Source organism: Diabrotica virgifera, chromosome 2 (genome assembly GCF_917563875.1).
Source record: "Diabrotica virgifera virgifera chromosome 2, PGI_DIABVI_V3a".
Lineage (NCBI taxonomy): Eukaryota > Metazoa > Arthropoda > Insecta > Coleoptera > Chrysomelidae > Diabrotica > Diabrotica virgifera.
In genome coordinates, this window is record NC_065444.1 from 92,534,095 (window position 1) to 92,606,183 (window position 72,089).

Consider the following 72,089-nt stretch of genomic DNA (forward strand, 5'->3'; position numbering starts at 1 on the left):
CAAAAGAAATTTATAACGATTTCCATAATTATTTTAATTTAAAAAAAATTTATCCCCTAGGAGGGCTGCTTTCACCCCCAGGGCAAAAGCCCGGTTCGGCATACGATAGATTTTGAAGAAGATGGTCAACCGTGCTTAAACCCAAATCTTCATTAAAATCGGTGTTGATTCTCAAAATTCCAAGGTTTTACAGTTTTTTTACCGCTGATGAGTGGTCTGATGAGTCCTTAAGAGCAAACAGTAGCGATCAACAAGTAGCAACAAACTCGTTCCAAGATTGCGGCTCTAATTTTGAATATTTTGTCGAGATATTTGGCACACATATTCGTAATATAATAAAGAATGGCGGTACATAGCCCAATTTCAGAAATATGTTAGTACGTGGAAATTACTCTATAACTAAGTAAAATATTGAAAAAAGGAGCCTGTATATCTATTAAGAAAGACAAAAAATGATATGAAATCCTAAAACTGATAATACAGGGAAAGATAATAGGTGGAAGGAGTATAGGAAGAAGGAGAGTGTCATGGTTAAAGAATTTAAGGGACTGGTTTAGATGCAGTTCTATAGAACTCTTTAGAGCAGCGGTGGATAGAGTAAAGATAGTGATGATGATATCCAACCTCCGATTTGGAGACGGCACTCGAAGAAGAAGAAATATATTTTATTTTATTCATTTTAAACTGTCTATAATTATCTTAAATATATTTACTTTATTTTTTAACTTGTGTTTTATTGAGTCTGTCGTCATGAAAGAGCTACCCGTTTACAAGTCGATATTTGAACTATTCGTGTAACTTTGCGTCGATTTATATTCGATTTCCCTAGTTTTGAGTCATTTTTGCCAAACTTCTGGCCCTAAATTTTTAACCGGAAATAACATCAAACACGGAACCAAATACTCGAGCTCGAATTTTTAATACGCGATGATTTATATATAACATGTACTATTTCTGCCGCTATAATGTGGCACTTCCGATTACACCTTGTCAACCGGAAGTGATATAAGAATTGGAAGTATATAGTTATTCTCGTCTTGCTAAGGCGTCTCTTGTAATATATCGCCTGCACTATTTCGGCGCCTTTAAAACAGTACTTACAGTTGCAACTATGGAACCGAAAGTTTAAATTTCTTACCTCTAGCACCATCTTTGAGTTACTCGACGCATAATTTGTCATTCTGTCAGTTATAATAACGTATAAATTATATTCACGGGCAGACAGACGGACGCACAGACACAGATAGGTATGAAACCGGCAGTATATATTTGTTTTCGTCTTGCTAAGGCGAGTCGAATAACATATCGCTTGTACTATTTTGGCGACTTTAAAACAGTACTTCCAGTTGCAACTCTAAAACCGGAAGTCTGAAGTTCACTGTCAAACCGCCAAATTTCTCAAATTTAGTACCATCCTTGGGTTATAAGTTTCCTTTTAATACCTAATTTTTGTCATTCTGTCTGATCTAATGACGGAAAACTTGTATTTACAGTCTCTGGGACAGACAGACACAGACAGTTCATGGTTTTCACATTTTTTTTTTCAAAATGGGTGAAATAGTATACTGTACAAGTGAGAAAAAAGACATATTTCTCACGAGTGCAGAAGTTTGTGGGCACGAGTCGAGGCACGATGTGAGTGCAGCAAATCAAGCGAGGGAGTAATATGTCATTTTCTCATGTGTTGTACACTGTAGGTACTTTTTCTATGGGTGCGGTTTTGTCAAGAGTTCAAACTTCAAAATTAAATAATTTAATTAAATAATTAAATAATATTATTAAAATTTATATACGTTATTTATTTAAAATTCTAATTAGCAGTTATTTTTGAGCAGTTTTGAAAGGTCATTCCTGGTAACTTTTGCTTCAACATATTTTATTTGACAACATTAATTGTGTTTGTATTATGCATATTACCATGGAAACGGCTATCATATATGTATGAAATCCCGCGGAAAACTAATGAGAAAAATTATATCTCATTGCAATGGCCGACTTTTCCCACTGCGTGAAAAATTTTTCGTTTTGACTGTATACAGAGTGTAACAAAATTACAGGTCATAAATTATACCACATATTCTGGGACAAAAAGTAGATCGATTTAACCTAACTTACCTTAATAAAAATGTGCACGTAAAAAAAGTTACAGCTCTTTGAAGTTACGAAATGAAAATCGATTTTTCCAATATATCAAAAACTATTCGAGATTTTTTATTGAAAATGAACATTTGCTATTCTTATGGCAGGAGTATCTTAAAAAAAATTATAGTGAAAGTTGTGCACCCCATACAAATTTTATGGAGGTTTTGTTCCCTCAAACCCCACATACTTTTGCGTACGTTCCAATTAAATTATTATTGTGGTACCATTAGTTAAACACAATGTTTTTAAAACTTTTTTGCTTCTTAGTACTTTTTCATAAAGCCAGTGTTTATCGAAAATATTTTGACTATTTGTCAAATCCACCACATTTTTGTATAGGGTTACGTATGACTATAGAGACCTGGTAATATCATGAAAATTTACATTTTTAGGTAGGTTTTGAACAAATTAAAAAAAAAGAAGCCATATCTCGATAAAAGATGCCTTGTCGAAAAAATAGTAAGACACAAAAAAGTTTTAAAAACACTGCGTTTAACCAATGGTACCACAATAATAGTTTACAAAACCCCCATAAAATTTTTGGGTTAACATATTACAAAAAAAACCGCATCTCGATAAAAACTAGACTATCGAAAAAATACTAAAAGTCAAAAAAGTTTTAAAAATATTGTGTTTAACTAATGATACCACAATAATAATTTAATTGGAACGTAAGCAAAAGTTTGGGGGGTTTAATGGAACAAAATCCCCATAAAATTTTTATGGGGTGCACAAATTTCACTATAATTTTTTTTAAGATTTTCTTGCCATAAGAATATCACTTGTCCATTTTCAATAAAAAATCTCTAAGAGTTTTCGATATATGGAAAAAAATTGATTTTCATTTTGTAACTTTAAAGGGCTGTAACTTTTTTTACGTGCACATTTTTTACTAAGGTAAGTTAGGTTAAACCGATCTATTTTTGGTCCCAGAATATGTGATTTAATTTACGACCTGCATTTTTGTTACACCCTGTATAAGTAGTGACAGAAGTTGCACATTGTATTGTATAGCATCTGTAGAAAAACTAAATTTTTCATATTTTGTATCAATATTCATGCCAATCCTGAAAGTCTATTATACAAACCAAATCTCGTTTATTCCACTACAGTGACAAACAAATCCAGCGAACAGAATATTTTTTATGTTCACATACTTATACAGGGTGTTTCATTAATAATTGTCCATATAATAACTGGAGAAACTTTAGCACAAAATACGAAGATTTAACCTAAAACACTTAAATAAAATGTGGTTCCTTACTGAGTTACAGGGTGTTTTATCTAAAAATTTAAAAATTATTTTTGTTCAGCATTTTAAAACTATTCGACGTATACTTTTCATACTTGGCAGGTAGTATAGATACTGTACAAACTACTAAATTATGTTAAACAAACGTTTCTGGCTATTACCAGAGGCGTACGACGGGGGAAAGTGAATGGTTGACCCTTTCCAAATTCTACGCCACTAAAATTGCTATTTTAGTTCAATTTTTGTATTCTCCAATACTTTCTATGCAAATAATATACTCTTCATTCCTAACGATTAAGTCATTAGTTTTCGAGATATTTGAAGTTAAAAATGAAACGACACGGTTATTTTGATTAATGTATTTTGTCGCTTCATTTTTAATTTCAAATATCTCGAAAACTAATCATTTTATCGTTACGAATGAAGAGTACATTATTTTCATAAAAAGTATTGCAAAATAAAAAAATTACACTAAAATAGCAATTTCATCAGTGGCGTAGAATTTGGGAAGGGTCAACCAGCCACTATCCCTTGTCGTACGCCTCTAGTAGTAGCTAGAAACGGTAATTTATCTTAATTTAGTACGATTCACAGTACCTGTACTTTCTGCCAAGTATGATAAGGATACGCCAAATAGTTTTAAAGTACTGGGTACAAATAATTTTTATATTTTAATCGTATGAATCATATCATAAAATAATCAAAATAACTGTGTTGTTTCATATTTAACTTCAAATATCTCGAAAACTAATGACTTTATCGTTACCACTGAAGAGTATATTATTTACGTAGAAAGTATTGGAGAATGTAAAAATGGCATTAAAATAGTAATTCCTCCAGTGGCGTACAATTTGAGAAGGGTCAACCATTCACCATCCCCTGTCGTACGCCTCTGGTAGTAGCTAGAAAAATGTGTTTATCATAATTTAGTAGGGTGTCTAGTAGTCGCACTTTATGCCAAGTATGGTAGTGATACGTCGAATAGTTTCAAAATGCTGAGCAAAAATAAATTTTTAATTTTTTAGATAAAACACCCTGTAACTCGGTAAGGAACCACATTTTATTTAAGTTATTTAGGTTAAATCTTCGTATTTTGTGCTAAGGTTTCTCCAGTTACTATATGGACAATTATTAATGAAACACCCTGTATAAATACTTATCAAATATAAAAGATGTACGTGCACAATCCATCGTAGCCATTACAATCCGATTCAAATTACTTCTGTAAATCTCAAAATTATTTCCGGTGGAACGTTTTTCCTTATACGAATTTTAATATTAAATCCTTTTTATCCTTTGTAAATTAGAACACGATTTTGGGAGATATGATAAAAAATGACACGATTCCACAAAGTTGGGTTGGGGCGTGTGAGCGCAATCCACGGCCGCACTTGGAATGTGACAAAATGAAAAACGCCAAATTGGGTTTTACCGGATGTGTGTTTGACTCGGGCAAATCGAGAACTTTTGCTATGATTGAAAAGTGAAATTCTGAGCTTTGCAAAAAGTTATACAAAACTAGTTACATAAAATTGAAGAAGATAGCGAAAGTAACCAAAAGCTATACTGCAGTACTGCCGTGCTAAGCCCAAAGGCGGGAACTGATTTTTTATCGAAAATGAGATTTTTGTATTTTTAGGTAGAATAGGGTATTTAGTATATATCTATAAAGTCTTTGGAGTTGTAGAAGCATTATATTTTAAATAAAATTGCAATTTTGTTAGCGGTATTTACACTTTTCAGTTAAAATACTAAGCCATTTGGCGGCAAATGTTAAATACTATGGCGTTTTGACGGTATCTGCTACAGTTGCCGTCGATATACCTTAGCATATGGCACTTACTGCTAATCTACTTTCAATAGTGCTACGCCTACATTTAGAAACCGCCAAATCGCCTTAGTATTACAAAATAAATTCGGCCTAACTTTACAAGGTTAAATTATTGTGTTAGTTAAAGGAGTTGTGTTAGTAAAAGAAATAATTAGCGTGGATGGTAACAACTTTTCGAGATTATTATATATATTGAAATGTATTTTCATTTTTGTTTATAGTATTTCAAGAATTAACCAATTATGTTGTCCTAAACAATATGAATCTGCGCCAAGTGGATAATTTATATCTTGAATTAGGCAGTAAGATATTTTCATATTTAAAAAATATGTCTTTTTTTTAATTAGGTTTTAAAAACTTAATAATATATTATCCACACGCTGTCCACAAACATTTTTAGAAAAAGAGACTTCAAATATTTTGTTTTTTTAGAAAATCAAGTAGAGTCGAGTAAGAGTTGTGAAACACGAGGTGAAACCACTGAAGACAATATTGTAGAAAGAGAAAAATTTATTGTAAAGCAATTACAAGAGGTGGAAAAAATTATGTTCAGCCTGTACAGGCGCAAGGTTTGTTTCATACTTAAAGTTTTCTGTATGTTTAATACCCTTTGTTGGACGTACATGGGATTAGCAGTCCCATTGATTGCATTTTTTTTGTTTAAATACAAGCTATTATCATTGTTTAACTAGACAATGTCTAGTAGTCTAGTTATGCAATGCTATTATAGATACGACATTGTAGATTTGGGATATCTTTACTTAATTTTTTTGAGAATCTTTTACCTAAGTTTTATACAAAAATGCTGGTTTTATTCCTTTATAAATTTTCTAAGAATGCGTCAGGTACCTGAATAATGATCCAAAAATTTGTTTGCATATTTTAAAAATCTTTTATATCCCATAAGTAGGTATTTTTCGGTCTAAAAGACAATGCCATCATATTTTAATCATAACATATAACTAGTTTGTACAATACAACTAATAAAATGTTAAAATTTGCCCTAATTACTGTAAGTAATGGTATTTACCCGAAAATTCCACACCTGTAATTTTGAACCAATCAAAATACGTTATTTTGACAGATCACCATGGCAACGGAGGTATTTTATCGGAAATTTTTTGCTCGTGGGGTACCCAACAGCGAATTATAGTGGAAATTTTTTGACGTTTACAATAACAGAACATTTTTGACAGACTGGTTTTTATTTGTTTACATAATTTAGTTTTGATTCATTTTATATCACTTGTAGTTACTCAAAACTTATGTAAAATTGAAGAATATACTATTTTCTATCTTGAAATGGTATTCCCATGCAACTACAATGAGTAGAAATTACGAATTTGAAAGCCTAAATAATTGCTGACAAAGCTATGGCGCGCTATTAATCTGTTCATGCAGCTTTGGATTTTCAAATGCAAATTTGGTGTGGAATTTTCTTACCGAATACCACGCGAAGTCAAATTAATATCCGGAAATTTTTTTTGATCATGAATATTTTTAGAAAATTTCCTTCGTCTGCGACTCGGGAAATTTTCAAAATATTCATGATCTCAAAAAAATTTCCGGAAATAATTTGACCTCTAGTGGTATTACTAGTGAATATAATATTGTGAAATACCCAATAATATAACAATGCATAATAATATTAGGGTAGGTCTCGGCGATCATAAAAATCTTAAATGCTCTATAACAACCTGTCGTAAAATAGCAAACCTTTGTCGCTAAGAAACAAAATAAAAATAGCTGAGAAAGTCAAAAGTATGGTTTACAATCACATTCACAGTTTTGAAGAATTCTTTAAAACGCTTAACATCAGCAGGTGTTTAAACATCTATAACAATCTCGAACGGATTCTGTTTTTTCCTAGTATAAGTACAGTTCTGCCCAAATTATTAGACGCACTATAAAAGATTTTATAAAAAATTTTAATTATGAGGTAATACCATTGTAATACTAAATAGGTGTTGTGTATGTACCGGACACAAGGTATGTTGTTCGGTTGTCTATTAAATTGTCTAAATTGAATCACAAATAGAACATTAATATTAATGAACCAGTATAATATATTATAACATATTATTTATTTATTGACTCTTGAAAGAAAACAGATATAACGACAACTAAATATTGTCAATTTGTTGTTGTCATATTGTGGCTCAACAAAATAATAACATTTAATAGTACTTTAATTCTTTCAATTTAATAAACTGTAATACACAGAAAAGCTTTTTATTTCATATCAATCACAACTGTAAACCACATACCGCTAATAGGCTTAGTTTTATAGTAAGTTTTGATAAAACGTTTTAGCGGTATCTACCTCTTTTTATATAAAACTTTGTTTTAAAATAATATAATTAATGGTTCCCTTAATAAACTGGGGCATATATGCATGCATTAAAACTATTAGCTAGTCCATAAATCCCTAACGGGCCAAAATTTTAGCATTCAATTTTGAAATCGATTTTGCCACCATGTTATCAAAAGTTACCGCCTTTGGGCCTAGCACGGCAGAGTAGTGGTATTACAATTTCTTTAAAGCTGAGACTTCTGAGATGCTACGTATTCTCCGTATTATTTTATTGGTTGGATGCTTGGACACCTTGGAGACTTGGGTTTTAAATACAATTGAAGTTAGAAAACGGCAATATCTGGGACATGTCATGGGCGAGCGTTATAACTTGTTGCAATTATTAATACAAGGAAGAATACAGGGTAGAAGGAGTCGTGGAAGAAGACGCATCTCCTGGTTAAACAATTTGAGATCTTGGTTTAACTGCACTTCTGATGATCTCTTTAGAGCAGCGCTATCGAAAGTACGAATTGCCATGATGGTTGCTGACCTTCTTAGAGGAGATATTATATGAACAAGAAGAAGAAGATTCTACAGAACCCGATAAAAATACAACAAAAACAAGAAATTTGCAGCATTAAAAAAAATGGAGAATTAATATCAGAATCAAAACAAATAGTTAAAAGATGGAAACAACACTTTAAAGAAATTGTTAGAAAACACAGATATTGTTAGAAAATCTTCTAACATATCGATAATTATAATTTCACACACATCACACACTAAATCCGAGAAAATACCGCATTTCCGTTGGCGGTTTTTGAGTCTTTGATAAAAGGAGTCCTGTACAAACGGTCGATGTTAAGATATATCTTATTTTTCACAGTTTCAGCCGAAATAAAAACAGTTTTATATTCTAATTTCACCATGTGTGGACCGTTATAATTGGAACTAGAAACTCAAGTTGTTTCGCTGTTGAATTTATGTTTCCCAAAATTAATAAAGCTCCTTTGTGATACCGGACCGCATTATATTATAAGATATTGTTTACTTTAAAACTTAAATTTAACATTAAACATTGGCGTTTGATAAATTGATTTCCGCTCTTACTGAGAAACCCGAAAGAAAGAAGAATTCTTATGCTGTCATTTAGTTTAGTTCTTCAGTGAGTTATTAGCCACCCTCCGAGCTAATCGGTTACGTTCTAGCTCAGATGGTACTTTCCCTTATTATTATTCATACGCTTTACCACTACACGGTTATTCACGCGAATTATTTATCTCGAATTTTTTATTATTCACATGCTGGACTCTCAAATCGAGGATCACTTTACTCTCAATTCTGCATAGCAAATGTATGTAATGTTTTATATTAAACCCAGTAATATTTATATTGTACAGTGATTATCAATAGTGATTGTGTTGAATAATAAAATAATTATCTCATACGTTTATTCATCATTTCAACACCGATTTACACCTTGCTTCGACTCGACAAAGATTATCAGAGTGTACATGATCAACCACTACAGAAACTGGTCCCCGTCTTCTGTGAAGGACAAGAAATATTCACCAGGTCCATTTAACAATTCGTAAAGATTTCTACACAGATATAAAACAAGAAGATATTAATAAAGAGCAAAATAATATATTTAAAGGAAACACTGAAAACGGAATAAAAGAAGAACTGAAAGAAGCAATAAATAAACTTACGTGCATAGAAATCAGCCCACTTAAAAATTTGGTCATTTTTTGACCATTGTCTTTTTGAGACATTGTCTCATATTTCCTAAACCTGTTGGCCGATTTAAGTGATTATTTAAACATGTTATAGCCTGATTCCTTAACAATACCACTGTAGTAATATTGTTGCTAAACAGGTAAATTTTCATTATATAACGGGTGTACCAATCAAACTGTTTTTTTTTCTCAAAGTTCGCATCACCCTGTGGAATATTCTAGCATTTATAAAATACTGAAATTAACACCCAGCAATAGCCTCAGGTTTTCTTAACATTTTGTTTTTTATTCATTCGTTCATGTTGGATAATAAAAAAGTTAGGTACTTTAACAACTACACATGCTCTTCATCAATACACGTTTAGAATCCTGAGTAAGCTTCTTATCTTTGAGGAAGTTAATGTACTTCCAGTAAGTTCTGTTCCCTGCCAGGACTATTTCATTGGTTACTATGCTTCTATCATTAGTACCATTAACTGAGTCCCTTAGATATTTAAAGTTTTCTACCTTTTCAAACACATATTCGCCAATATCTAACCTTGTTAAATTAACTGTATTTTTTCTTGAGCATATTAGATATTTTGTTTTGTTTTTATTTATTGCCAAACCTCAAACCCCTTTCAGATGCTTTCTTACACAACTTCGCTAACTCTTCCTTTAAACTGTTTTTGTTTCTTCTTCAAGTTTCTTAATCTTCATATCTAATCTTTATATTTTCGTAATCTTTATATCTTTCATTGGGATAATATCTAGGTTTTTCATATCTTCAATTACCTCGGGCCTTATTAGGCTATCAAATGCTTGCTTGAAATCTATGAAAAACATGAATTGATATCATATTCGTTTATTCGTAACACTTCTCAATTGAATTTGTGATTATGTGTATTGTAGCTATTGTTGACTTTTCCTCTCTAAATCCTTGCTGGTAGTCTCGTATTTTAGTTTCAGTGCATTTTGAATATTACATTTGTGATAAACTGAAAAACGCCAAATTGGGTTTTACCGAAGGTATGTTTGACTCGGAAAAATCGAGAACTTTTGTTAGGGTTGAAACGTGATATTGTGAGGTTTATGCCGGAAAGTTATACAAAACTAGTTACATAAAATGGAAGAAGATAGCAAAAGTAGGTAACCTAAAGCTATGCTACAGAACCCTTAAGACGACAAAAACACAAATAACAAGACATATACAGCATTAAAGATAAGAATGAAGTATTGAGATCCAAAACACCAAAAAATAAATCATCATCAAAAGATAATCACTTTGAAGAACTATTAAGAGGTATATACCAAGACGACATTGATGAAGAACAAAAAAATATATTGCAAAAAAAACACAGAAAACTCATTAAAAGACGAAGAACTAGAAGAAGCAATAACGGCATTGAAATATGGAAAAGCTCCTTGAGTGGATAGAATAACAACAGAAATTATAAAAAACATAGGGAACATTGGAAAACAATATTATAACCGATATATGCAAATATGATAATACGCAATATGATAATACGCAAATATAACCGAGTATAATGAATAAAATATGCAAACATATGCAAAAAAAAAGAGATAAGTGAGAATGTAATAACTACTGATGATTGACGTTGTTATGCACATTTACGAGACACTCCAAAAAATAATAAACAAACGATTAAGAGTAATGACAGGACACAATTACAGTCAAAACAAAATAGACGAAGCACACAGTGGATTTAGAAGTGATAGAAATCTACAGAATCATGTCTCTACTTTAAAACGGCTAACACAAAATACAATGCAAGAGAGAACGAGAATATACGTAGCATTTATTAACCTATAGAATGCCTTCTTTAAAGTACCAAGACAAAAAGTCAAAAAATATAGGACAATAATGCCGTAGTTAGTAATAATACATCAGGTAGGTACGTTTAAAATGAATGGAGGTTTAAGACAGGGAAGAGCACTTAGCCCAACACCGTTTCTAATACATACAACCAAACTTATATGGAATCACCAAGTATTTCAAAGTAATATTTATTTCTTTTGAAAAAGCTTGTTATTGTTGCGAAGAATAAAGGTTTTTATTAAGAATAAACAAATCGATAAGACAACCAGATATAGTACAACTCGGTACGGTATATGTTATTTGCTTGAGTTGAAAATTGAACGAAAAGAAATAAACAATCTTTTGCGTTCAAAAACGAAAATATGCCTCCTGTGGGGTTATAGAACTTACAACGGGGAAATATTATATTGGTATTGTACACCGAGAGAACAATTTCTTTTCTCCTAAAACACCGATTTCTTTGAGCAATATTTCTTAAAAGTTAACATATCCTATTAACATAAACACACCGGTTCACATATAAAGAAACTAGTTTTTTAAACACAACTCAATAATTTCTTACAGATAATTTCTTCAATACTAAGAAATGCATTAATGGTTACATTTATTTTTATTTCTTAAATTGAAAACTACAAATATTTTGCAGTATAAGAAATATAATGTTAAGTTAATCCATATTTATATTTGTGAACAAGAAATTTTCTTGCAAGCAAATAAATATTTTAAACCACAAGAAATAATTCTTTAGAAATACTCTCTGTAGTAACTGTGGTTATAAAATAAAAACTTTGTCATTAATGCCGAAATGTTACTGGCAAAGAGATTTTCTTCCACAAAAGAATTGCGCAGATTAACTATTTTTGATTTAGTCGTCAGTGTTTGTCAAGATGGCCTGATATGTTCATGTTCATATAGATGGATGTTGGATTTATTGGTGTTCTTTAAAAATTAACGGATATTTTGAAGGTACGTACATATATAGGTATTAAATAAAAGTAAATTGAGTAATTTAAGATGTAATAATAATATTGTTGCGTATCCGAATGGTTAAAAAAAGAAAGATCATAGTATCTTTATATGCTTTTTAGGTATAATGATGGACGACTCTGAAATAAAGGAGCTTATTATTCTAACTGGGAAATATGCCACAATTTAAAGCTGGGACAGAATGATATAATATATAGCTTCAGAACAATATTAATAAAGGAGTTATTAACCAACTGCGGGGCCTTCCAGAAATGGTAGAACTTCATACATGTAAGTACCTTTTTAAAAATATGTATACTTATGTATCAACTATAATAGGTTTCTTGAATGTATCGTCTTTTATAAAAATATACAATACAACGCTATATCAAACATGGCGGTTGCAACGCTGATGATGTTTTCTATTAATTTATTTGAAATAAAGAAATCAGTTAGTCTAAAAGAAATATATGTTTATGGTTAAGAAATGTTATTGCTGAAAACCGTGAATTAGTTAATATGTATTAAATGACTTAGATGTAAACTAATAATACTTTCCCGTAATAAAATTTCTTAATGATTTGGTATGTTGTCTCTTTTAGATTATAAGAAAATTACATATTAGTATATGTCTGCTTCAATGTTTTACATTGGTTGTATTTTCCCTCTTGTTTTGGCTAAACAATATTTATTGTGTGACTTAATATTATACAGATAAATAATTAATATTTCATTAACAAAAAGAAAAAAATAAACAAAGATGTGTAGGTTAAATAATGCCATGTTTGAACTAAATATGATTGATTATTATTAGTATGAATAGTTCTTATGTGGGGCCGTGTATTTTTTTTTGTATTTCCTAAATGTGTCAAAATAAATATCTATAGATATCTTTATAAATTTTTTTTTATTAAAGTAAGTTTACTCTTTCTACATAACGATTTTGTTTTAGTGAATTGCTGATATACAAAGTGCTATTAACAAAAGAAGGAAAATTTGAGGAAATTGGATTTGCCTCTCCATCCTTTTATTGTTGTGTAGAAGCCAGTGGTTTTAAGAGTGGAGAAAATATTTGTATGTAATAATAACGTTTTATATCTTGTTTTATTAATAAATAATGATTTTACCTTAACACAACGATTTATTTCGCCGTATGTAATATCACTTTATTTTAAAGAAATATTAACTTAACTCTAAATATACGTTTATCCCTGCAAAATATATTTCCTAACATTAAATACATTAATTATTAATAGTAAAATAATAAAATTCCTTACTAAGAAATATTATTGCTCAGAAAGAATAGTTTTGTAATGTGTAGAAAATATATTTTTATGACTAATAAAATTAATTAACATCAAGTGTAATTTCTTTCTGATAAATGGGTTTGAAGTTTGCCAGAAAGTGATAGTTCAATCCTGTTTAAGATATATTTCTTTGGCTATAGTATAATTTATTTGAAATATTTTAGAAAATTATATCTTACATACAAAGATATATTTCTTAGGCAATATGCCAAGTCGATCTTTCTTAAATATGAATAAAGTTTCTTTATGTCAAGAATTTTTTTCTCTCGGTGTAGAGCAAGTAATGTTCTCAGAGGGACATAGCTGTAGAGCTAGGCGTAACACAGGGCGTTCTGTCCAAAACCTATGCTAGGTAACAGGAACTAGGAAAGCTTAAAAGTAAAGCAAGTGAAAGTCGCCAAAAAGTAATATCGGCTCGCCACGATCGTTTAATTGTCCAATCAGCTGGAAGATACCCAACCATTTCTCACCTGCAGCTCCAAGTCAGATTTTGGAAGCTACAGGTGTAACTCTTTCAGTTGAAACGATAAGAAGAAGAGTTCGTGCCAAGAAGTATACAGCAGGAGACAGTTATGGGTTCCCGAGTTATCCAGGCAGCACAAGATTGATCGCCTAAATTGGTGTCTTCACCACTAGAACTGGAACATTGGGAATTGACAAAATGTGTTATTTTCAGAAAAAGTCAGGATTTGTGTAAAATCAGATGACCCACAAAATCGTGTAATTAGAGGTTAAGGAAGACAAGCCAGAACAAAAACTGTCAGATCTGTTCACAAATATACAAGGGGAAGTGTAATGTTCTAGAAAGGAATTGTGATCCGTAAAAAACTCTTTTAATTTTCATCCAATCAACTTTAACTGCTCATAGGTATATTGATAACCTATAGTTAGGCTCTGGAGAGGTGCAACAGGCGCGGAAAATTTAATTTTCATGCATGATAATGGACCTTCATATACCATTAGAGTAACTAAAGACTTCATTGAAGCAAAAGGTATCCCTTGTTTGGAGTGGCCTGCTTGCTTACCCGAGCTTAACTCTATCGAGTAATTGTGGGATATGCTTAAAAGAGAAATTAGAGCTCACCGGGATAATTCACAAAATACCGCAGAGCTAGTACAAGCTGATCTTGAAGAATGGAGCAACCTACCAAATCAAAATATTGATAATTTGATTAGGAGCGTGCCCACGCAAACTGAAGCTTGCATAAGGACTAGAGGTGATAACACTGACTAAAAAAAAAACAAAAAATAAATAAATAAAAACAATTCAAACATTATTCGTTTTACATTGAAACTTTTTATGCAATTTACTTTAAAATAACTAATTATTTTCAATTTATTTGTTAAATACACATTATCGTTTTATTTATGTATTATGTTTTATTATGTATTTGGTATTAAATTGCTTTAAAATAAATATTATTTGACTTTGTGTGTGCGTTTTTTTAAATTCGCACGAAATAATAAAAAATATCAGATGATTCCATAATAAGTTTGGTTGTGTGTATATATGGACGAAATTATTAAGAGATGCACAACAAGGAGTAACAAACTGAATGTAGGGTTCAAACGAAATGAAAATAAATATCAACAAAACAAAAGTTATTAGGTCTGGATCCCGCGTATGAAAAAAAAGTTGATTAATAGCAAGCTGAAAATTTGTTAATAGCTTAAGGGTGTCTAGTCGGATAAACTTTGATATATGGGAACACTGGAACAGGGGCAGTTTTAATTGTGGAATAGGTTAAAAATTTGGAACGGCCAGACCACGAAAACGGCACATTTATTTTGTCCGACAGAACAGACTTAAACTCTCCGAACAGAGATTAAACTCTCATGCAAAAATCAGACTGGTATTTATCACCTGTCATAATTCCTGTCATTTGACATATTCTACATGTTCAACTCATTAAAACGCCCATTTGGTGATAAATAGCAGTCTGAATTTTGCATGAGAGTTTAATCTCTGTTCGGAGAGTTTAAGTCTGTTCTGTCGGACAAAATACATGTGCCGTTTTCGTAGTCTGACCGTTCGAAATTTTTAACTTGTTCCACAATTAAAACTTCCCCTGTTCCAGTATTCCCATATATCAAAGTTTGTCCGACTAGACACCCTTAAGCTATTAACAAATTTTCAGCTTGCTATTAATCAACTTTTTTTCATATGCGGGATCCAGACCTATATGCAAATAGGAGAAACAAGAGAAGAACTTAATATCGAAATTGAAGGAACAAAATATAACAAATTAAAGATTTTAAATACTCAGTACTAATAATAAAAGAAACAGAATCTCTAGAATCAGAACTGTATTTTTTTTGGAATCCTATCTGATCTTCTTCTTACTTTAGATTTTCTTCTGGACATCCCCTTGACGATTGTATTTGTATTTGGTTCCAAAGAGAAGATGGCATTCATCAATTGTATGCTTGATGTATTTATTCATTCTCTCTTTGCCTTATCCCTATGTTGGGTCGGCATCCCTAATTGTATTTCTCCACAGAATTCTATCTTGGGTCATATCAATATTAATCCCCTTTACCAACATGTCCTCCCTAATCGTCTCCCCCCACGTCTTCTTTGGTCTTCCTCTCCTACTCCTTCCAGGAATCTGCACTTCAGCAATTCTTCGTATTGGGTGATTAATGTCTCGACGTTGAACATGGCCAAACCATCTCAACCTATGCTCTCTCATTTTGGCATCAATTGGTGCCACACCTAGACTGCCCCTAATATACTCATTTTTAATTTTATCCTTTTTTGTCACTCCACTCATCCATCTAAGCATTCTCATTTCCGCCACATGCATTCGTTATTCCTCTTACTTTTTCACTGCCCAACATTCAGTTCCGTATATCATAGCCGGCGGCTATTTTATAGAATTGTCCCTTCAACTTCATTGGAATTTTCCTGTCACACAGCACACCACTCGCTTCCTTCCACTTCATCCATGCAGCCCTAATTGTACTGCATGCATCTCCATCTATTTCTCCATTACTCTGTAATACCGATCCCAGGTACCTAAAACTATTGCTCTTTACAATCAGTTCACCATCCAAAGTTACCATTTTATTTTTCCTCGAGAGCTTTTCTCCACTGTACCAGTTTTTGTTCTAAGTCTCGTTCACTATTTCCTGCTTACACGACATCATCAGCATACATTAAGCACCATGGAATGTTACCCTGTAGTTTCGCTGTTATCTGATCCAAAACTAATGAGAATAAATAAGGACTAAGCACCAAGCCTTGGTGCGATCCTAATTTCACATGAAATTTAGCAGTATGTATGCTTGATGAATTCGTGAATGGTAAATTCGTTATGTAGTTTGTTTGCGGATATTGGAGCTATTGGACATAAAGAACGTTGTTTGCCTGTTTCACTTAAGATGACGTCAATTTCTTGACGTGGATTGATTGGACCAAACTGGACAGGCGTACTCTGTCACAGAATAGTTCACAAAACGGGCTGATCTCCCACATATTAGGTCATATTCTTTAAGCATAGAGCTTTATCAACATCCTTCCGCGATTCACTATATCATAGGCAGACCTCAGATCGACCACCTCAAGTTCTGGTATTTCTTTACTTTCGTATACTTCTATGAAATCTGTGAGATTGAGAATTTTTTCCGTACATGATTTACCCTTTATGTGCGTTATGTTATGTGCGTGTGTATTGCATCTTTTTAAAGCCAGATATGTTCATAATCTAGTCTTTTTTTTAATCTAATAATAAAAAATACTAAAACTTTTGTTTTTCATACTTCCACAAAACTTATTACAATTTATTTTCACTAGAACTGTTTCGACAGAGTGCCTTTTTCAAGTGAAGACAGGCACTCTACCGAAAGAGCTGTAGTGAAAATAAATTGTAATAAAGTTTGTGAAATATGTTTTATTCTTAAATAATATAATCTTTCGTCAAGTAACGGTCGAATCCATCACTTTTTTTAATATTTTTTATCTGCAATTAACAAATTTCATTAAAGTGTTTTACTCTGGGCTAATTAGCAAAATTCATGGAAAAGTTATTTACCAGCAATTTTATTGCTGGAATCGAATTATAAGATCCTATATATTAATAATATAGGTATGCAAAGTCCGCAGATAGTGTGCTAAATTTTATAAACAAAATGGCGCCGACAAATCGAATTTTTTTCAATTATTGCTCTATAACTCCGAAGATTTTAACTTTACAACAAAAACACTCTAATAAAAATTCACCGCAATTAAATTCTGCATGGAGATATGTTTTTCCGGATTTGCTCCAACGACAATTTTCCTCGGAAAATGCGAGTTTTCCCAACAAAAACTCTAATTTTCAAATAAAGTTTTAGGTAAGAAATTATTAATCAATAATTAAATAACTTAGTGACATCAAAGCTTTCTTGGTGTAGATTGTAATTCCAGAAGCCGGTGAAAATCAAACGAATATTTTAGCAACAATTCAATTGTTAATTAACAATTTACGATCGCAATAATAACCAAAATAATCATGATACATTGATCAAACTTATAAAGAATATAAAGATGAGAGGCTTATTTAATATTTTATCGACAAAATATAAATTTTTCGATTTTTTGCATATTCTTTAAATTTTGAAAAAAAAGTTATAATACGCTGGTCTAATTAGTAAAGTACAAAGAAAGGTTATTTACCAGCAATTTTATTGCTGGAATCGAATATTATGACCCTATATATTAATAATATAGTTATGCAAATGCAAAGTCCGCAGATAGTGTGCTACTTTTTTTATTAACAAAATGGTGCCCCCAATTCGTGTTTTTTTTTTCAATTATTGGTCTATAACTCCGAAGATTTTAACTTTACCCCAAAAACACTCAAATAAAAATTCATCCCAATTTAATTATACACAGAGGCACGTCTTTCACGATTTGCTCCGACGAAAATTGTCCTCGGAAAATCTGGGGTTTCCCAACAAAATCTCAAATTTTCAAATAATTTTTTTGGGCAAGTAATTATCTATCAATAAATAAATAACTTGGTGAAATAAAAGATTTCTTGGTATAGATTATAACTGCAGAAGCCGGTGAAAATTAAACGAGTATTTTAGCAACAATTCAATTGTTAATTAACAATTTACAGTCGCAATAACAAACAACATAATCATGAGACATTGATCAAACTTGGAAAGATTATACAGATGTGAGGCCTATTTAATATTTTGTCGACAAAATATAAATTTTTAATTTTTTTGAATAATCTTTAAATGTTTAAAAAAATAGTTATAAACAAATTAACATTTCTCAGAAAGTGTTTATTATATTCTAATTTTGAAAACTACTTAAAATGCGTATTTCAAAGGTCTTGAAAATGAATGCTTTAAAAAAATTTTCCAACCATTTGCAAAAAAGTTATGAAACAGCAAATTAAATATACGATTGCTCCGTTGTTTATAATTTGTTTTAATTATTTCAAAGCTTAAAAGTGAGTCTGTGGTGCAATGTAATTACTCACAAAGGATATCAAATATTAGTTCAACGGTTATATTTTAATCAAAGATTAAAAATACTTTTTTTTTTGTAATTTTTAGCGCGAAAGTAGGCTTGATACAATGCCGGAGCTAAAATGTTCACTCGAAGCGAGTGACATGCAGCATATACTATAATTTTATTTATTAAGTGTACGTCGCGCGTGCGGTCGTCGCTTCGAGTGAAAATTTTAGCTACAGTACTGTATTAGTCTACTTTCGCGCGTGTAAATTACAAAAAAATATATTTTTAATCTTTAATTAAAATATAACCATTAAACTTATAATTGATATTTTTTGTAAATAATTAGATTGTACTTTAAACGCACTTTTACGCTTTGAAAGAATTAAAACAATATATAAACAACATAGTATTCGTATGTTTACTTTGCTGTTTCATAACTTTTTTGCAAATGATTGCAAAAATGTTATAAAGCATTCATTTTCAAGATATTTCAAATACGCATTTTAAGTATTTTTAAAATTAGAATATATTAAAAACTTTCTGAGAAACGTTAATTTGTTTATAAATATTTTTTTTATTTAAAGATTATGCAAAAAAATAAAAAATTTATATTTTGTCGACAAAATGTTAAATAGGCATCTCATCTTTATAAGATTTCAAAGTTTGATCAGTGTATCATAATTATTTTGGTTATTATTGCGACCGTAAATTATTAATTAACAATTGAATTGTTGCTAAAATATTTGTTCAAATTTCACTAGCTTCTGTAACTATAATCTAAACCAAGAAGGCTTTTAAGTTACCAAATTATTTAATTATTGGTAGATAATTACTTGTCTAAAACGTTATTTGAAAATTAAAGATTTTGTTGGAAAAACCCGCATTTTCCGAGGAAAATTTTCGTCGGAGCAGATCGGGAAAAACATATCTCTTTAATTGCGGTGAATTTTTGTTTGAGTGTTTTTATTGTAAAGTTAAAATCTTCGGAGTTATAGAGCAATAATTGAAAAAAACACGATTTTCGGGCGCCATTTTGTCTATAAAAAAAGTAGTAAACTATATTATTCATAAATATAATCATAAGCTTCGATTCCAGCAATAAAATTGCTGGTAAATAACTTTTCCCAAAAATGGCCTATTCTCCGATAATCAGCCCAGACTATTTGTATTTGAGTATTTGTTAAGTGTTCTCATTTTTTTAATAAAGTAACGGTCGAAAACATCACTTTTTCTATAATAATTTGTATCTGGATTAATTAATTGATTTTATTTAATTAATTAGTTAATTATCTTTATCATCTTATTATTTGTTAAGTGTTCTCGTTCCTTTTTAATCCAATCATCTGCACTTCATATATAGAGCACGATGCTCTATATGGGTGCTTTATGGGTAATAATGTGTTCCCAAGAGTGCTTTCTAAGTAATACAAATACCGCGAGTGGTACAAAATCAGCCTATTTTTGCGAAAGAAGAAATAACTCTATAAGTGTTGAGTGTTCTCGTTCCTTTTTAATCCAATCATCTGCACTTCATATATAGAGCACGATGCTCTATATGGGTGCTTTATGGGTAATAATGTGTTCCCAAGAGTGCTTTCTAAGTAATACAAATACCGCGAGTGGTACAAAATCAGCCTATTTTTGCGAAAGAAGAAATAACTCTATAGATTATGATTAACAGTCTCGGAAAAATTTATTTTTTAAAACACTGTTATATTTGTTATTAATAGTGGAAATCTAAAACCCATGTAAAAAATGGTATCCCACTTCCAAAGTATTGGATTAGCTTCTAGAGAGACATGCTTGATGTTTGGGACGTTAACCATGGTTTCATCGTTAAATCGTGATATATTATTGTCAATCAAACTTAGATGCGTCAAATTAGGTAGATTAACAAAAGCCTTAGTTTCAATATCTTCTATATCGTTATGATCCAACTTAATATCTGAAAACAGTAAGATATTTTAGGTAAAGTTATGTTTGTTAATAATACAACATTTTGTGGTGGTGACCGATCTTAATACAACAAGACATTGATATTAATATTTGTAGACTTTGAGAAAGCGTTTGACTCAGTCCAGCATAATTGAGAAAGACTCCATGTTAGGAGCTCTTACAGAGTGCAGTTTTGATCATAGGTATTACACAACTTTTCTTCGGAATATATACAGGGTGTCCCAAAAAGATTGGTCATAAATTATATCACAGATTCTGGGGTCAAAAATAGGTTGATTGAACCTCTCTTACCTATATACAATAATAGTGCACACAAAAAAAGTTACAGCCCTTTGAAGTTACAAACTGAAAATCCATTTTTTTTTATATATCGAAAACTCTTATGTCCAGTTGCACCAACAAATAAACGATTGATTTGGATTGCCCGTTTATTTTAAAATATAATTGTCAAAAAACTGTTAAATTAAAAACAGAAATTTCAACGATTCTCCCAAAAAAATATTAAATTTTAACCTTTTTCGAAAGAAAAGAAAAGTGTTTTGTTATTATATTTGATGGTAAAAAATTTAAAATTCTTTGGGAGAATCGTTAAAATTTCTGTTTTTAATTGACCGTTTTTTTAATTATTATATTTTAAAATAAACGGGCAATTAAAATAAAAAATCAACCGTTTATTTGTTGGTGCAACTGGACATTAGGGATTTTTTTATTTAAAATTGATATGTGACATTCTTATAGCAGCAACATCTTAAAAAATTAAAGTGAAATTTGTGCACCACATAAAAAATTTATGGGGGTTTTGTTCCCTTAAACCCACCAAACTTTTTTGTACGTTCCAATTAAATTATTGTTATTGCAATATTAGATAAAAGCAATATTTTTAAAACTTTTTTTCCTCTTAGTACTTTTTCGATAAGCTAGTGTTTATCGAGATATTTCGAATATTTGCCGAATCCACCACATATTTGTATATGGTTAAGTATGATTATAGAAAGCTGTTAATAATCTGAAAATTTGTTCATAATTTACATTATTAGGTACATTTTGAAAAAGAAGCCACATCTCGATTAAAGGTGACTTATCAAAAAAAGACTAACGGACAAAAAAGTTTTAAAAACCCTGTGTTTACCTAATGGTGCCCCAATATTAGTTTAATTGGAACCTACACAAACATTTGGGGGCTTTAAAGGAACAAAACCCCTATAAAAAGTACTAAGAGAAAAAAAAGTTTTAGAAACGTTGTGTAACTAATGGTACCACAGTAATGAATTAATTGGAACGTATACAAAAGTTTGGGGAGGGGGGGGGTTTAAAGGAACAAATCCTAGTTTTAAGATGTTCCTGCCATAAGAATGCCTCATGTCCATTTTCAATAAAAAATCTCTAATCGTTTTCGTTATATTGAAAAAAATCGATTTTCATTTTGTAACTTCAAAGGGCTGTAACTTTTTTTATGAGCACATTTGTACTAAGGTAAGTTACATAGGTTCAATCGAACTATTTTTTACCCCAGAATGTGTGGTATAATTTATGACCAATATTTTCGAGGCACCCTGTATAATATCGCAACAGCTGCAGTGAGACTCTACTATGGCAACACAAATACATTTCCCTTGGAGAAGAGTATTATGTAGGCAAGGAGACAAAATATCTCCTAACCTATTCACCGCTTTGTTGTAGAATGCTATGAGAAACAATAATTGGGAAAATATTTTAGTCAACTTGGAGTTTCTGAAAAACTTAAAATATGCAGACGACATAGCCCTTATGGCAGACCGGGTAAATCATGCTTGTCAACTTCTTTAAGACCTTCAGAGCTCTTGTACACAAGTTCGACTTACAATTAATTTTTCCAAAACACAATACATGACCAACCTTTTACTTGCAAAAAACATCTCAATTAATGGCACGCAAATTGAACAAAAGTGTATACCTATAAATTAATATCTGGGCCACGAGGTTAAATTAGGAAGAGACAATCAAACAACAGAGCTAAATAGGAGAATAGGACTGGCATGGGCGGTTTACGGAAAACTGAGAGAAGTCTTTAAAGCAGATATTTTCATGTGCTTGAAACGAAAGATCTTTGATCAATGTGTACTCCCAGGTCTAACGCATGGAGCAGAATACGAATTTCCTTTCGCAAATGTCGGGAATAACTAAATTTAAATTTTGACAGGAAAACGATAAGACCTGGATCCCGCGTATCAAAACAAAAGTTGATTAATAGCAAGCTGAAAATTTGTTAATAGCATAACGGTGTCTAGTCGAACAAACTTTGATGTACGGGAACACTGGAACAGGGTAAGTTTTAATTGTGTAACAGGTTAAAAATTTGAAACGTCAGACTACGAAAACGTTCCATGTATTTTGTCGGACGGAACTTCCAATTGATTTGTTACCAATTCATTAAACTCTCATGCAAAAATCAGACTGGTGTTTATCACCAACTAGGCATTTTAATGAGTGGAACACGAAGAATATGTCAAATGACAGGAATCATGTTGGTTAGTAATAGCAGTCTGATTTTTGCATGAGAGTTAAATGAAAAAGTAACAAATCAATTGGATGTTTTGTAACTTGTTTCACAATTAAAACTTCCCCTGTTCCAGTGTTCCCGTACATCACAGTTTGTTCAACCAGACACCGTTAAGCTATTAACAAATTTTCAGCTTGCTATTAATCAACTTTTTTTTGGTACGCGGTATCCAGGCCAATCTCATAAAAATTAAGCATTCGTTCGTACGTGTAAGAATTTTTAGATGAAACTAGCCACATAAATACGGCATAAAGATCTTTTGGCCAATTTCTGTGGTTAGTTTCATCTACTAATGATTGGACGTAAGTAACCACATGTTTAATATTTGTAATCTTACAGAAGTAAAAACATTTAAATACCTTTCTAAAAATTAATTATTCGAATGATTTACGGAACCCAAGAGAATAAACCAAAATAAAATAAGAAATTTTAAGATAGATAATATAATATATTAGAATTGAATTGATTTGAATATTATTCAAGGGACAAAATATTGTAAAAATAATAAAAGCCATATTATGGTGTTGCGGAAATATATTCACGAACGCAAAATTCGTAGCTTACGGGCGTAGGCACAAAATGTCGCGCCAATGTGTTATAAAAGTGGAAAAAGAACAATGTGGAAAAGAACAGCGGTAAATCGAAATGATTGAAGAAGCTTGTTGAAGAAGGCCAAGGCTCGATTTGGGCTGTAGTGCCATTGGATGGATGGAATGTGTTATAAATGTATTAAATTTTTTCCAAATTCTGAGAAAACTAATAAGTATTTTTGAACAATTTAAACGCAGAATAAAATACTGCATTATTACAGAGAACCGAAAGTCTCTGAAAATTTCTATAATATTTATTGTAATAAGTTATAGGCGTGAAAAAAAAAATAAAAATTTAGTGTGATTTTTAATTTTAAGAATCTCATTCAAAAGAATTTTTTGGTTATTCTAAGCCCAAGATGCGATGGCAGGACCAAGCTGAAAGATATTTAAGAACACTGGAAGTAAAGAAGAAGACATAGATACTATCTACTGGATAAAGCGTTAAAGACAAGTGGATAACGAGACCAAAATTGCCGGAAAAATATTTGTCAACCAGAACAAGTAGATCTGAACGGTTTAAAAAAATCCTTTTAGAAAATACTTACCCATAATACCACTATTCACAAATGTCTCAGATTTGATAGATTTTATTTTGTTGTACATCAAATCTAGAATCTTCAAATTCGGTAACGGGGACAAAAACCTTACATCGAGATTAGAAATCTGGTTAAGACCTAGTCTTAGCTGCTTTAAATTATCCAAACCAACAAATGCATTGTGTTCAATGAACTTGATGTTATTATCTACCAAAATAAGTGTTTCCAAATATTGAAGTGTCTGGAAAGATTTGTCTAAAATCTTGTCGATATTGTTGTGCCCCAAATCTAATGTTGATAAACTCTGGACGTCCTCTAAAAGAGATGTATGAAAGCGTTTTAATTAGGGATGGCGGTTTTTGACAAAACACCGGTTTTCGGTTAAACCAAATTTTTTAACTTACGGTTTAACCTGGCGGTTATAACCGCAAAAAATACCGGTTATTGTAAAAACTGGTTTTAGGTTTTTTTGAATCAATATTCAATACCCAATAAGTTACAACGTCACATTTACATTGCAATTTAGTTTGTGATACTCCATATGTATATTTTAATATAAAATCTCATAGTTTTCGATATATTGGAAAAAATCAATTTTCATTTGGTAACTTCAAAAAGCTGTAACTTTTTTAAGTGCACATTTGTAATAAGGTAAATTAGGTTAAATAGATCAATTTTTTTTCCAGAATATGTGATTTAATTTATGACCTACCTTTTTATTACACCCTTTATAAGAATAAACTAACCAAATGAAAGTATCTGGTCCAAATTATACCAAATAATTGAAAAATTAAAAAGTAGTGAAATTAGGTAGTAATTTATACGACTATAAACGTAATAAATATGAAGTAAATAACACTATAACGTGTATATGTACATGTATATGAATTATAAAAACAAAAATCTAACATCAAAAATGGTCAAACTAGTAAAAACAAATAATGAAACATTGAAATTCTGAACTGGATGTATTATTGTCCTAAATGTTTTTGAAAATTTGTTGTATTTCCGAAAAGAAAATCACATTTTATACAAAATACGCAAAACTATTTAATTTTTTTCATTTTTTAAAGTGATTCCACAGGGTCGTTTGTGTAGATATAGCATTTATTATAAATAATACAACTCGGCTGCCCCAAGTAGAAACACTGTATATCCATTTTTTCAAAATCACTTTTATTGTATTTTTGGATTTAGGGTGTTGTTATCTACCAATTACCAAGGAAGAAATAAATAAAAAATTAGTAGAACCACAATTTAACATTGCTATGAAACACATTATATCACATTCCATCGTCACTTCACCAATTTAAAATCCATTATATCCATATCCGCAAGTATAAATACTGTAAATACGGAATATACAGTGTTTTTATTTGGTTTTTGGGATTTACAGTGATTTACCGTGGGAATCGCATGATTTACATTTTACATTCGCCAAGACCATTGTTATTTCCAAGGCAATTTTTAGTTGTTTGTTAGTTATTGATGGTTATTGCGATAAGTGCAGTAGAAAATTATCGTGTATAAAATGTTTAAGTTTATTTTATTAATTATTTAAAATATATTTTTAAAATTAAACTGGGTGTTACCTATTAATTATCAAATATGAATAAAAATCGAATATTATTTTGACCTGCTACATTCGAATTTATAACTTTCTTTTGCGCCGGAAGTGACGAGAACTTATTATAAACAATTTAATGGTTTAAGTTATTATAATTCGTAAACTAACAAATATAAATAACGTTTACAAAAAGAATTTTGTTCTTAAAAAAATCTACAAAATAATGTTTGGTAAACCTTGACTAATAATTAGAAACACAGATGCTGTAAAAACATTGCAAAATTACAGAATTTAGTCGATTTTTCACTTGTAACTCTGCTGATTTTTGAGTAAGATAACTTTATAATAGCCCAAATTAATAAAAAAAACTACAAGCTGTAAAACTAAACCTTCATTATATATACACAAAGTTATAACAATAAACGAAAATTTTTTATTAAAAACTGAGAATTTAATAAAATTTTTATAAATATGTACCTAGACAGAAATAATAGAGAAACTTATTTCTTTGATGCCTGAAAACGGATGATCGTTTTGGCGTAATTAGTCAGTCTCAGAGACACTAGTGGACAAGCTTTTCCATAACCCTGGATGACAGCAATTACATGACCCAGACACTGACCATTAAATTGTTGCAATTTGTTATATATTTGTTAAATAAACTTGAATAAAGTATCATTTGTGGTACTTTAAAAATGTCTTTAAAAAGTGGGAAATGTTATACTATATTTTCAGGTTTCCCAAATAAAAACACTGTATGTGTTCAAAACCTAGTCAGGAAATAAAATGCAGACATAAAAATATTTACTGAAAAACAGGAGTATTTTTTACTAAATTAATGTGTGTTCACTTTTATTTCAAACAAAATAAAAATTTGAAAAGTTGAGTCCTTTACGTTTTCTACTCTGATGAACATTTTTCGAATTGGCGCTTACAGTGTTTCTAGTTGGGACAGCCGAACTATGACTTCACATTTTGCACACAGCTGATTGATATTGATACTAATATCTGTTACAATTCAGCAAACATGACGTGCTTATTCTCAAGTTCATCAAAATAGCTAGTTTAGCTTAGCACATCTCATAAACATATTTAAGTCGGCGTGAGAGTCATTAACGAATATAAAAATTAAACAAATCAAGAATTATTGATGAATTTAAACAAACAGTATTTTTCTCGGAATTCATATTTTTTATTATCCTGTAACTATCAAGGTTTTATTATATAAGGTAACTTATCCGGTTTTCACCGGTTATTATATTAAAAAGAGAAAACCGGTTATAACCGTGACGAAAAGCAACCGACAAAACCGGTTATTGCGAAGTAAAAAACCGGTTTTAGGTTATAACCGGCAGGTTTTTTCCATCCCTAGTTTTAATGACTTGTCTATGCACCAGCTAGGTCACCGTGGCCTTTTCAATTCTGATGGGCAAAACCAACCATTGTATGTATTTTTGGCTGCTGATATAAACAATCTAATTGTTTATAAATTCTAACATGAAGTAAAAACCTTGGTAGTCAACGTTGGCCTAAGATGGTTGTTTAAGTTTCCGGGTAGGGTTTCACCATGTTCCCGGAGGTTATATCTCTTAACATCGGCGTTTAGCCTGTTTAATATTACTTTGACATAATGTAGATCGAACTATAAATTCAAACATTGTTTGGTTCTGGGGCTATTTAGCAAGTATTCAAATTCATTGATGATGGACTGATAGGTCCGAAAACGTTCTGAATTGGACACATTTTATTCAATCAATTGGGATTTTTAACTTTTAATAAATATACCAATTACATAGAAGAGGATTTTACTTCATGTTAGAGTTTTTTAACTAAGTATATGGTATACAGCCAACGTAGGGAACTTCCCTTTTTGTTTATAAATTGTTTATTGGGACCGTGCAAGTTCGGAAAAGCGACACCTGGTTTCTACGCTCTGCACTTGTATTCGCACTTTTAATTATATTGGCCAATCATATGGTCCTGGTTACTGGATAATTGTCAAGGCCATAGTCCAAAAAAAAAATAATAAAAAGAAAAAATAAGATATAGGTTATGTTATCCAAACGTAAATAATTGTATGTAGTAAATAAAATTAGTTGTTAAAATGCAGTACTGCAAGCAAAATACAATTAATTAAATTTACCTTTATATAATAATTGCATATCATATCAATATTGTGGAGCAATATAAAATTTTCTTCTTAAATGACAATAGGTATGAAATGTACGTCAATTTGACAATTTCAATTGACAATAAGAATTATTTAAGAAAGTTGCAATTTTTCTCCGCTATTCGCGCACGATCGTTTCGCGTATCCCTTCCAAGTACTTGCACACCGCGAATAAGGCTCTGGCTCATAAACTGAAAGAGATGAAAAAAAATTACTAAAGTAGTAAAAATCTTCTTTGGTAGACGGTATATAATTTTTTTAAAATTATTTTCTAAAAAAGATTCCAAGTTGGAACTAAAGTGGGTACATCACTGGTAAAGTGGGTACATCACTGGTACGGTACAAACAAACGTTTTCAAACTAATCAGTCCATCATCAGGTTAAAGTTCCAGATCCAAGGTTGTTGAAACTAACTACTGTGGTAGGTCGAATGACCCTACCAGTATAAAAAATTAGCCATAATTAAACCATAATGGAGTCTTCATCTTGGCTTCAAACTAAATGGTCATGTTGAAGACAGTAGGAAACGGAAGTACTGTCTTCAACATGACCATTTAGTTTGAAGCCAAGATGAAAACTCTATTATGGTTTAATTACACTTTATTCTTGTAACATCGACCTCTTGTCACTCTCGATGTAGCCGAAATGGCTAATTTTTTATACTGGTAAAATCATTCGACCTACCACATTAGCTAGTTTCAACTACTTTGGATCTGGAACTTTAACCTGATGATGGACTGATTAGTCCAAAAACGTTTGTTTGTACCGTGCCAGTGATGTATCCACTTTAGGTCCAACTTGGATCTTAAAAAAAAAAATTAAATAAATTATATAGGTACCATCTACAAAGGAAGATTTTTACTTCTTTAGTAATTTTTATTATGGTATACAGCCAATGAGAGGGATTTTTTCCTTTTTGTATTTATAATAGATAAAACAAGTTTTCAAATAAAATTTGTTCCTTAACACGTTGACGGGCAGAACGTCTATAGACGTCTAATTTCAATTGAAGTAATGTGACACAACGTCTATAGACGTTACACTTTTCCCTATTCTACTTTTCAGAATACATATAATGTCACAACACTTGCTTATACATTTGACGCACTGTCCGCCAACGTGTTAATAAAGAAAACAAAGAAATTAGTGTTTACTAAACTTAAATCCAATAATTAGAACTTAGTATGCATCAGTGATGAGCGCGTTAATAATCGGCAAAATAACGCAAAAGATGGAAAACATAAATATTATGTTGTGAGATAAAGAGAGATACAACTAGAAGCGATGGGAAATTTTCCGATAAAAACCCAAAAGAGTATGTAAACAGTGTCACACTGAACTAAAACTGTCAGTGTCACAATGGTAGTTGCCAAACTCGTCCGATAGGTCTAAAGGTGGGAAACAATCAATATAATGTAAATTTACAGGTTTTTATTGCTAAATTTCTCACCTCTACTGGTTTCATCGCTTTTTATATTTCACAACTTAATATGTTTTTTATCTTTTGCGTTTTTCTTGCCGGTTATTAGCGCGCTCGTCACTGTATTGTAAAATTAGTGCATAATGCAAATTGCAAATTGCAAAATAAGTATTTTTCGAAGTTTTTTATTGTAATTCGGCTTGTACGCATGCAAATGAGATTTACAAAGTTTCATTTTAAAGAATAATTTTATCTTTATTTATATTAAAGTTATACCCGTTTGAAGTTATAATTTTCTAAAAACATTTATACGGGGTATTCAGTATATTCTGACCCCCCCTATAAACTGATTTATTTACAGAAATAGAAAAAAATGTAAAATGCAAATATTATTCGATTTTTAAATTATGATTTTTTGACATATATATCGTGCTAGTGGCGTCATCCATTTGGGCGTGATGACGTAATCGACTATTGTATAGGGGTTATAGGGGTCCAGTGCCAGCTCATTTGAAAGGTTATTTAATTTATTATTCAGTAATATAAACATTAACATGATTAGTTATACAGGGTGTCCAAAATTTTTTTTAAATTAAATTAATTGACACAAAAAGGAGACTGTATGTAATTTATTTAATTTAAGATACATTTTACTGCTGTTAAAGAACAGAAATAAAAGTTTATTGCAAAAACAAACATTGATTTTTGCTTAAATTCAATGTTCAAACTTCCAAGAGGCAGATGGGTGGCAGCTTGAACATTGAATTTAAGTGAAAAGTAATGTTTATTTGTTCAATAAATATCTATTTCTGTTTTCGCAATGCAGTAGAATGTATTTTGAATTAAATAAATTACATACATTTTTCTTTTTGTGTCAACTAATTGAATTAAAAAAATTTTTTGGACACCCTGTATAATAAATTATATAAACGTTTAGGTTAGTGAATAGGAAATTGAATGCCCTTTCAAATGAGATAGCACTGGACCCCTATAACCCCTATAAAATAGCCGATTACGTCATCACGCCCAAATGGATGACGTCACTAGCACGATATATATGTCAAAAAATCGTAATTTAAAAATATAGTAAATAACCCTGTACATTAATTTTTTTATAAGGCTTTTAGGCAAATGTGAGCAATAAACATTTATTTATACTTTGAATGAACAGTAATCACAGAAGAACTCCAAAGGAACAATTTGAGCTTAAAAAAAATTCGTAGGTATATTTTTGGCCAAGATACAGATATATTGTACTCTGAGGCGCAAGATCGACTCACAACGAAAAGGTTCGCGCGTGAACTTCTCGATAAATTATAATTTATAAATATACATATAGGTACGCTATCTTCATTCTCGAAGATCATTATTTTTAAATAAAGTATAAATGTTTGTTGCTCAAATTTGTTTAAAATTCTTATAAACAAATTAACGTACAAATGGTTTAAGAGAACTATAACTTCAAACGGGTATAACTTTAACACAAAATAAATATAAAGTAATTTAACAAACTGTGTTTGAAAATCTATGAATTATACATTAAAATAAGCTTGTACATTTGTACAACTCATTTGCTTGCGTAGTAGCCGAGTTACAATCAAAAAAGCTTCTATAAATACTTAATTTGCAATTTTCATTATGCACTAATTTTACAATATCTTTAGTTATACTTATTGGATTTAAGATTAGTAAGCAACAGATTTTTTTTGTTTTTATTAAGGAACAAAATTGATTTCAAGAAAAAATTATTGTCTCTTGTAGTTTACGAGCTAGAGCATTATAAAAAATTTATAAACCAATGAATTGTTTATTGTTTATAACTATTTTTGACCACTCGGAAACCATCCTGTAAATTCGTTATCAGCAGCCAGAAACACATAAGAAATACTTGGATTTGCTCATCAGAATTGAAAAGGCCATAGTGACCTCTATTTGTTGCCTACACTACTATTGCTAAAAATTGTGTTCACTTACCTAAATAAGCAGGATCCCATTTTATGATTTGGTTAAAAGCTATATCTAATTTCCTTATTCGAGGAAGATTTTTAAACGTATAATTTTGTATATCGGATATTTGGTTAAATCTTAGACAAATCTCTTCTAATTTAGGTAAATTTTGAAATGTTTCACTTTCTAACTTCTTAAGTTTGTTGCTTTCCAAACTCAGGTGTATTAATTGATTTAATCCTGTAAATGCCCCGCACTTGATTCTCTCAATTTCATTTGAATTCAATTTTAAAGTAGCTACTTGTAATCCTTGAAAAACATTATCCTCAAGTTCTTCTAACTTTGTTAATGTTATTGTCAAACCCTTAAGTTGTCGACTTGCTGCATACTGGGTCTAAAGTTAAAAATATAAATTAAAACAAAATTAATATTTGTCAGAATTACGAACTGACAAATGAAAAACGTCTACAGCATTTAACACAATATTAATCTTAATTTGTAACAACAACATTTAAAACAACCAACTCACTCAGATATATCCTGTTCAAAACCAAACCAAACAACACACAGGAGAGATGAAAGAACTGAATCTACAAAATATCCTGTCATTCCAACAATTTCTACAGTTGAGTCCGGGAATCTGTTCCCGTGCGTCATCATTTAAAACATACGAAATAAGTCGATGATAGGTCGGAAATTGAAATTTACTAAACGCAATAGCAAGTCACTTACGGTCACTTGCTGTTTCGTTTAGTAAATTTCAATTTTCGACTTATCATCGACTTATTTCGTGTCCTTTAAATGATGCCGCACGGGTAAAGATTCCCGGACTCCCGAACTGTACGTGGGAGAAACTCAAGGACAACTAAGCATCAGGATTAACGAACATGAAACATATATCAAAAAACAGGGATATGCCTGGGGCAATGAACACAGAGCACAATGGAAAAATGACACGAAAAAGAGAAAAATCAAAGAAGCAACCCTCATCCTACTAAATGAAGAAAAATGTGTAGTAAATCCATCAGCAGAATGCAGCAGACTTTGGTCGCCAATACTTAAAGAAGAAGTGAACAACAGAATCATACCAATAATAGAGGATAGGAAACTGTGGAGCACAAATCTCTGTCATACACTACAAACATGGGACGCACAATACACAAACAAACTAACTTACAGCTTTTTTACCCCAAAAAAGTTAATATTGCGAACACTCCCAAACATAGAATCACATAACATGCAGAATAATTTCACAAATATACAAAATAATCATTTGATGCATCACAGAGCACAAAAAAACATCCACCCGCATATTTTTCCAGTCAATGCCGGCTGTTGACTACAACCATCATAGGCAAAGTGAAATATTAGTTGACATAACCTTAATTGGGATATGACATAACCTTAATAATAACAACAATTGACTGTTGTATAATAAAGAAAATTAAGCAAAAATGGATATCGGCAAACATTGTTGAAGCCATAAAACAAATGAACAATAACAACACGACAAAATTTAAAACAAACGACACCACTACGGCCAACATACCAACACCAGGAGGAATCAGGCAAGGAGACAGCCTCAGTCCATTTCTATTCAATATGCTAATGGATGAAATAATAGAAGATGTGGAATCGCTACCACTAGGATACAGACTCGGCCACAGTAGAATCAGTATAGTGTGCTATGCGGTTGATTAAGCCCTGATTGCAGAGGACGAGAATGACCTACAAAGACAACTTTATCGATTCTATCAAGCATGTCGACGACTCAACATGAACATATCCACGCAGAAAACAAAATGCATTACCATTGCGAAAGACCCAATTAGATGCAAGCTCGTGGTAGAGGGAAAACCCATAGAACAGCTAATCCAGTTCAAATATCTAGGTGTAGAGTTATCAAGTTATCATGAACCAGCCAGAGACCTAAGAGGACAAATTAACAAGGCCGCTGTCTTGTCCGGATGCTTGAGAGATGTGGTCTGGAATAAACCATATATGAGAATGGACAGCAAAGTTAGAATTTATAAAACTTGCATCATGACCTATGGAATTGAATCAAGAGAAGATACCAATAAAACCAAAAGCATGCTACGAACAGCCGAAATGAAGACACTAAGAGCAATTGCAGGGAAGACTAGAAGAGATAGAATACGAAACAACGTCATTAGGGAACAATGTGGCGTGCAAGATGTAGTCAGATGGGGCAAGCAAAGACGAAGAGAATGGTTCAGTTAGGCAAAAAGAATGGAGGGCACAGACTACCAAGAATTGCTCTAGAAGGAAAACCAGCAGGCAAGCGTCTATCGAGGAGACCACCAAAAAGATGGAGAGATAGCTGGCAGTCTACCTCTCAAGAAATACTTCAACGTCGAAATTAACAGATCGACAGATCTACAACAAGTATAAGAAGATGATGAAGAAGACTGCTGTACACACCTATCAACAAATCCTCTTATTTTCTTTTGATAACGATTCCCGGAGTGGAAATCGAAACGTTAAGTGTGTTTAGGTAAAATGTGTAGGTAACTGTCATTACATCCTATATGTAGCTAATCCTGTAATATAAGCATAACATTTAATTTAATATTTAATCTAATAATCTTAATCTATATTTTTATAGCCAAAATATGAAGTGATCTGTTTTATTGATCATACAGTAATGAGCACGCTAATAACAGGCAAAATAGCGCAAAAGATGGAAAACATATGAAGTTGTGAGATAAAAAGAAATGAAACTAGTAGAGGTAGGAAGTTTAGCGATACAAACTTATAAATTCACACTCTATTTATTGTTTCCCACCGTTAGACGTATCGGACGAGTTTAGCAACTGCCACTAAGACAGTGACAGTTTTAGTTGACATACTCCTCTGATACGTCTAAAGATGGGAAACAATAAATAGAATGTAAATGTGTACGTTTTTGTCTCTAAATTTCCCAACTCTACTAGTTTCATTTCTTTTTATCACACAACTTAATATGTTTCCATCTTTTGCTTTATTATGCCGGTTATTAGCGCGCTCATCACTGTATACTATAATATGGTTCTCAAGTAATATTTTCCTCCGAAGGGTAGACTTGGGATAAACCTTTATCGTTTAGTGGTCGTGTAGAGAAAGGTAAAAGCAAATATATCGTCATGGAAAAAATAATGGAAGAAATAGTAGAAAAACTTAATAAAATGGAAAAGAGATAAGGGTAGAAAATAAAATAGTGCTGTATCAATCGAACTCAATAAGCTAAAATTAGAAAATGAACTGATTAAAAAGAAAAATTTGGAAATCAAAGAGGAGATGAAATTACAAGAAAGAAGAATCAAGGCTCTAGAAAAAGAAATAAGAAAGAAAAACATTGTGGTACATGGTATAGAGGAAACAACAAATGAATATAGAGCAATCCTAAAAAATAAAGTCAAAAAAATAACTAATCAAATGAACATTTTAATAGACGAAAACGAGGAAATACAAGATATCCATAGAGTAGGAAACCAAAATAATAAAACCAGGCCTATAAAAGTAGAACTTAAACATATGTCGAAAATAGAGATACTAAGATAAACACGTAGAAAGAAGTAATATTTTTCCCAAAATTATAAACTCCGTTCGCTTAGCTGAGATGCATTTTGACAGATTCAGGGTAAGGAACATACAACACAAAAATTCCTACTTCACATTATTAACAGCTGAAATATACTTACTATTTCTTAAAAAAAAAAGATTTAGGTATACTCTTGTTTAAAAAAAGTAGATAAATAGTGGAAGTGTACCTATCTTAAATTCATACAATTTTGTAGAATTTATTTCCCAAAATATTTTTATTTTTTACAATCAATAATTTTCTCATTTTTTATCACTACATTTTATATTATGGTGTAATGTAAATAAATAATTATCGATTGGCGTAAAATTTTTCTTTTTTACGTTTGTTGGCTCTTAATACTATGGGAACGTCTCCTTCGTTGTATAGTAATTTCCAGTCCCTTCTAGCCTGTCAAAATGTAACTAACTCCGGAAAAAATTAAATTACTAAAATTACTATAAACATGGTGATGATAAAAAGTCATCTTCTAATGTTTTGGCAATGCTCTGACTTCAGATATCTTGAATGATGTAAGTGTGTTTTTGCAGTAAAAAATCATATCATAATAAATAATAATTACAAAACAAAAAGTTACCACAATAAAACATTATAATTAAAATCCGGATTATAAGCATTTGGTTTTTTTTTGTTATTTTCTGCTTATTATTAGGATTTTTAGTAAAAATGCTTCTTTTAAAGATGTGTTGCTTATCTTTGTTTATTTTGATTCTTATGATAAACTATAGTTAAATTTCATGTATTACTTCCTGTCTTAAGCAAAATTATATAAGTATACAGAGCTATATATATTATAAACTCTAATAATTCAATGAACCATAAGAATTTTAATCCCTTATGTTTAGAAGATAAACGGGAAACCCATTGTTATACCTGTCCATGTAATAAACTAATATTTGTCTGCAGAAAGCTTAAAATTTTTTATATTGTTCTAAAATACTTTTCGGTATTATCAGTACATCTGTTTAAATTTAAATACCTACGCACCAATCACATCTGCAGATGTTGAAAGAACTTTTTCTACCTATAAATAATATGTCTACAGATAGCAGACACAGCTTTTTACAAAAGAATTTTGAAAAACATATTGTTAATTGTTTTTATGCTAATGGACATGAATAAAAAATATATTAATATGTTAATAATTTTTCGATTTTTTTATTATATGTATTATAGTTTGACACTTTTGTAATTGTTTATTTATTGTTAATAATACGATAACTAAAAATATGTGCAATTTAATGTTAATGTCCCTTATTTATATTTATATCATATCCATCTTTACTTACAGGTTTTTTTCTTGAACCTTGCTTATTTCATAAAATCTCTGCTTATTTTTGAGTCATTTTTTGCTTATTTAAGTGCTTATTTTGACCGTTCTGTCCTGCTTATAATCCGGGCTTTAACCTTTAACTACCCGCGCATTAAGTTATAACATAACTACACGCATGGCGTACTTTATACGCCACAAGAAAATACACTTAAAAACAGCGGATTCGTTTTTTTTTTTTTGAAAAAATACACTAAGGGCCGGTTGTTCGAACGCTAATCAACAATGATCATTATCAAATATTTAATTACTGTCACCAAAACTGTCAATGTCAACTTTGTTTGGGTTGCTGAAAACATAATTAATTACAATCATGAGATTTATTATTAATTATGTTAATAATGATTGTTATATTAATTGATTATAGACTCCACAGACTTTTTAACAACCCAAACAAAGTTGACATTGACAGTAATTAATTATTTGATAATGATCATTCTTGATTAGCGTTCGAACAACCGGCCCTTAGTTGTTTGTTATAAACCTTATTCAGCATCAGCGAATACTTGGAGTTCCTTCTCAGTAGTAAGGCAATTGGGATTTATAACGAGAATCTGAATCCATAATAAATAAAATAACTAATAAAAAATTGTTTGAAATGTGATTTTTTAAATGAGAAAAAGTATTGTTTATAAAGAAAAATATAGTTTGTGCCAAAATGACTAAAAAACAATTGAGAGATGTACTTATATTACTACTTATATTACTACTTATAATACTACGATCGTGGCGTATATTGTCCACTACCAGAAAAAAACAAATAATAAAATGTATATTATGATCTTCCTAGAACGCCAATTATAACGAAAGTAAAACCAGTTATAAAGCACATTCCAGTGAGAGGTTAGATAGATAAACAAGGTCAAAAATTAAATTTTTTAATATATTTGCAGTAGAATTCTTATATCTGGCGTACAAAATACGCCAGCGCGTGTAGTTAAAGGTTAAATTATAATATACAATGTCTGATTAAAAAACTTATAAATATTTATATAATAAGGCGGATTAACTATGTTTAAAAAAATTAGATGGAAATTGAGCGTAATAAACAGCCTATCACCTTAAGTGTCTGCAATACCGTGTCATCATCTAATATTTGACCCCCTGATAATATTATACCATCACAAGCTCTACATTCTTGGAAAGTTGGTAAATTGGGTGCGCTGTAGTCAATTGAAGTCACTTCGTTCCCATTTCGGAAAAAATGAACAGTCAAACTTTCAATAATTGTAAAATATATTAATAAACAAAGTAAACTGCAGAACATCTGGAATTTTAGCATCTTTACGAACTTACATATCAACAACAAACACACTATGGGTGTCTGATATAGATAAATAATACTTAGAAACGATATTTACAAAGTGTCATAACCTTTATTAATGTTCTTTGATTATACAGCAGTAAACAACAAATTAATGATTGAATGTGTTACGTTTAAAACAAACTAATTTATTTAAAATATTTAGGATGTAGATGCTGGAGTAGAAAACATTAGGAAAACGGTTTCGATAAAAATGACGTTAGCCCCTTAAGCCAACCAAGATAACTCCTGTCACTAAATTGCATTGCCAAAATCGCAGCCGACCAAAGCAACGTAGACTCATCAACAATGATAACATAACAAATGTACCTATTATCCGTTCATTACAAAAATAATAAAATAACAATTTCTGCCATGTCCTGATACGTATTGTTCTTACATTAGTCCAGGGTAATAAGGTTTTTCCATGACACTCGAGCAGCCAGGGTACTGAAGCATTTTTTCGACAGGTAATACCTATAAGAGCAAATAATTGTAACTATTTCCTGCGTAGGATCTGGCGGCCATTTTTATTTATAAACAATTAAGTGTCAAAAACTGGCATTTTCTCCTTTTTTTCAAATCAATGGAAAACAGTGAAACTTATAATTTTTTTAGTACAAACATCTTTGAGATTATGGAAAAAACTTTAAAATGACGTATTACAAAGATTGATATATTTATTTATTGTTAACATAATTGCAAAATAGCTCGGAATTGCAAAAAAATTAATTTCGCAATAACTATTGTAAAAATTAGTGTACAGCTTTGAAATTTTTGTCATATTAAGGGTTCCTTGGTGCTTAATATGTGATAAAAATTTCAAAGCGATTCATTAATTGTTTAAATTTTATTCAAATTATTTTTCCCAGAGAGCATTTTTTTGCAATAATATAAGTAAGAAAAAAATGACGTTAGAACCATTCCACAGGCGTCAAATGAAAGAGCATGAGCTATATTTTTAACATGGTTTAATAAAAGCGAATATAAAATGTATTAGTAATAAATAATTAGGCAAAAGTGTCGTAAATCTTTCCTTATAATTTTATGATATAATAGTACACTGTTTACCGGGTAGGAAAAGCTTAACATTCCTGGACGACTGTGAAGATTGCTAAGTCGAGGCGCAAGCCGAGACTTAGCAACACAGAGTCCAGGAATGTGGCTTTTCCTACGAGGTAAACATACTATTTTTCCGCAAATCGTTTAAAATTCGACAGATATTGATTGATTTAAAAAAAAACGCGATAATTTTATTCCCAAATAAATGGTGCTTTGAAATTCCTAATAAAATTACTTGGGTTACTATGGAAACGTACTGAGGTTGAATTGTCAAACTTGACGCTTATAAATTTAATTGCTGGTGTTCTCGAAAGTAAAATGATAAGTGATGATGAAATTTCCATTCCTGGGACTCCTCCAGAGCTGGTTGAGGCAGTGAATACTGCTTCATTAGAATTATTGCCAAAGAAATCAAGAGAAAAGTACGAAAATGCATACAGACGTTTTATGGATTATCGCATGAGTAAAAATACGAGTTCTTTCTCAAAAAATGTTGTAATGGCATACTTCCTAGACCTTTGTTTAAAGATGAAATCTTCAACATTATGGGCCAATTATTCAATGCTGAAGTCAACCCTTGCACTTAAACACAATGTAGATATATCTACATACTCAAAACTTCGTTCATTATTGAAACGGCAAGCTCAAGGTTATAGGGCAAAGAAATCTAAGATTTTAACGAAGGAAGAAATTGAAAAATTTATCCAGGAAGCTCCAGATAAAGAAAATTTAATGATTAAGGTAATTTACAAGGTTTTAATAGCAATGTGTTTTCTATCATTTATGTAGAACACTAACAACTGTACGGAAATATCATTTCCTTACAGTAAGGAAATGACATTTCCTTACAGTAAGGAAGTCCTGACTTTTTCTTCAAGAAATTTTGACAGAAATGTCAAAATTTCCTGGCGATTTGCGGAAAATAATATTAATTAATAGTTGTGCAATTAAAACAGGGTAAAAAAGTTAAGTTTTTTGGAAAAAGTTATTCAAAAAGTTTATAAGGAAAGATTTACGGTACTTTTGCATAATTATTTATTACTAATAAATGCACTTTTTATTCGCTTTTTTTAAACCAAGTTGAAAATATAGCTCATGTTCTTCCATTTGACACCTGTGGAATGGTTCTAACGTAATTTTTTTCTGACTTATGTTATTGCAAAAAAATGCTCTCTGAGAAAAACTATTCGAATAAAATTTAAACAATTGAATGAATCGCTTTGAAATTTTTACTACATGTTAAGCACCAAAGAACCCTCAGTTGACAAAAATTTCAAACCTGTAGACTATTTTTTACAACAGTTATTGCGAAAATATTTTTTTTTTGCAATTCCGACTTTTCTTCGCAATTATATTAACAATTAATGAGTAAGTATATCAAACTTTGTAATATGTCATTATAAAGCTTTTTCCATAGTCTCAAAGATATTTGTACTAAAAAAATCATAAATTTCACTGTTTTCCATTGATTTGAAAAAAAAAAGGGAAAAATGCCATTTTTGACAGTTAATTGTTTATAAGTAAAAAATGGCCACCAGATCCTACGCAGGAAATAGTTACCATTTGTTCCTGTAGGTATTACTTGTAGAAAAAACGCTTCAGTGCTCTGGCTGCTGAAGTGTCACGAACAGGGTATATTTTTGTCTTATTACCCTGGCCTACATCAACACTAGGCTTACCACCATCATCAACCAAAATATATTGAGGTACTTTGGAGTTGGACACATTACCAGACGAAGAGAAGGCATGGAGAGGTTGGTGGTTGAAGGCAAGGTAGAGGGTAAAAGAACTCGAGGAAGATCGCCACTCCGATGGTCAGACCAAATAAAATGCGCCACCGGTTACTCTCTGTCTAAGGCAGCACACCGCGCCCAGGAGAGAGAAGAATGGATAGCAACCATTCGTCAAATACCATAACTTCACCACATCCTTACGAAGGATAAAGGATAGAGGAGGAGAACATTAGGACAGTTCAGTCTTACACTGCCTACTCGTAGAAACCTTATGGGAAATGGCTCTCTGTCAAATGCTCTGAAACTTTGGGTTCTGGTAGTACTTGATGTGTAGAACAAAAGACTCAATGAGCGCATAGCTCCAAAAAATCATGTTTTTAAGATATAAGCCTCTGAATTTATAGGTACAGTGAGGACGTTTGAGTTTTAATAAATTCATTTTCTCGAGAACAAGCGACTCTGGAGATAAATTACAAATCAAGTCGATTTTTATTTTTAAATTATATTTTTTTGGCATATATATCATGCTAGTGACGCCATCCATCTGGGCGTGATGGCGCAATCGATGATTATTTATACAGGGTGCCCAAATAATATTTTTTTTAATTAAATTAATTGAGACAAAAAGAAGAATGTATATAATTTATTTAAATCGAAATACATTTTACTGTTGTCCGAAACCAGAAAAAAATGTTTATTTAATAAATAATTATTGTTTTTCGCTTAAATTCAATATTAAAACTGCCATCGACTGATCTTTTAGAAGTTTGAACATTTAATTTAAGCGAAAGGGGTCGTGTGACAGCTCATTTGAAAGGCTATTCAATTCTCTAATCAATAATATAAACATTAATATAATTATTTATACAGGGTGCCCAAACATTTTTTTTGAATTAAATTAATTGAGACAAAAAGAAAAATGCATATAATTTATTGTTCGAAAACAGGAAAGAATGTTTATTTGATAAATTAGTATTGTTTTTCGCTTAATTTTAAAGCTAAATTTAATATTAAAGCTGCCACCCACCTGCCTCTTAGCAGTTTGAACATTTAATTTAAGCGAAAAGCAACGTTTATTTTTCAAATTACCATTTTTTCTGTTTTCTGACCACAGTAAAGTGTATTTCGAATTAAATAAATTATATACATTCTTCTTTTTGTCTCAATTAATTTAATTCAGAAAAATTTTGGGCACCCTGTATAAATAATTATGTTACTGTCTATATTAGTGAATAGAGAATTAAATAACCTTTCAAATGAGCTATCACACGACACCTTTCGCTTAAATTAAATGTTCAAACTGCTAAGAGGCAGGTGGATGGCAGCTTTAATATTTAGTTTAGGCGAAAAACAAAATGTATTTATTAAATAAACATTTTTTTCTAGTTTCAGACAACAATAAAATGTATTTTGATTTAAATAAAATATATACATTCTTCTTTTTGTCTCAATTAATTTAATTAAAAAGTATTTTTTGGCACCCTATAAATAATATTGTTAATATTTATATTATTGACTAGAAAATTTAATAACCTTTCAAATAAGCTATCACACGACCCCTATTCTTATTTAAAAAAAATCATCGATTGCGTCATCACGCCCAGATGGATGACGTCACTAGTATGATATATATACAAAAAATTATAATTTAAAAATAAAAATCGACCTGATTTGTAATTCATCTCCAGAGTTGCCCATTCTCGAGAAAATTAATTTATTCCAACTCAAACGTCCTCACTGTACCTATAACTTCAGAGGCTTATATCTTAAAACCATGATTTTTAGAGCTACGCGCCCATTGTGTCTTTTATTCTACACATCAAGGACTACCAAAACCCAAAGTTTCAGAGCATTTGACAGAGAGCCATTTCCCATAAGGTTTCTGCGGGGTCCTTTCCCTACCTGGATGATCAAAACTACAAAAATACAAAAATTATTTTGCACATCATATTTGAAACATTATTTGGTTGAAAAACCTCATTTTTGTTGGCAAAAAATATATTAATTTGTTTGGACTAAATTACACTTGTTTTTATCTTAAAAAGGATATTTACTATCAACATTCACATAGTGTTGCCAAACTGAGTTTTGTTATTTTGAGTGGAAATTTTCCCAGCGATCTCCGAAGGTACCATACCTACGTAATTTATTTAATTCAAAATACGTTTTACTGTCATCAGAAAACAGAAAAAAATGTTTATTTGACAAATAAATATTGTTTTTTGCTTAAATTCAATGTCAAAGCTGCCACCCACCTGCCTCATGCCATCTTGGCAGTTTCAAGATTTCGTTTAAGCGAAAATCAATGTTTATTTTTTAAACAATTTTTTTTCTGTTTTTTAACAGCATTAAAGTGTATTTAGAATTAAATAAATTGCATACATTCTTCTTTTTGTGTCAATAAATTTAATTAAAAAATTTTTTTGGACACCCTTTATAAATAATTATGCTCATTAAAAAATCATCGATTACGTCATCAAGCCCAGATTTATGACGTCACGTAATTTAAAAATAAAATTCGACCGGTTTCGAAGTCGCCGTTTCACGAAATAATGAATTTATGCGTTATTTTAAGGACGCACTGTATAATAAAATGGTTAAAAAAAAATTGTTTTCAATCCTTTTTTCTTGCATTTGTATTTGTTTTTCTCATAAACCAAGCACTTTAAGCATCATGTGGTATACATTTTTGATATCAGTACAAAGAGGAGAATCAAAATATCAAATAAAAAAAGGTGAAAGATATTAAAAAAAAATTAAGGGATGGTACGGGGGTTGAGAGGATGCCTTTTCCGTCAAGCTTAAATATGGCATAATAATGTCTCCCCATTCAATAATTATTTGACGTGTTTTTGCTTTTTTTCTAAATATCAATGGTTCAAAAGTTATTAAAGGTGGATAATTTCATCTGAAAAGCACTGCATATGCAAAAACATCAAGTCCACCGTACGAATTCCTACTCATGAAAAAATATGGTTTTTTCCATGAAAGCAAATTTGTTATTAAAAATATTCAATACGATTCAAAGAGTATTAAAAAAAAATTCAAGGAAAATATTGAAAAATGAGCCAACGGTGGCAAATTTCTCAAAAAACAATGGATTTTGCGGTGGACGTCAGAATTCATTATTGGATCGTGTGAAACCAAAAATTTAAAAAGATTTTATTAGCTTATGAGCTACTAGTAGGCTATTGACTATATATTTTAGAAAGGAACTACAACGTTAACAGGGTTTTGTTGTTTCATATAGTCAATGGACCTCTATATTTAAAAAACCGCGGAGTTCTACCATTTAAATGGGTGCGTTTTTGGGAAGGGGGTGAATTAGTCCCTAGGCACAGGGCGAATTAGGGTGAGTTATATTCACATTTAGTGCAAACACGTCTATAGGAAAATTGTTCCAGGTTAAATTTACTATCGAAGTGTCACATTTTAAAGTCAAAAACATATTTTTTTTTTTACAAAAATATATCCAAAAGAAAAGCAAGAAAAAACATGAAAGATAGCAATTTTGTTTTTTGACCTATAACTTTTTCCACGGGGATATAAGTATAAACATTTCTTCATAGTAAAAGAACTTCCATCCTTCCTCTTTAAAATGGCGTTTGGTAGAAGTTCATGTGGTTTACAACTTCCAACATATGATTTTTCTAATTTCGCCACTCACCGCGATTTTGGGATATTTTCCTTGTTACTTCGCAAACATTGTTCTGTAACTTTCTTCAACGCATTTATAGGTATACGTAATGGTACATTTAATAGAAAGAGAAGTAAATTACCTTTAAAATGTTCTACCGTAGAAGGCCGCATGGCTATATTTAAGCAAGATATGGTTTTTCCAAATTTTATACTTTTAATGATAATTTATGATTATTTTTAAATTTCTCATTATAACCTATTTTATTGTATATTTGGGTATATACATTGTATAGTAAAAAGGAAAGCTTATTTTCTTTACTTTAAAATGGTGTACTGTAAAAAGTACTAGGAATATTTTTAAACAAGATATGCTTTTTCAAAGTGTGACATATACACATGCAATAGTTTGAACCATATGAAAAACTTTTTTAGTATTAATTTTATGAAAAAAAGTTATTCTTTATAAAATGCTCTGCCTAGTGTGAAACCTAAAATACAATCATCAGATATAAAATTTTAATAATAGTGTACGAGGTATGTTAAAAAATATGAATTTGCTTAGGAGTAAAGTATTTTTATATTTCACAATATCGAAAAGTGTTATTAAGAAAAATGATTTGGATTTAAAAATTATACTATAATATGCAATTATATTCTTCTAATTAAAAAAAAAATAAAAAATTTTAAATTTTTTTCAATTTATGGATACTCTTGGATATCCTACGGATATCTTGTTTAAAACTACTTCTAGATTTTTATGGACTACACCATTTTAAAGTAAAGAAAATATGCTGTTTTCTATTATATAATGTATATCCCTAAATGTACAAGAAAATAAGTGATAATGAGAAATTTAAAAAATAATCATAAAAAATATAAAAAATCATTAAAAGTATAATACCTTGAAAAAGCAGAACTTGCTTCAAAATAGTCAAGTAACCTTATACAATAGACAATAGACCATTTTAAAGGTAATTGACCCCTCTTTCTAATAAATGTACCATTGCATATACCTAGAAATGCGTAAAAAAAGTTACAGAACAATGTTTGCGAAATAATGGGGAAAATGGCCCAAAAATGATGTGAGCGGCGAATTTTGAAAAATCCTATTTCGGAAAATATAAATCCTAGAGACTTCTACTAAACGTCATTTTAAAGAGACAGAATGTAAGGTATTTTTTGCTGAAGCAATGTCTATACCTATATCCTCGTGTTCCCCGTGTTCTTTTGAATATATTTTTGTAAATAAAAATATTTTTGACTTTAAAATGTAATATTTCGATAGTAAATTTAACCTGGAACAATTTTCCTGTAGACGTCTTTGTACCAACAGTGCAAAGCACTCACCCTAATTCACCCTGTGCCTAGGGACTAATTCACGAATTTCTCAAAAACGCACACATTTAAATGGTAGCACTCCGCGGTTTTTTTTAAATTTAGAGGTCCATTGACTATATGAGACAATAAAATCCCGTTAACGTCGTAGTTCCTTTTAGCTCTCTTATTTTGAACTTAATCAATAGCCAATAGAGGTAACGTTGTCGAGCTTCATAGTTTTAACGATTGACGTTTTGGTATCACTCAGAAATCAAAACAACGAAATTTTTTGCAATAAATCGTGAAAATGAAACCTCTAAAGAAAATCTATACAAAATTTCAGGTGGATCGGTCTACAGATGGCTACTTCCTTTGAAAAAAGCAGTTTTTAGAAAAACGCGTTTAAAGTTTTGTCAAATTTTATTTTCAATTTCTTTTTTGTCTGTCATGTCGTAAAGTGATGCACACCGGGATACGTTTTTGAATAGCGGATTAATTTACAAAAAGGAATGGGAACAGGTGTTGAACGTTTCTCACTACGTTCAAGCGCGCTGGCACGAACCTGCTGCAAAGCGAGCCGAAGGTAGGGATATTCAATATGCTGTATTTGAATTTTTAAATATTTTAATCAGATTTATTTTTATTTAAATCGTGTTCCACTCGTCTTTCCAAAGGTTTCCAAAAACTAATTCACAAAATAATACAATTATTATTAATTTTCATTTTACGTTACATGAAATTTACTTACTTGCTCTAAAAGTTATAATTATACCGACGCCTTCTCACACTCCTCCTATAATAAATGTAGGAGTTACTATAAAAATAATATCCGCTTGAACATAAACTCAACACTTTGGGTGTATATTAAAGTACCGAAATAACTCAAAATACACAAAACACAATTACAACGTTGGTTATAACTTTCTGCTATTCCAAACACAAAGAAAAGGCAATTATTTGGCATACAATTTGAAAACCTACACATAAATCTGGCGGTTGCCGTATATTTGTTAGACAAATATCAGTATTATATTATATTTTTGATTTTAATGAAACTTTTGAGTTCAACCTGGTAATTTCAACAATATGATGAAGAATTGACGTCTAATAAGTAACATAAAATTAATGTTTATTATATAGGCGAGAAAATAAAGCGCTAAAATGGACTAATAGACCAGGGCATTTAGCACTAAAAACATCAGAATAAATCGATTTTTAAATTCAGCACCTAGAGATGTTTTGCATTGCGTTCAGAATGTCAGGCAAAAAGTGTACTATAGAAAAATGGGTGGAAGTGTATAATTACTTTTTAAATTGCATAAAATGCATCCAAAAGTGCCTAAAAATATCAAAATAAGCATATTAAGGGCCAAATTTTGTTACTTTGTGGTTTTTTGGGTCGCTGAATACGACTATGCCATCAAAACCAACCTCCTGAGCACCTGGTACCCAAGGTCCATGCCAGGGTAAGTGAGCTGGAGGTTCGAGGGTTATCGGCACTAAATTGACATAAACAGATTGTTTGGAGATTTTTGGAATCATTAAACACGAATACGCCATCAGAACTGAGCCTTGGAGCACCTGGTACCCAAAACCCTCCAAATTCCAGAAGATATCATGCCTTAGCAATGACCTTGGGCACCAGGTGGTCCTGGGGTAGGTTTTGATGGCGTATTTTTATGCAGCGACTTCAAAATAAATAAATGTTAATTTTATAACATATGAATATGTTTTAATCTATTTTTTAAATAAAACAAATATTACTTTCTGAGTTATTAGGGCAGTCAATGAGGGTATGTGGCTCCGAATTCCATACTACTATATCGATTTACGTGATATTTTCACAGAAAGTAGGGAATAGCCCAAGAAACAAAGTCTGCGCTGTGCCGATGTGTGCTTTTGTCTTGGGGGCAGTTCCCACCCCTTCTTGTGGGTGGAAATTTTTTTGCTTAAATAACTACGGAAGTTGCTAGAGAACCTCATACTAAGCAAAAACTGTTCTCTAATTTTTTTTCGAAAACTCGATACTTTTTGAGTTTTTCCTGGTTGAAAATTGGCCATTTTCATTGAAACATAACACCTTTTCAAATGGTTTTTTTGCGAATACATTAAAAACCATGCATCTAACTAAAAAAACTGTATAAAACATTTTTGTAGCTTGTAAAATAACAAAGAATTATCTCCTTTGTGAATCTTCTAGTTATAGCACAAAAAGAGATATGGTACCTAAGTGAAAAAAACTTGTTTTCTTGGTGGATGCTCAAATCAGTGTATTTAACTTGAAATAACAGAGAAACGGGCAATTTTAGGTGTATAATGCTACCAATAACTTTTGTTGTGCTTGAAAAGACCTTTAAACTAAGCAATATTACATGTCGATTACATTCAAACTAAGCGAGATAAACTGTAAAAAATTTGATGACTAACGTATTTTAAGAAAAAAATGAGAAGTATATTTAACCCCTCACCCACAAGAATTTAAATGCATCGTTTTCCTTCTACAATACATTTTACTATAGTGTTCTTTTAATGTTCAAAAAGTTGGGCGGGTTTAAAATGAATGGTTTTTGGAAAAAAATAGGGTCAAATTATTGAGTGCATTTTTAAATTTTCTTAAAAATCTTCTTATTTCTCCATGGAACTCGAAAATGATAATAGATGTCAAAAAAATATGCCATACAAAAATGTAGGTTTCTTCTAGATAAACATTTTGATTTAATTTTTTATAGCAGTATCTCAACAGTATCATTTTCAAGTTACATGGAGGAAAAGGAAGATTTTTAAGAAAATTTAAATATGCGCTCTATAATTTGATCTTATTTTTTTCAAAAACCATTAATTAACCCGCTCAACTTTTTGAACATAAAAATAACACTGTAGTAAAATGTATTGTAGAAGGAAAACGATGCATTTAAATTCTTGTGGATGAGGGGTTAAATATACTTCTCAATTTTTTTCTTAAAATTCGTTAGTCATCAATTTTTTGCAGCATATCTCGCTTAGTTTGAATGTAATCGACATTTCATATTGCTAATTTGAAAGGACTTTTCAGGCACAATAAAAGATATTGATAGCATTATACACCTAAAATCGACCGTTTCTCTGTTATTTCAAGTTGAATACACTGATTTGAGTATGCACCAAAAAAACAAAGTCTTTTTACCTACCATATCTCTTTTTGTGTTATAACTAGAGGATTGATGAAAGAACTAATCTCTTTATTTTTTTATGACCTACAAAAATGTTTTATATAATTTTTTTAGCTAGATGCATTGTTTTTAAGGTATGCGCAAAAAACCAATTTTCCCCAATTTTTTGAAAAGGCCAATTTTCAACCACGAATAACTCGAACGGAGAGGGCTTTGATAGGTAGCCTAACATAGTCAACGAGGGAGAGCTATTTTGGGTCAAGAGAAGACATCAGAGTGAGTGAAACAAAAGGTCAGTCAATTTATGTGAAAGATATTTTTATGTTCGGAAACTAAAATTTTGAGTAAAAGCATATGAATTAAGATTCGAATATTTCAAAAAGTAAATAGGAAGTATAGGTAATTTTGCGAATACCGAAATTTGTTTGTTTAGCTTGTTTTATCAAAGTCATCGGGAACAAACCGATAAATTGTTTTTTTTTAACTAGAATAAATTTAAGTGGTAAAAAATTCATTCGGAGAGCTGTGTCCACAAGTTTTAAATTTGATCGATTTTTGTAGTATTGATTTTGATAATAAAAGACAATTCTGTATGCTTATTTTACATTTCTATTTAATTCCCTTTCCTAATATTTTTTCCCGATTAGAACCAACTAAGAGATACTGAAACCACGAGAGAAGATAAGTATAACATAAGATAATTTAGATATTTTTTTTGTATTATAAAAAGGCACCCTGAGATTTTTTCTTAATTTTTTTGTATGATTTGCGACAATTGGATAATTGATTAAATAATTAATTGGAGTAATCAAATAAAGATTAATTGATATTAAAGTAATAAAAAGTAGATCATAACAGTATATTTACATTTAACTATATAATATATATATATAATAATATATAACTATACATAATGTTGTAACATATTTAATACAATATAACTTAAAAAACAAACACAATATTAGTTATAAATTCCAATTAACATAAACAAAATGCGCTAATGTCACTGTCACTAAATTAAATGATAAACGTCAAAATTTTTAGTAAACAAGATATAAACGTAAAAAATATACTGGCATTGTTACAGTTAAAATTCCTTTAAAAATTTTTCGAATTTAATTATTGGTATAAATTTGAATAATTATTGTATTAAATAAACAAGTTTAAGTAATTTTATTTGCAGTTTAGATACGATTAATATTAAAAGTGGCATGCGCCACTTAAATCTAACTTCAGCCCGTGAGTAATGCCCCGTGAGTAACTTCAGCCCGTGAGTAATGAATTATTACCCACGGGTACAGTAATGGGTGCTATTATCTATGAAAAAATAGCGAATAATGAGCATGTTATTAAACAGTCGTAGAAAATAATTTATTGACAAATTATTACAGGACCCACATACTACAACATCACTTACTTTAATTTTTATTTCATGTTCAGTAGTTACTAGTGATAAATTTGTCAATCGATTTTGCCACAATGTTGACTCCACGCTCTGAATCCGCTGAAAGTCGCAATAATTGCGGTAGTAATAAAAGAAAGTCTTTCTTTTAAATAATCTTAATCAAAGAAAAGCCGAAAATTTGACAATACAGAAGAAATATGAGTCAAAAATAGAAGCCATGGAGATGAAACACTTAAGAAAGATCGTAGTAAAATCAAAATGGGATAGAATAAGAAAAGAAGAAATAAGAAGAAGAACGGAAATACAGCCAATATTATATCACATACAAAATAAACAACTAGAATGGTATCGACATGTGATAAGAATGATACCAGAATGGATGCCCAGGAAAATTCTGGAAATGGGAAACACGATAAAATTGGGAAGAGGGCGTCCCCGAAAAATTGAAGGGACCAAATAGAGGAAATGCACAAGAGGAAATGAAAGAAGAAATGAAACGCCTAGCCAAAAACAGAAAGGCATGGGAAATAAGTGAAAGAAACGGACCATAATCCGACGCCGTAATAGGCATAATGAAAAAAGACAAGAAGAAGAAGAAATGCCGCTTTACTTTATATTTACATGTTAACTTAAATTTAATATTTAATCCATTCCGTCAAAGCTTATTTCGCAAAATTACCCCGCGACAAGTGTACAAACGGCTTTGAAAATGCGCGGAAAGTCCTAAGCAATTTGACCTTTATAGGTTCCACAACCGATTTCGGAAACATCGTCGGTATGTCTTCAAATGAATCAAAAGATTACCGCCTGTCCATTGGACGGACAGCCGGGCGGGCGGCAATCTATAAATCGCGCTTAAGTGCCAATGTAATTTTTCATTAATCATTTTAAAGCATATTAATTTCATGCTAAAACAAAGTAAAAGACCCGCTCTTTGGCGCTCGGCGCCCCCAATATCCCGGCGCCCGTGGGCACCGCACAACCTGCGTGAACCTGCCACTGTACTGATCTTAGATGCTTAAAATTATTTCTATTCATAATCAGTTCAACATCCTAAGTTACCATTTTATTTGTAGTGCATCTTTAAGGTTAGTACACTTTAGAACACCAAAAACAAGCACTTTTTTCAAGAATTTTTTTCTCAGAACCTTTATTAAAAATGGACATATTATTAATACAATATATTTTAACCATGGAAAACTAAAGAAAAAGGTCGATTTTTTTACAAAAAAATTTAAAATTTACGTAATTTTTTTTGCGGAATTTTCCACTAACGGTGGTAAATTGTCACGTAAAAAACCTTCCATTTTCAAATGCCGTACGATTTTCTTGCCAAATCCTGAGATTAACTGTCCGGAACTACTTTTTTTCGAGGCCTTGACTTTGGCACCCTCTACAATATTAGTGTACGTGTATAAATGAAAAAGGTATATTTTTTGTACTCTCTAATAGTTAGTTATTGTTCGTCCGCTGTAACTTTTCCCATGCATCACGATTCATTTTCAAACAAATTAAGTCAAAACATAAAGTGAAATGTACGCCGATGTGTGTAGTATATAGTATACAGTATACAAAATGTATGTACGTATCGACGTTCGTTTCACTTTATGTTTTGACTTAATCTGTTTGAAAATGAATCGTCACGTATGGGAAAAGCTATAACAGACGAACAATATTAATACGTAAAAAGTTTTATGTTTATTTTTAATAAAGGTTCTTATTTTTGGTTTCCTAAAGTGTACTACTAGTACATGAACATTTCAGATAGGTACTCTGTTTTTGTCCTTTTTTTCTCAAGCGGCTGTCTCCTCTATTCCAGTTTTTGTTCTAAATCGCTCTTAGTAATTCCTACTAACACTACATCATCAGCATACATTAAGCACTAGAGAATATTACCCTGTAGTTTTGCTGTTCTTTGATCCAACACCAATGAGAATAAATTAGTACCAAATATCGAACTCTGACGCAATCGACCAAAAAAATAGCCAAAACAAATAAAAAATCTTTAAAAGCGCTTGTAAAAATGTAAAATATAGTTTTAGTCAAACAAGATTACGATTTTAGTAAAAACTTTATGTCGAATTCTTTCTGAGCTAAATTTAAAATTAAAATTGATTTTAAAAAGAGAACTAGACATAAACCAAAGACGACTAGCTTGGATTTGGGAATATTAAAGTTGGGAACAAGAATTAAATCTGAATTACTAATATTCTTTATCGATAATTCTCGTTTTGAAAGGTATTCTGATCGTCCACTTTGCTATTATTATTTAGTGAGGGTCTTGAAATTTTCGACTTTCCACCTTTAGAAAGCATTTTAAACGTAATAGGTTCAACCAAAACCTCTAACAATTTGAGGTAGGTACTCACTGCATAAGCTTTGTATAAAAATCGTTCAATATGTGTACATCATAATATGCTCTAAATTCTTGACGATACACGTTCTCCTCGACTACGAAATTTTTTTCATGTGAGTATCTCACCTTGTATAATCAACTATTTTTAATGGGAAATAAACCACAATTTTACCAAAAAATGATTTTATTAACGTTTCGAAGCCCAAATCGGGTTTCGTTGTCAAAATACAAACTACTCCTAAAATGAACAAAAATGTTGTTGCTAAGTAAAAAAAAATTCTTCTAATAATTTATTTAATCTGACTCATTTTATTGGCAATTCAGACGTATATTATACATTTTAAAGTAGAAGACTTTAAAATGATACCGCCAACATTTATGAGTTGCGTTCCTGGGACGACTTTACTAAAAGATAGTTCATTCGATTACATGAAATCAATCCCAACTCAAGAATATCCGTCGCAAAAAAATCATAGCATGTGATCTGTCTTCAAAAAGACAACCAAATGCAACGATGACAGTAAAATTCTCGCGTTAGAGATTCCATAGTAAATCACGAGGGAAAACCAGGAAAAAACTTTGTGATACTATCTCGACATCGTAAGTATTTGGTCTTACATTTAATTTACTTTCAAAAAACTAATACCACATTCTGACTTTAATATGTTTAAATTATAAATATTATTAACGATACATAGATATACAATAAGTAATACTAAAATATCAAATCACAACATCAACGTTAAAAAGGGAATCATTAAATCCTTATATGATAGAGCCAAAATTACTTGTTCTAACGAAAATTTATTTTTAGAAGAAAAACTCTGTTTTATTAAAAAATGATTATCCTTTATCGTTTATAAATAAGGAATTGTCAAGATTGGGTCGAATGGAACATAACAACTTAGAAGGGGATCCTACAACATTCACAAGAAATAATACGAGGAAAATATCAATACCATATATAAAAGGACTATCCGAGAAACTTAAAAAAATAGGAAATAAATTCAACATTTCAACAACATTCAAAACAACAAATACATTGAGATCTATTTTATCTAAAACTAAATCTAACAATGAACAAGAAAGAACAAAGAATTGCATTTATAAAATACCTTGTGAATGCGAACAATTTTATTTAGGTGAAACATCAAGACCATTAAACGTTAGAATTAGTGAACATCAGTCTTATATTAAACATAGAGAATTTGATAGATCTCAAATATGTCAACACGCATGGGATAATGAACATAGAGTTCAGTGGAGAGATTCAAGTATAGTCCTGAAAGAATCAGATAGTAAAATGAGAAAAATCAAGGAAGCGGCTCTAATTATGCTAAATGAAACCAATTGTGTCGCAAATTCCTCGGTAGAATGCAGTAGGATGTGGTTACCCATACTGAAAGAGGAAGTCAAAAGAAAGAAAATACCATGATTAATAAGTCAATAACATATCGAGTTAGTACAAATTTTATATTTTAGTATCACTTATTGTGTATCTATGTATTATTAATATTATTTATGATTTAAACATATTAATGTCAGAATTTGGTATTAGTTTTTTGAAAGTAAATTAAATGTAAGACCAAATACTTACGATGTCGGGATAGTATCACGAGGTTTTTTCCTGGTTTTCCCTCGTGATTTACTATGGAATCTCTAACGCGAGAATTTTACTGTCATCGTTGCATTTGGTTGTCTTTTTAAAGACAGATCACATGCTATGATTTTTTTGTGACGGATATTCTTGAGTTGGGATTGATTTCATGTAATCGAATGAACTATCCTTTAGAAAAGTCGTCCCAGGAACGCAACTCATAAATATCGGCGATATCATTTTAAAGTCTTCTACTTTAAAATATATAATATACGTCTGAATTTCCAATATAAATGAGTCAGATTAAATAAATTATTAGAAGAATTTTTTTTTACTTAGCAACAACATTTTGGTTTATTTTAGTAGTATTTTGTATTTTGACAACGAAACCCGATTTGGGCTTCGAAACGTTAAAAAAATAATTTTTTGGTAAAATTGTGGCTTATTTACCATTAAAAATAGTTGATTATAAAAAATGCCACAAGGAAATAGCTTCAGAACAACATCACCTTGTATGTAACAACATAATCTGTCGTTTTCATTTTCATGTTTCTTAGGGCGTCACCTTTCCACCGGTATAATGTTTATCAGCCCACACAAATAAAGATTTTGTTCATTAACAGCAGTTAAATTATTAGATTCTCTTAAAATTTGTTATTTTGAAGGCTGCGGAATTTTAGCAAAGCAATTCAATCGCTTGCAGAGACACTCCGTCCCGAACTCATTTTATTTGTTGTAGTGCATGACTCTATAGACGCAGTTTTTGTTTACATAGTGGATTCGGCCATATATTGACTTTTTCTTGGAACTTCGTACAACATGTTGCACAACATCTTCATTTTCACCCTCAGTTTCACTCACATCCATTTTTTAGCCAACTTTAATAAGGTTTTAACACCAAACCACTACAAACTTCGGAAAGCATTCAAAAGTAAATATGACCTAACATAAAATGAGCATTATTATGACTGACCATGTGATTGATGCCGAAATAAGGAAGCCGTTACGTCTCGATATTTTGGACTTAGCTTGTTGTTTTCCTGTACCGCGTGGACTTGGCTTATTTTTGTCGTATATAGGCATTATTAAGGCTGATTCTCACTATCATGCAAGGCAAGTGCTCGGCATGGGCAAGGCATCGGCTTGGCAAGATACATTTTACATAAAATCTTATGCACTTCACGAGATGTAATTCACACTATGCGTGCCAGGCACCGGCAAGCGACGGGCTTTGCAGGCGACGTTCTTTTCGAAAAAATCTTTGCCGAGCATGTGCCTTGCCGTTGCCGGTCCGGTTCCTTGCACGTCTAATGAGAATCGGGCTTTTATTCATGGGATTTTGCTCGAGACTTGTCTTGTTATTGCCTTGTTTAAAGGTCTGAGAAGATGCAAACGGGAATTTACTACAAGAAGCGTAAAAAATGTAATTTCGATAAAAATGGCTTAGCCGGTTTTTCATGTGTACCTTTAAATTTATTACGAAGTAGAGAAAGACGTTACAAAGTACCTACAATTAAAGTACTTACGTGACGGACATAATATTTATTAAAAAAATATTGTTTGCGAATAAGCTATTGCAAGGGATACTGCCGATTTTCAATATTTGAACGAAACTTTTGAGAATCCTTAGCATAAAGCGCATAGATTACTGTATTTTTTCAATACAATGAATAATTCAACGAATTCACCGAATACAACGAATTGTTGTTTCCAATTTATGCTTAACAATTTTTTTACAGTTTCCAATAATATTTTATAATTTTAGCAAGTAGTTTAATGGAATTTAACGTTAATATTTACAATAAAGTATAAACTAAGTTCAATATAAACAAAAATACAGTTTGTTGATCTGTCGGATCTTTGTACACCGTCATCATTCCTATTAGGTATAGGAAATGAGCCAAAACATGTGAGCCAAACGTACGTCGCGTCGCGTCGGTCGGTTATACAGGGTGTTTCATTAATAATTGTCCATATAGTAACTGGAGAAACCTTAGTAGAAAATACGAAGATTTATCCTAAAACTCTTAAATAAAATGTGGTTCCTTACTGAGTTACAGGGTGTTTTATCTAAAAAATTAAAAATTTATTTTTGCTCAGCATTTTAAACCTATTCGACGTATCCTTTTCGTACTTGGCAGAAAGTGCGACTACTATAGACCCTACTAAATTATGATAAACAAACGTTTCTGGCTACTACCAGAGGCGTACGACAGGGGATAGTAAATAGTTGACCATTCTCAAATTCTACGCCACTGGAGGAATTACTATTTTAGTGCCATTTTTAGATTCTCCAATACTTTCTACGTAAATAATATACTCGTCATTGGTAATGATAAAGTCATTAGTTTTCGAAATATTTGAAGTTAAATATGAAACGGCACAGTTATTTTGATTAATTTATGATATGATTCAAATTTAAACAAATATTTGTACCCAGTACTTTAAAACTATTTGGCGTATCCTTATCATACTTGGCAGAAAGTGTAGGTACTGTAGATCCTACTAAATTAAGATAAATAAACGTTTCTAGCTACTACTAGCTGCGTACGACAGGGGATAGTGGCTGGTTGACCCTTCTCAAATTCTACGCCACTGACGAAATTGCTGTTTTAGTGTAATTTTTTGATTTTCCAATACTTTTTATGTAAATAATATGCTCTTTATTCATAACGATAAAATTATTAGTTTTCGAGATATTTGAAATTAAAAATGAAGCGACACAATACATTAGTCAAAATAACCGTGTCGTTTCATATTTAACTTCAAAGATCTCAAAAACTAATGACTTTATCGTTACATTAGAAGAGTATATTATTTTCATAGAAAGTATTGCAGAATCCAAAAATTGAACTAAAATAGCAATTCCGCCAGTGACGTAGAATTTGGAAAGGGTCAACCATTCACTTTCCCCCGTCGTACGCCTCTGGTAATAGCCATTGTAATAGCCGTTTGGTAATAGCCGTTTGTTTAACATAATTTAGTAGTCTGTACAGTACCTATACTTTCTGCCAAGCATGAAAAGGATACGTCGAATAGTTTGAAAATGCTGGGCAAAAATAATTTTTAAAATTTTAGCTAAAACACCTTGTAAGTCAGTAAGGAACCACATTTTATTTAAGTGTTTTAGGTTAAATCTTCGTATTTTGTGATAAGGTTTCTCCAGTTACTATATGGACAATTATTAACGAAACACCCTGTATAAGAATTAGAAAATGGCTAATATTACAATGGACGTTTTTATACTTAGCTTTTATTTCATTTATATAATTTGGAAAAATGGTTATTAGCCCAGTAAATCACCGTTTTGGAGTGTAATTTTCAGGATCAACCGAATTGCATGAAAATTTGGATTTAGGTTCTACTTACCCTCCACTTCAAAGTTGAATTTTTGCCGTTGGTTGCTTTTACTTGGGGGGTGACATTCACCCCTTCTCGGGGGTAAAATAACGCGAGTTTAAAGTAAGTCCGGAAATGGATAAACTGCCTAATTTTAAGCAACTTTCGTTCTATACAGAATTTTACAAAAGTCTACATTTTTTGAGTTACTTGCGATTGAAAATGTTTATTTTTCGACAAAAAAAAACACATTTTCAGGCGGTTTTTCGCAAATAACCGAAAAAGTAAATATTTTATCGAAAAAATATTGCTATCAACAATGTAGCTTACAAAAAAAAACGAAAGAATTTGTGTATCAATGAAATTTATGAATCCCGTAAAAGCAAAGTTGCAGGTCATGAAAAATACGTTCTTATTCGTTAAATTGCAAATAGAATATTTCAACGTGAAATAACCACAAAATTAAGCAATGCTCGGAAAAGCTTATAAAAATGTTTAAAGTATTTAAAAAAAGCTTTATTTTTATTCTTTATAAAAGTTTCTAACAACAAAACGCGTTATTTGAAAATAAAGTTGACCCCTTTTTTTTGGTTAAAAAAATCGTGAAAATCACCCACTATTTAGCACCCTAAATAAAATTAATCGTTACTGATTTACCTTTTACTTTATATACATGTGTACTCTCTATACAATATGTGAGATTTACTGGTTCGAAGAGCTTATTTTAGAAGTAATTTGGTTTTATATAAAAAAAAATTTCCTAAACATTTTGGAAAAGTGCACTTTTTTCAAACAAACTTAAAAAATGGTAGTGATACGAAAAATCTTACAGAATAAAAAAATGTAGGTTTTGCTTTTATAAGTTTGATAGTTTCATTTTGTTTTTCTGTAAGGCAAAAATTGGTTAAGATACGGCTTCTCAAAATTTGCATACCCAATATTTGCAAGCCCTTTAAACTATAACCATTTCAAAAATATACACTTTAAACCAGTGAAACTTACAGATTATATAAAAATTCATAATTAAAGTAAGTTGTTTGTAAAGCGGTAACGATTAATTTCATTTGGGGTGCTCAACCGAGGGAGATTTTCACGATTTTTTACCAAAAAAGAGGCCAACTTTATTTTGAGCGTAACTCGCTTAGTTTTAATGCTATAAACTATTATAAAAAAATAAGCATAAAGTTTTTTTAAACTCTTTAAAGAAGTTTTAATGGGATTTTCCCTAAAAGTGCTTAATTTTTTGGTTATTTTACGTTGAAATGTTCGATTTGGAATTTGACGAATAAAAACGTATTTTTTATGATATACAACTTTGCACAAACTGGGTTTATGGACTTCACCGACACACAACTTTTTCGTTTGTTTCTATGCTACATTATTGCTAATAATTTCTTTTGATAAAAGTTAATTGCCAAAACTACCTGAAAACGTGTTTTTTTTGTCGAAAAATAAACATTTTCAATCGCAAATAACTCGAAAATATTGACTTACTTAAAAAACTCTATAGAACAAAAGTTGCTTAGAATTAGTCAGGTTATCCATTTCCGGACTTACTTTAAACGCGCGTTTTTTCACCCCCGAGAAGGGGTGAATGTCATCTCCCAATAAATTCAACCAACGACACAAATTCAACTTTGAAGTGGAGGGTAAATGGAACCTAAATCTAAGTTTTCATGCAATTCCGAGTTGACCCTGAAAATTACACGATATTGCCGTATTTCCCGTTCATTTACTGGACTCTATACATTTTCATGAAATTTATGAAAGAAAAATATTTAATGACATATATGTAATTACGAGGTGTAATACCAAGAACTTGGATGAAGTCGACATTTATTGCTTTAACAAAGAAAACAAAATCCTAATCCTGCAGTGAATATCTGGAACACTACCTTAATGAGACATATTTTACAGTTATTTCCAAAAATCGTAATCAAAGAATATATTTATAATAGGTATACGAGCCCCTTCCCATTTCAGTTGGCCCACCTTTGGAATTTGCAGTTTATGACGATTACCATAAACAAGTGATAATCAACATATTTTTATAAGTTGCCATATTAATTAGTATTGCATTTTTTACTAATATTTATTGAAAACATTAACCTTATGCTTTTTTTATTTATTTCAAACAATAATAAAAAAAATCGCTAAATCTTTGCTTTTCATTCAATTATATCAACATGCATTGATTTTTTCATATTTATCTTACAATCAGAGTTAGGCTATGGAAAATGATATCAAAACAATTATTGTCAATTAATGTCAAATAGATTATGCATATAAAGCCTATTGCCGTTTGTCGGATAAAGTCATCGATGGGAATGAGTGAAGGTAAAGTTATGGATGAGAACATTTGTTCAATCATCAATAGATTTTTTAATTTTTGAAAATCAATTCGAAAATCGCGAATGTGTTTTAATTGTCACAGTATAGTGTAAGAAATATAGTTAGGAGATACAAAACCTCAGGTTTTATCATCACAAAACCTATAAATGTAGGAAAAAGTAAAATAAGCGAAGCAGACAGAAGTGGATTAAGACGCATTATAGTGAAAAACAGAAGTGCAACTTATCTAGATTTAAGTAGGTTTTGGAGTAAACTGGTTGGAACACACGTTTCTATATCGACATGTCACTGAGAGGTTCACAAATTAAGCTTTTGTACTTATAAAATGATTGATAAAGTTAAAAAAATCAATACGAATTCTTTGTGAAAATTTTAATTTTATCTCATACTAACGAAAATCCAGTTCTTAACATTACAACACAAGAAAAATAAGTTAAAATGGCCAAAAGAGCATTGAGGTTGGACAAATTCACTAAGGGATACAATACAATGGAATAATGAATCCAGATTTGAATTTTGTGTTGGAGTCGAGTTGGATACAGTATGAGTCGATTTATACGCAGGAAAAGTAAAGCTTTTCAGCTTAATTTCTTAACAGAGAAGTCAAATATCCTACGTTTATCATGGTGTGGGGAAGCATGCCATCGAATAGTTTGGAAAAATTGCATTTTATCGATGGAATCTTAAATACGGGCAACTATTATTTGAATGTTTTTAGTAATTTCTTACCGATTGTGGAACAAAGTCGTTTCAATAAATTTAAATTAGCGAAAGATTTTGTCTTCCAACGAGTTGGCGTAGGTTGCCATACCTCAAAAAAAAAGTTTAAACTGGATTGGTGACCAAGGTATACTACTTCTGGAATACGCTTCTAACAGTCACGACTTGTCCCTGAGAAAAACTTTTGCGCCTCTTTTTTACTCAAAATAAAAAAAACATTGAGGAAACATCCTGCCAGATCCGTCAAAGAATTGAAGCAAAATTTGCAAAAAATATGGGATCCATTTACACCAGAGTGTTGTCAGAACTTTATAAAAACTATGCCTCGAAGAATTTTGAATTTAATTAAAAATAAAAAAGATGTCACTTAGTTGTAAACTTCCACATTTGTTTTGTTTTGAAAATCCAAAAATTATCGATGAATTAAAAATTTCAAAGTTTAGGTATGCTGGATTTTTGTTTTTGTTCTATAAAATTGGATTTTCTTTTAAATCTACATTGGGCCAACTGATATGGGAAGGGGCTCGTAGACTGTGCGAAGAATAAGACTAGATGCAGGTTACGCATATACAGGGTGTAACAAAAATACAGGTCATTAATTAAATCACATATTCTAGGACCAAAAATAGTTCGATTGGACTTAACTTACCTTAGTACAAATATACATATAAAAAAAGTTACAGCCCTTTGAAGTTACAAAATAAAAATCAATTTTTTTAAATAAATCGAAAGCTATTAGAGATTTTTTATTGAAAATGGCATGTGGCATTATTATAGCAAGAAAATCTTAGAAAAAAATTATAGTGAAATTTGTGCACCCCATAAAAAATTTATGGGGGTTTTGTTCCTGTAAACCCCCCAAACTTTTGTGTACGTTCCAATCTAATTATTATTGTAGTACCATTAGTTAAGCACAATGTTGCAAAAACTTTTTTGCTTCTTAGTACTTTTTCGAAAAGTCAGTTTTTATCGAGTTATTGTGAATATTTGTTAAATCCACCACATATTTTTGTATATGGTTAAGTACGATTATTATATGGAGACTTGGTAATAATATGAAAATTTATTTATGATTTACGTTTTTAGGTATATTTTGAACCATATTAAAAAAGAAGCCACATCTCGATAAAAGGTGCCTTATCGAAAAAATATAAAGATGCAAAAAAGTTTTAATAACACTGTGTCTAACTAATCGTACTGCAGTAATATTTTAATTGGAACGTACACAAACATTTGGGGGGTTTAAAGGAACAAAACCCCCATAAATTTTTTCTGTAAACATTAAAAAAGAAGCCGCAACTCGATAAAAACTGCTTTATCTAAAAAATTCTAAGAGGCAAAAAAGTTTTAGAAATATTGAATTTAACTAATGGTACCACAATAATAATTTAATTGGAACGTACACAAAATTTTGGGGGGGTTTAAGGCAATAAAACCCCCATAAAATTTTTATGGGGTGAACAAATTTTACTATGATATTTCTTTAAGATGCTCCTGCCATAAGAATGCCCCATGTCCATTATCCATAAAAAATCTCTAATAGATTTCGATATGTATTCGAAAAAATCGATTTTCATTTTATAACTTCAAATGGCTGTAACTTTTTTTTTGTGCATAATTGTACTAAGGTAAGTTAGGTCCATTCGAACTATTTTTGGTCCCAGAATATATGATTTAATTTATGACCTGTATTTTTGTTACACCCTGTATGTATATGTTATCAAACCGAATTGAAAAAAAAAATGTACATACAAAAATTAACATATTAAATTTCAAATAAAGAGACCTATATATAATAAATTGAAAAATAGAAAAATTTGAGCTGAGTAAAAAAAATATTTTAAATGTAAAGTTAAGCATCGTATACATAATCATAAATTTCGCATTTCGCCAGTAGGGTAGTCAATGAGGGTATGTGGCTCCGAATTCCATCCTACTATATCGATTTACGTGATATTTTCACAGTAAGTAGGGAATAGCCCAAGAAACAAAGTCTACCCTATACCGATGTGTGCTTTTGTCTTGGGGGCGGTTCCCACCCCTTCTCGCGAGTGGAAAATTTTTTGCTTAAATAATTACGGAAGTTGCTAGAGAACCTAATACTAAGCAAAAACTGTTCTATATTTTTTTTTTTCGAAAACTCAATACTTCTTGAGTTATTCCTGGTTGAAAATTGGCCATTTTATTTGAAACATAACACCTTTTCAAACGGTTTTTTGCGAATACCTTAAAAACTATGCTTCTAACTAAAAAAACTATATAAAACATTTTTGTAGCTTATAAAACTTATAAAATAGCAAAGAGATTCTTTCCTTTATGAATCTTTTAGTTAGAACACAAAAAGAGATATGGTAAGTGAAAAAACTTGTTTTCTTGGTGCATGCTCAAATCATTGTATTTAACTTGAAATAACAGAGAAACGGTCGATTTTAGGTGTATAATGCTACCAATAACTTTTGTTGTGCTTGAAAAGACCTTTAAAATAATCAATATTAAATGTCGATTACATTTGAACTATGCGAGATAAAAACAATTTTGATGACTAACTTATTTTAAGAAAAAAATGAGAAGTAAATTAAACCCCTCATCCACAAGAATGTAAATGCATCGTTTTCCTTTTACAATACATTTCAACACTATAGTGTTCTTTTTATGTTCAAAAAGTTGGGCGAGTTTAGAATGAATGGTCTTTGAAAAAAATAAGATCAAATTATTGAGCGCATTTTTAAATTTTCTTAAGAATCTTCCTATTTCTCCATGTAACTCGAAAATGATAAGAGATACCAAAAAAAAAAAGATGCCATACAAAAATGTAGGTTTCTTCTAGATAAACATTTTGACTTTATTTTTTATAAGAGTACCTTTTATCATTTTCAAGTTACATGGAGAAAAAGGAAGATTTTTAAGAAAATTTAAATATGCGACACCTAAAATCGACAGTTTCTCTGTTATTTCAAGTTGAATACACCAATTTGAGAATGTACCAAAAAAAAAAACAAACTATTTTACGTACCCTATCTCTTTTTGTGTTATAACTAGAAGATTGGAGAAGGAACGAATCTCTTTGCTCTCTTGTGAGTTACAAAAATATTTTATATAATTTTTTTGGTTAGATACATTGTTTTTAAGGTATTCGCAAAAAACCGTTTGAAAAGGTGTTATAATATTTCAATGAAAATGGCCAATTTTCAACCACGAATAACTCAAAAACTATTGAGTTTTGAAAAAAAATTATAGGCAGGTTTTGCTTAGAATTAGGCTCTCTAGCAACTTCCGTAGTTGTTTAACCAAAAAATTTTCCACCCCCAAGAAGGGGTGGGAACCGCCCACAAGACAAAAGCGCACATCGGCATAGGGTAGACTTTGAACAGGGAGATATTTTCAGGCTATTCCTAAAATTTCATTAAAATCTATGCGGTATGATAGAATTCGGAGGTAATAACCTGTTCTTGTTCCCATTGACGGCGTACAGAATCTTAATCGTTTTAGTTTCTGTGAGTAGGAAAGAGACGTAATAAAAAAATAATTCGTGAATTATGTCCTACTTGTGCAAAGACCCAGCGAATCAACTGTATATTTTATACGCATTTATAAATAATTTTGATTAAAAATGAATAACCATTTTCAATTTCGTTGCAAAACGAAAATACAGCCGAACCATATTCCAGTCCAATCAGAGAGTGCTGCAAGCACCTCTACCGGTCTCGAAACTTATTAGTCTCTCATCAGGAGGCACATATGCTGCTCTCCCTGATCCAACCAAAACAAACCCCAGCGTGCAGTCCCGAATTGCAACGAACGAAATGGCATAGATGCCCTAGCGGCAACTGCTAGCAAAAGACTAAGTTTTCACTCTAATGGCATATAACATATCCCACCAGAATGAAAACAATGGGAACCTTCTCTGGTTACACCTCCGAGGCTTCTACAATTTGCAAGCCATACGGATGCTGAGACTAAGGAAGATGAGGGAATTCCACAATTTACAATTCACGTCACATCTGCTCAGCGCGGTAAAGTTCCAACGAGACTGGTTCTCTTCATACTCCACACACAGTAAATGTAAATCAAAAATGAATAACCATTTTCAATTTCGTTTCAAAACGAAAATACAGCCGAACCATATTCCAGTCCAATCAGAGAGTGCTGCAAGCACCTCTACCGGTTTCGAAACTTATTAGTCTCTCATCAGGAGGCACATATGCTGCTCTCCCTGATCCAACCAAAACAAACCCCAGCGTGCAGTCCCGAATTGCAACGAACGAAATGGCATAGATGCCCTAGCGGCAACTGCTAGCAAAAGACTAAGTTTTCACTCTAATGGCATATAACATATCCCACCAGAATGAAAACAATGGGAACCTTCTCTGGTTACACCTCCGAGGCTTCTACAATTTGCAAGCCATACGGATGCTGAGACTAAGGAAGATGAGGGAATTCCACAATTTACAATTCACGTCACATCTGCTCAGCGCGGTAAAGTTCCAACGAGACTGGTTCTCTTCATACTCCACACAGAGAGACTAATGTGCCTCCTGATGAGAGACTAATAAGTTTCGAAACCGGTAGAGGTGCTTGCAGCACTCTCTGATTGGACTGGAATATGGTTCGGCTGTATTTTCGTTTTGCAACGAAATTGAAAATGGTTATTCATTTTTGATTTACATTTACTCTGTGTGGAGTATGAAGAGAACCAGTCTCGTTGGAACTTTACCGCGCTGAGCAGATGTGACGTGAATTGTAAATTGTGGAATTCCCTCATCTTCCTTAGTCTCAGCATCCGTATGGCTTGCAAATTGTAGAAGCCTCGGAGGTGTAACCAGAGAAGGTTCCCATTGTTTTCATTCTGGTGGGATATGTTATATGCCATTAGAGTGAAAACTTAGTCTTTTGCTAGCAGTTGCCGCTAGGGCATCTATGCCATTTCGTTCGTTGCAATTCGGGACTGCACGCTGGGGTTTGTTTTGGTTGGATCAGGGAGAGCAGCATATGTGCCTCCTGATGAGAGACTAATAAGTTTCGAAACCGGTAGAGGTGCTTGCAGCACTCTCTGATTGGACTGGAATATGGTTCGGCTGTATTTTCATTTTGCAACGAAATTGAAAATGGTTATTCATTTTTGATTTACATTTACTCTGTGTGGAGTATGAAGAGAACCAGTCTCGTTGGAACTTTACCGCGCTGAGCAGATGTGACGTGAATTGTAAATTGTGGAATTCCCTCATCTTCCTTAGTCTCAGCATCCGTATGGCTTGCAAATTGTAGAAGCCTCGGAGGTGTAACCAGAGAAGGTTCCCATTGTTTTCATTCTGGTGGGATATGTTATATGCCATTAGAGTGAAAACTTAGTCTTTTGCTAGCAGTTGCCGCTAGGGCATCTATGCCATTTCGTTCGTTGCAATTCGGGACTGCACGCTGGGGTTTGTTTTGGTTGGATCAGGGAGAGCAGCATATGTGCCTCCTGATGAGAGACTAATAAGTTTCGAAACCGGTAGAGGTGCTTGCAGCACTCTCTGATTGGACTGGAATATGGTTCGGCTGTATTTTCGTTTTGCAACGAAATTGAAAATGGTTATTCATTTTTGATTTACATTTACTCTGTGTGGAGTATGAAGAGAACCAGTCTCGTTGGAACTTTACCGCGCTGAGCAGATGTGACGTGAATTGTAAATTGTGGAATTCCCTCATCTTCCTTAGTCTCAGCATCCGTATGGCTTGCAAATTGTAGAAGCCTCGGAGGTGTAACCAGAGAAGGTTCCCATTGTTTTCATTCTGGTGGGATATGTTATATGCCATTAGAGTGAAAACTTAGTCTTTTGCTAGCAGTTGCCGCTAGGGCATCTATGCCATTTCGTTCGTTGCAATGCGGGACTGCACGCTGGGGTTTGTTTTGGTTGGATCAGGGAGAGCAGCATATGTGCCTCCTGATGAGAGACTAATAAGTTTCGAAACCGGTAGAGGTGCTTGCAGCACTCTCTGATTGGACTGGAATATGGTTCGGCTGTATTTTCGTTTTGCAACGAAATTGAAAATGGTTATTCATTTTTGATTTACATTTACTCTGTGTGGAGTATGAAGAGAACCAGTCTCGTTGGAACTTTACCGCGCTGAGCAGATGTGACGTGAATTGTAAATTGTGGAATTCCCTCATCTTCCTTAGTCTCAGCATCCGTATGGCTTGCAAATTGTAGAAGCCTCGGAGGTGTAACCAGAGAAGGTTCCCATTGTTTTCATTCTGGTGGGATATGTTATATGCCATTAGAGTGAAAACTTAGTCTTTTAATTTTGATTACTTAGGACTTGACCGTGTTGTTTATTATTTGATTAAATTCAATTAAATGTCCCAAAATTTCCACTTTCATCCCATTCCATTCAATTTTTATTAAACACGCAAACAACATGTGAACATCAATTAAACAAAGTCAATAAGCCACCTGATCCCAAATGTGTGGGTAACCCGAAGAGAAAACCAGCGTTAATCAATGTCAAATCTGAGACAAACAAAATCCAAGTAAATCACCCTTCCCCACATACTCCTATCCATATACCTCCGTCAGTAGAGTAAGGGTTGTGTCACACAGCTGTGAGATCCGATATTAGACCGAATTAGGCCTTCCGAAGTTTGTGTTTCCTTGTTTGGAATTTTAAGTATAGATATAACTTGAGTTATTATAGTGTGAGTGACAGAACCTTTGATAATGATATACTGCTGAACGGAAATTAAAGCCGGACCATTAAAGTGTTATACAAGAGGTAGACTGAAATGGGTGTTTTGCTGAGAATGCAAGAAAATAAAAAGAGCTGTTAATCACAACAAAAACAGCCAAAATCGAATACCTCGGTCACATCATGAAGAACAGTGAAAGATATGGACTGCTGCAACTAATCTTGGAAGGAAAAGTGGAAGGAAGGCGAGGACCATGAAGGCGAAGAATTTCCTGGCCGAAAAATCTACGTACGTGGTTTAACACAACAACCACAAATCCTTTTGGAGCAGCAGTGTGCAAAGTACAGCTCGCCATGATGGTCGTCAACATCCGAAACGAAAAGGCACTACAAGAAGAAAAAGATGGCTCTGTATGTTACAACACGAACGAAATCTAAGATGTATAAAATCAATAGTCACTCGAACCGCAGAAACAAGAGCAGTGAATACCAAAACTAAAAATTAAAAGCATATTACAAAAATATGGTGATGATGGCATTATTCATATCAACGGGTATTATATTTGTACATTAACTTCTTTTCTTGTAGTGTCCATGTTGGCAACCATCATGGCAATCTGTACTTGGCACGCTGCTGCTCTAAAAAGATTTATGGTTGTTGTGTTGACCCGTGTACGTAGATTTTTTAACCAGGAAATCCTTCGTCTTGCTGGTCCTCGCTTTCTTTCTACTTCTGTTTGCATGTTAGTTGCAGTAGTCCATATATTTCACTCAACGAAAAAGGTACGTAATATTAATAAACATGTTAATTCAGACAACAAAAGCAATACTTAAAATTTGTTCAATTCTTGGTTTTATTGGAACAAAAAAGCGATGTTCATCAATTCATTATTTTCGTTAGTTGATCCAATGTATTACGTTTATTGAATGGATGAACATCCGTTTATTAATATTACGAACACTGTTCACTGAGCCAACGAACACTATTCATTGAAATAACAACGTCGTTAATTGACCGACGAAGGCTATTAGTTGTGTCAATAACAGTGTTATTTCTGCTAACGTATTTCGTTTATTTCTACAAAAATATTTCCGTTTATTCTTACAAATAATTCCGTTCATTCCCACAATAAATACGGTTATCCTTACAAGCAATTATATTCACTCCTACAATCAGTTTCGTTCATTCCTACTATGAACGTATTTTACATTAATGATTACTGAATGCATTAGCATTAGAAAGTTGGTCTTAACGTCAACGAGGACAAGACCAAGTACATGGTGGTTACGAAGAACCCAAGACCAAGGGTTAGACAAAACGTAACAATTAATGAATACAATTTTGAAGTCGTCAAAGAATTTAAGTACTTGGGAGCGATCATAACATCTGGAAATAACTATGAAAAAGACGTGGCAGCCAGGATTATTGCAGGAAACAGGGCATATTACTCGTTAAGGACCCTACTTAAATCAAAAATACTCTCAAGACCAGCAAAAATAAGAGTATATAAGACAATAATTCGTCCCACAATAACGTACGGAAGCGAAACCTGGACTCTGAATCAGCGGGAAACAACAAAATTACTGGTAGGTACTTGAAAGAAAGATACTGCGGACTATCTATGGGCCTTGCAGAGAAGAGACAACAGGAGAATGGAGAAGAAGACACAATGATGAACTCCAGACAATATACGGAGATGAAAACATAGTATGCTACATTAAATCAAACAGAATACGATGGGCGGGTCACGTACTAAGATCAAGTGACGAAAGACTTCTAAACGCCACATTCTGGGAAAGGCCCGATGGAAAAAGGTCAGTTGGTCACCCAAGAAAGAGATGGAAGGACGCAGTAGCCAGCGATCTACGCAAAATGGGAGTACAGCAATGGGAAATAGCTGCTCAGGACCGACAACAATGGAGGGAAATAGTAAACGCGGCCAAGACTCACATAGAGTTGTAGAGCCAAATGATGATGATGATGATGATGAATGCATTAGCTCAACGTATAATATTAATTGATTAATAATAATTTTGCAAATCCCCCTTTTTTGTCCTAAACCTAAGGGACTTTACACTGTGTGATTTCTTATATGATTTCACTTATACAGCGCGCTGGAAAAGTGTTGCCATCTTATTAACTTATTTATTTTTAGCACATAAGCAAAACGCTCGGACAGGTCGATTCTTAAAATAATCAAAGTATATTATAACATCAATGTTTCCAACTTTACGCGATCCCTCTTCAGATGACAGCCACAACTTTGTTTTTTTTAATGGGAAAGTACATCATGTGACAGCTCATTTAAAAGCGTTTGAAATAGTGCTTTCAAAAATGTATAACACTTTACAACACTTTTTTTTGTAATCCTTTTGGAGAGCGTAGGTGCAAAATTTCAATCGAATTCTTTTTAAACGTATTTATTTTTTTTTGGAGTCCTGAGAAAATTACTAAGTATTTTTGAAAAATTTAAACGCAGAATAAAAGATTACATTATTACCGAGGGCTAGAAAGTCCCTTAGAATAAACTGAAATTATAAAATTTATAATTATAATTTATATTTAAACTTATATTTGAAATTAAAAATCATACTAAATTTTCTCGTTTTCACCCCTGTGACTTATTAAAATAATCATTATAGTCTGGGCTGATTATCGGAGAATAGGCCATTTTTGGGAAAAGTTATTTACCAGCAATTTTATTGCTGGAATCGAATCTTATGATTGTATATATTAATAATATAGATATGCAAAGTCCGCAGATAGTGTGCTACTTTTTTATAAACAAAATGGCGCCCGAAAATCGTTTTTTTTTCAATTTTTGCTCTATAACTCCAAAGATTTTAACTTTAGACCAAAAACACTCAAATAAAAATTCACCGCAATTAAATCCTGCATAGAGAAGTGTTTTTTCTGATTTACTTCGACGAAAACTTTCCTCGGAAAAAGCGGGTTTTTCCAACAAAATCTTTAACTTTCAACTAAACTTTTAGATAAGTAGTTGTTAATCAATAATTAAATAACTTGGTAATGTAAAAGCCCTTTCCATATATATTATAATTCCAGAAGCCGATGGAAATTGAATGAATAGTTTAGCAACGATTGAAATGTTATTTAAAAATTTACGGTCGCTATAATAACGACAATAATTATGATGCCTAAGAATAACTATGATTTTTTCATAAAAAGACACTATACCTATCTAATGTAGTTTACAGAATTAAAATTGGACTATTTAAGCGGCCCCAGGAATATTTAAAAATTATAAACAATTTTTTGGCTTATAAGCAAATAGAATATCTCGGGAAATATTAAACTAAATTAAATTGTGAAAACGGTATTCGAAAGACAGGTGTAGTACGCTTCTTTTAAAAGAAAAACGTTTAATTATGACTAGTGGTTCCTGAGATACAATTGGTCAAAGTTGACCGGAATTTACGGCAAAGATATAAACAACAGGATCATAATTTTCAAACCATCACCTTTTTATTTTTGTCCTCTTTCTCCACACCAATTTTCATATCTTTAAAGTCCTCATAACATATATTATTATAATAAAAACTATCGATAATACGTGTGAAAATTGCCAAAAATAGCAAAATTCCGATAAAAAGTTAGGTTGGAGAAAATGTAACCCTCAAAGTTCAAAATCGGTATACGTTAAAAAATGAATTTTCTCGGCTTCCCATGGAGCAATTTCCTTCATTCTTTTTTTGTTCCCAAGTAACTCGAGCCATCGAACTAACGCATTATTAAATGTCAAACTTGCCTTTGTTTTGTTATAATAAATTAAATTATTTATTATAACAAAATATTTTAATTTGTTTAAATAAAAATTGTTTAAATAATTATTCAGCTTTCAAATGAGAATATTTATGTTTTTAACTTTAAAAGGTACACTTGTAGTAAGTTTATCTAAAAAAAGCCTACAACTGGAAAAAATATGTAATTTTCTGTTCTTATAAATAAATTAATCTATTATAACAAAACAAAAGCAAGTTTGACATTTAATAATGCGTTAGTTCGATGGCTCTACTCGAGTTATTAGGGAACAAAAAAAGAATGAAGTCGAGAAAATGCATTTTGTTAACGTATACCGATTTTGAACTTTGAGGGTTACATTTTCTCCAACCTAATTTTTGATTGGAATTTTGCTATTTTTGGCAATTTTCACACGTATTATCGATAGTTTTTATTATAATAATATATGTTATGAGTATTTTAAGGATATGAAAATTGGTGTGGAAAAAGAGGACAAAAATAAAAAAGGTGATGGTTTGAAAATTATGATCCTATTGTTTATATCTTTGTCGTAAATTCCGGTCAACTTTGACCGGTTGTATCTCAGGAACCACTCATCATAATTAAACGTTTTTTTCTTTTAGAAGAAGCGTGCTGCCGCTGTCTTTCGAATACGGTTTTCACAATTTAATTTAGTTTAATATTTACCGAGATATTCTGTTTGTTTATAAACCAAAAAATTGTTTATAATTTTAAAATATTACTGAGGCCGCTTAAATAGTCCAATTTCAATTCTGTACAGTACATTAAATAGGTATACTATCTTTTTATTAAAAAATCTTAGTTATTCTTATGCATCAGTATTATTGTCGTTATTATAGCGACCGTAAATTTTTAATTAACGTTTTAATTGTTGCTAAACTGTTCATTCAATTTCCATAGACTTCTGGAATTATAATATATACGGAAAGGTCTTTTACGTTATTAAGTTATTTAATTATTGATTAACAACTACTTATCTAAAAGTTTAGTTGAAAATGAAAGATTTTGTTGGAAAACCCGCTTTTTCCGGGGAAAGTTTTCGTCGAAGTAAATCAGAAAAAACACGTCTCTATGCAGAATTTAATTGCGGTGAATTTTTATTTGAGTGTTTTTGGTCTAAAGTTAAAATCTTTGGAGTTATAGAGCAAAAATTGAAAAAACACGATTTTCGGGCGCCATTTTCTTTATAAAAAAAGTA

General features: G+C 31.5%; 1 protein-coding gene across 1 annotated transcript; it reads right to left on the bottom strand.

Annotated features, from left to right (window-relative positions):
- Positions 1–20,478: 20,478 nt before the first annotated feature.
- On the bottom strand, positions 20,479–37,820 carry LOC114349485 (leucine-rich repeat-containing protein let-4). Its single transcript, XM_028299868.2, has 4 exons — positions 37,530–37,820; positions 31,566–31,932; positions 24,444–24,749; positions 20,479–20,755 (listed from the first exon to the last, which is right to left on the bottom strand). Exons 1-4 carry the CDS (start codon positions 37,749–37,751, stop codon positions 20,511–20,513), a joined length of 1,140 nt encoding a protein of 379 aa, XP_028155669.2. The 5' UTR covers positions 37,752–37,820; the 3' UTR covers positions 20,479–20,510.
- Positions 37,821–72,089: the final 34,269 nt, after the last annotated feature.

Bases quoted from the DNA above. Each gene is read 5' to 3' on its own strand.
- LOC114349485 (XM_028299868.2), bottom strand. From the start codon at position 37,751: ATGCTAAAATTCCAGATGTTCTGCAGTTTACTTTGTTTATTAATATAT. The intron at 24,750-31,565 runs GTAAGTGAACAC...CATCTCTTTTAG, and splicing joins ATGGGATCCTGCTTATTTAG to AGGACGTCCAGAGTTTATCA. The intron at 20,756-24,443 runs GTAAGTATTTTC...TACTGTTTTCAG, and splicing joins TGTGAATAGTGGTATTATGG to ATATTAAGTTGGATCATAAC.